We start from the raw sequence: 60,948 nt of genomic DNA, 5'->3' as shown, positions 1-60,948 counted from the left end.
CTACAATTCCCATCATTCTGAATGGCTTTGCAGAAAACCCGTCATCGCTGCTTGGTAGCTATATTTAAAAATGAAATAATATGTTCAGCAGCAAAGTCAAGAATATTTCCTGCAGATTTCAATATAAAACCAACAATTGACGCTATAACTCCGGGTAATGCTGCAGCAGATTTTTGAGATAGTTTTGAGATATTTTGCTAATTTTTTCAAACCATCCTTAACTTTATCTTGTAGTAAAGAATTATTACTCGGAGGTTTATCAGGTGGTTTATTAGGAGTAGGCGTAGATTTTAATGAATTTGATATAGCTAAACCTATTGTTGTAAATATTATAGTTACCGCTGTTAGAATTGAAAGAATTGTTATACCTTCTAATTTAAATAATAATTTTATTCTATCTTTCAATGATATATCAGAATTTGGTTTTATTAACAAATCTTTAAAAATAACTTTTAATGTATTAATATTATAATCATATGATTTTAATAATAATTTAATTTCTTTCTGTAATTGTATATTATATCTTAAATCATCAATTTCTTTTTCTAAACACGCATTTCTTTTTTTAAATTCAATTTCTTCAATAACTTTATTATCTCTATCTAATTTTAATTGTTCTATTACTTTATTTTTATCAGTTAATTCTTTTTCTAAAGTGTTAATTTTCAAATCTCTAATCATTTTATCGTGCGCAATTTTATCAGCTGATTTTTGTACACCTTTAATATCTCTACGTGTTTGTTTAGGAAATGCTTCTAAATCTTCATCAGTTATACCAAGAAATCCCTTTTTTAATAAAGATTGCATTTGTTTTGTTCCAGCTTCAGTACTAGGTGTATCTGAAATACTATTCGACAATTCTCTAATTGAATTCACTGTTTCTATCGCGCTATCAAAATTTTGTACGAATTCTATTTGACTTGAATCATTATTAATTGGTGGGATGTCTCTTCTCGGTGTTCCTGGTGTTGGTGATGAAGTTCTTAATTTATCAAATCTATCTCTATACTCTTCCATTTCTGGATCAACATCAGTAGGATTTAGATTTGGATTTTCAAATGGTGAATATTTGTTAATATCAATATTCTTAATTAGTTCTTCTTCATTTACTTATTCTAGGGCATTCCATATAATTCTGAGAAATTCTGTACCACCTTTTGAACGTTCAATTGTAGATCTTGATCGCATTCCAGGTTCATACATATTTTCTCGTCCCATTTTAGATGATTGAATTGGTACAGTTTTCCTATTTAATTCAACATTATAATACCATGCATCATTATTAAATTCTAAATTATTCATGAAAAATAGGTCGTATTTTAAAATTCTTTCTACAATTCCTTCCGTATCAACTTTATTTATTAAATTTCTTAAGGTTATAATTGGTTTATAACTGTATCTGTTACTCTACTTTTCATAAAATATAATTCCTGTTTTTATCAGGATATTCTTGTTGTTGTAATTCTGATATTTTCATTAACTATTTTCCTCCTGTTCTAGTTAAAATTACACCGCTTTCAGGAGCTGTTAAATATTTTTCAAATTTTTCACGTACTTCGGCACTAATTCCATCATCGTCGTCGTCGTCGTCGTCGTCGTCATCATCATCATCATCATCATCTTCAGCTAAACTAGAATTATATGATGGATCATCTTCATCATCATCTAAATAATTATCATATGCTGATCCATCATCATTACTCAAGTTGTGGTTCATCACTTATACCAGGGGTGTCACCAAAAGTATCGATTGGAATATCTTCTCCACCTTCTGCCATTTACATAATAAAATAAATTGCCCTGAGGCAAAGTGGTTTACCTCGAATAGTATCAGTTAGTTTGTTGTCGATAGTTAGTCATTCACTTTTAATACAGACTCGTGTAAATGGGATAAATTGTTGTAATTCCTAATTAAGTGGATTCTTCAGTAAATATACATAGTTGAATATATGGCAGTACGTACAAGTTATATTTAATCAATTAAGAATTAACAACAAATACACATTTGAATAGGAATAAATCAAGTTAAAATTCAATAATTGTTGTCAAATATTGTGTCTTGGTTTGTTAATTTAGGAAATAAATATATGAAGTCTCAAATTTTTGGTTGTGCTGATGGTTGCAAGGATACCAATTAGTAAAATGAGAAAAATATATAAATTTTGTATAGAAACTAAATTTATTTATTACATATTCAAAAATAATACTTATCAAATAACAATATGTGATAAAATAACTCTGTTAACATTTTGAAAATGAATAAATGCTTATAGGTAAATACAGTGAATTAGCATTATAAAGAGATTTGTCCTATAACACTATGATTCGTTTAACATGGATGACATCATCAGACGTTGAATGGTTGTTGATTAAATTGATTTCTATGTTTGGACGTATTAACCAAATAAGGCTGCTTCCCAAAATCCTATTACAGTGTATAAAATTGAAGTTGCCAAGTGTATAGAAGCAAAGACTATAAAAATATAGTAATAGATATAATAACAGAAATGACATAGATATTAACAACGCAGGCTAGCGTCGGAATTAATGTTCTCGAATTTGTATAAAATTAAGATATAATAACAGAAATGACATAGATATTAACAACGCAGGCTAGCGTTGGAATTATTGTTCTCAAATTTGTATAAAATTAAGGTATAATAACAGAAATGATTTGATCACACCTGTTGGACCTAGATATTTTAATCCTGTAGGCTAACATTGGAATTATTGTCGTCGTACTATTTAAAATTACGTTAAAGTAACAGAAATGATTTGATAACACTAGTTGTACATAGATATTCTAATCCAGCAGGCAAGCATCAGAATCATCATCCTCATCCAGTAGACGGGCGTCAGGATCTTCATAAACATTGTTTTGAGTTGTGACAGCTGGTTTGTTACTCCCTGCCAAATTAAAATATTTATTAGACCATTTTTCACGTTGCCATGATAAATATGTTACCAGAAATTTTTTGGGCATTAAGTGGTGGGGAGTATATATGAGGGGATTTCCTAGTAATTTGATTTAAATCATTTTTGTTATCATGGAAGAAAATTGCAGTGATTGGATCATGAAAATTAGCAATTGCATAATAATATTGCAGGATATTTGAGGAGGGATAGTAAAAATTTTATAACAATGAGTATCAAAACATACTGAAAATTTGTTTCTAACTAATAATGAAGTGAATAAGTATATGTACAAACAGGTTATTTTTAATGATCGGATTACATGCATTTAGTTTTAGACCTTGCACGTATAGTTTAATTTGTTTAGAAGTTTGAGTTTAGACTCAATTTTTGATTTAGCCAGCTATTAACTAATGATGTGTATTTTTTAGGAGGAAATATAATTTACCAGAGGTGGAGGCTTTAGGCTGTTTTTGTAGGTCATATTCTGCCAGACCTATGATGGTGTCACCTGTAAATATACATACGTAATTTAATAATTACATAATTTCATATAATATCCTACAAATTTTGAAATCAATATTTAGAACAATACATTAGCAGGTTCTGTCGATAGAGGTAATGCTGGATTTTGCAAATTTTAATTAGTACAGACAAATATATGGTTATATTTTGGTAAGCTTGCACATCTTGAACAGTACAAACAGGAAATATATTTATTTTTGAACCAGTTTGAACTAAATGTAGAATATCTAGTAGCATATTAGGCAAAGTTTAATATATGTCAGATATCGTTTTTATGAAAATCATTTAGAATACCTAAAATCTTTAGTTGAATTTGTCCAATTTCAGTCATGCATTCAATGACGTCTTGTTCCATGCCTTGATTTCCATTGAAATTGATTATTTGAAGAAGTAGGTTCTTTTAAACGGAATAAGTGGTAACTTCATCATCTGTTGAAATTGATGATACACAGTAGAGTAGAGGAGTTGCTGATTCAATGCCCAGGAAGGTAACATTTGCGATTGTCACCTCAGGAGTTTTTAACTGAAAATAACATATGCAAATAACATGAAAATAAGATTTAGGTGGTGTCCAATTATATGGATAAGATTTTTTAGGTCTTTTTAAAGGTTTTTTGTGCGTAAGTAGGGGCGTCATGAGAAATTTATTTTTGAAAATTATCCTTATGAATAGCTATCTTACTGTGATTTCTGTTTTATAAGTTGATCTGAGTTGTTTGATATTATCTTTGGTTGTAGCAGTTAGCAGGTGTGTGATGGTAGTACTGTCACCTAGTTTTATTGGAGATGAAGATTTGTCTGCCCACAAAACAACGTCAATATTGGCGGTTTTGTCTTCTACAACGATGTTTCTGACTTTAATGTTAGCACCAGTGGCTGTAATTTTAACATCCCTAGGTTCTTCGTCCTGGAAATAAGGTAAAACAGAAATATTTGTAATTATTACAAGAAATATCTTCAATAATATAGTGAATAGGCCTGAAATGAGTATTTTTACAGTTGATTATGATTAGTTTATATCCTGTCATGTGACATTCATAAAAGTTTAGTTGGACATTAATTATTGGACAGCTTAGCTGGGGATTAATTTAACAGCATGAGAGCATACCTGATTATCAAATCAGAACTTTTTGGCTGGACAGCTATTACGTGGCCAATAATTTTCTAACCCGGACATGAAATATTTTTGGACATGAATGCTTTGTGGCATAATTACCACAAAGCAAGCTAAGGTATTTATAGTTTATTTTTACATATGAATGCAGTATGGTTGCTATTCATAAATTATAGAGGCTCTGAGCATCATAAGTCAATTTCTTATGTACATAAAGGTCTAATGTTTGTATACAAGTTTGAAAAGTGATTCTGGATGTTATTAATTTACCTTTACAATTCTTCCAGTTATACTGGACAAGTTGGAGTCAGTATCATTGAACTTGATTTCGGCAATATCACGTGCCACTGGAGCTATTTCTATAATTAAAGCTCTGGCTTCTTCAACTACTTTTTGAGGAACATTGACCTTTTTTGTTTTGGTAATAACACACTTTTTTGATAGTAGCATATGTTTCTTTCCCATTTCAAAATTCCTTAGAAGCACAGAGTCGCCTTCTTTTAATTTTCTATCTATGCAGTCTTCATAACTTATAGCCTTGCACGTTCTTTCTTCATCACAGATTGCATATTCATATTTGTTTGTACGCTGGTTTAGTTGTTTAGCAGCTATCAGGACTTTCACAGGTTTGGTATAAAATTTGCTGTTGTTGAGCACAACGTGTTTTAGAGAAAGCATCTGTAAAAGAATAAGAAGTAATTGGTTACAAGTATTTCAGATGATTTTTAGTGTTTTTTTATCATTTGCAGACAGGAAATGAATAATGCAGTGGTACAGATATAGCCTATTAGAGTTTTACTGTATTCAAAATAAAGAACAGTAAATCATACTGTGGTCTGACCAGTAGGTGTCAATAATTCCTACTTGAATGTTGGACATAGACACATTAGTGAAGATGAGGTCAAGTGTGCTCCCATGTTTAGTTGTTGGATGTTTTACAAGTTGGTGGCAATTAAACTTGTTTACCATGAACCCAGCTAATATGTCATTGTAGTCAGTTGAATGAACGATGGATTTCATGTTGAAATCTCCCATAATTACTAATGGGCTATGCAAGTCTAGGTGATTTGACAATGCATTCATAGAGTAGAATAGGGTTTCTAATGAACATTGTGGTGACACGTAAACGAAGACAATTTGGTGAGGTCTGTGCATATATTGCACACAAATGTATGTATATTCTATGTTGACCTGGCTGCTAACATAAGATTCTAGAAGGTGTATATTGCTTTTGTAGTATGCAATTAGGCCATGTGGTGGTCTAAATGCAGTAGTAAGATGTTGGGGCATGTCATTGCGAATAATTTTGTAGCCGGGCATGTCAAGTTCAGATTCTTGGTCAGAACAAATAAGTCTTGACTCAGAAAATCCACTTATGTCAGCAGCTTTGACATTTGGGTTGTCTTTGATATCAAGATAATCTTTTGAGTATGACCTAGCATTTTGATATATGATTTTTAATGCAAAAGGCAAAGTTAAATACAGTGGTGTGTAACATAGCTGTAATTGTCTGTGTTGGCACATATATTCCATATGTTGGATGACATGTGAAGATACAGATATTTTTTTTTCATTTAGATTAAGTATGTGCAAACCTGACAATTGTTTTACACGACTGAGGGCAACATAGTGTGAATGAGTTAGTATGGATGCAGGTGTTTTGGCTCCAGTACTCATGTCAACAACTATTGTGTCAAATGTTCCACCTTGGGCACGATGAATTGTTCTGCCTGAACTGGGCATAAGTGGAAATTGAGTTCTCTGAAGAGTGACATTTCTGACAGTGAATGAACGTTTCAGTGCAAATATTGGAGTCCAGCTAGCAGTTATCTGGTCAGTAAAAAAACATCTATATTTGTTTCTTTGTTGTTTGCCTACATCAGTATTACGGAACTCTACCCATATTATGGATGGTCGATCAATGGTATTATTATCAAATTGTATTTTTTTTACAGTGCATTCAGATCCATTAATTATACCATCATCTACTGAAATGTTAACTGTTGTAATGTAAATCAATGACTCGGCAACGTTTAAAATTCTTGGAAGGCCACTTGCATCTATATAAGTTTTACAGTTTTCACAGGCATATAATACTTTAGTTTTTACTGAACTACATATATCTGTTAAGACAACGTCTGTACATTTTATTGATACTTTAACTGATGAGACAGCATTAAATATCTGGTCATTGTGTTTCTGAGCTTGGATTTTTAGAGGGAAAAAATGTGGAGCAGATTTAGGATATATTGTATCAGATGAAGAGACTATACGAGACTTTAAAATGCCTTTGTCTAAGTGGGACAAATTGTTGGTTCTCAAACGATTCAAAAGCTCAGCAAAAGCTAAATCTTCTTTTTGTCTCATAATCTGATGAAGTTCGTAGATTTTAAAATTGTCTAGCCATAGATTATTAGCAAATGCAGCATATTCTTTAGGTACTGGTTGAAATATAAACCTATCCATCACTGGTAGAGGTCGCCGAAGGTAATAATATGTACGCCTCCAAATATCTTTTGAGTACCCATTATTTCTTTCAAACGTAGATTAATTGTATAAAACATACAAGCACCAACCATTGAAATCTCATCTATTATGACTACTTGTAGGTTCATGTACTTAGTTCTCAGAGCATTTAAAGAACTAGCTGACAACGGCTCATACTTGTATCCTCGACTTGGTGGGATCTTAAAGGCACCATGAATTGTGGAGCCATTAATACCATAAGCAGCCATACCGGTAGGGGCCAAAAGAAGGACTTTACAATCGTCAGGATTTTCTCCTGGTAAAGAGGATAGAGAGCGCAACAAGTACTGATGTATAGCCTTAATTACAATAGATTTTCCACATCCAGCCGAGCCTGTACAAAAAACATGGAGACTTACATCATTAGTTCGATTTATATGCTGTGCTATATGTGTAAATATTTCATTCTGTCTCTTATTTAGTGATTGCAATAATGCATGATATTCAGGTTCAGTAATTCTTTTAGGAAGGAGAGAAACTTCAACATTGTAGTTCACTGATGTCAAACCTATGTCTGGTGCCAAGTCATAAATGCGTTGGTGAATTGGCCGATCAGGATCAAAGAACATACTTTCCATACTCAAAGTCTGGTCATTGTCAGGTAGCTGTTCATCAGTATCTACATTTAAATTATCCATAGTTTCTATAACTGATTTCAAGTCATCATTGTGTGCTTCAAACTTTTTCATCATCATACTGATTTGTGCTGTGTAGGATTTGAAAGCAGCTTCATAAGAATCAAAGTCACGTAGAAGGTCTTTTTCTTTGCGCCATGGTACGTACAGCAATAAACGTTCTCGAAAGAAATTTTCTGGGTCAGAGCGTTTGTTGTAATTAACAAAGCGTATAATTCGAGCATTTGGTTTTAGCTTTACTTGGCTGTCTGACATATTGCTAGAAAGGCCATCACAAGGAGGGTCATCATCAATGTTATCATCATATTGGCTGGTCTCATAAGTGGATGATTTGTGGTTTTGAACCTCAGAAACAAATTGAGCAAGGCAATAATTTTCCAATTCAAGGCGTCGTCTTGAGTAATGAACTAATATGTTGTCAACTTCTATATTAGTTGAATTTTTTGGCAACTTCTTTAGGCTGTTCAAATCTTTTAAAAGATATGTACGTTCATCTGGTGGTGAAGTGTTTATGAAAACCACTTCTCGGGAACATCGAGTAATGGGCATTTGTAAAGTAAGATAAGCTGCCTCTTGAGCGCCGATTTCAACTGAGTTAATGAACTTATTGCCAATGTGCCTGACTGCTTTTTTAAGTCTAAATTGTCATTTCTTGCTTCTTTGCAGGCAGTTTTTAATATAGTACTGATAGCTTTTTGTCCTTTGCAGGTGTAACTTGCAATGTACACCGCCATACTGTACGCATCCAAAACATATTGGATATCATGGTTTGCTTGCCAAATACCCAAAAGATTTTTCATGTACGGGTTAATTCTAATTTCATTAGGTGATCTTTTTAGGAAAACTTTTGGTTTTGATAAGGAAGATCTGATAGCATCAACATATTCATTTTCAGACATCTTGAGATCATTTTGAAGGAAATTTTTAAAAGAGATATCAGAGCCGTCACCATAGCTATTCAAAACCTCAATAATTTGAGTGTAGTATTCTTGAAGTGTATGCAGTGGCAAGCTGTATTGATTATCAGCAGAATCAATATCAAGTGGGTAAAGTATCGTAGTAGTGGTTATTGGTGGTTGTGGGTATCCAAATCTACAAGATTTTGTCCTACCTTTCCGACAAGTTTGTGAATGTTTATGTCGTTGATATTCAAGGTACTTTTGTTCACTAAGTGGGACATTAGATGAAACTGAAATGATATTGTCAATGAAGTCAACTATTTCCAAATCAGAATCTTCTCTAAAGACTGGAGCATCATGTAGCCATATTGTCATATGTACATGTGGTGAACCCCTGGTCTGAAATTCTATTCTGGCAAAGAAGTCAGAAACTTTTCCAATCGGATTATTTTTACTTTTGAGAACTAGCTTTATAAATTGCTGTACTTTATGATCAAAATATCTTGCGCAAGTCACTGGGTCGTTACTGATGAGGCGGCTTGTGGTTCTCCAATCAAAGTTTTTTATTTCATCATCAGTGTAGTGCTTTCCATCTATAAGAATACCCAGAGTTCTTAAAAGTGGAGTCCATTTAGTATCAGCGGCAGACAGACTTAAAAATATTGTTGGGAAACCGAGTTGTCGAATACAAGCAAACATATCTCTTTTACGTTTAGTTAAGTATGCAGGGGTATTTCTGATTGACTTGAAAATATGATAACCTTCATCCAATTTGACCATGTTGTCTCGAACAGTTTCATCTGCAAGATCACCGGCTGTATACGTTTTACCCCTTGTTTTTACTCTACGCACTGAGATAGACGCCTTGTCTGAAACCTGTTTTATTTGCAATTTTTTTAGTTTATAAAAGATGTTAGGAATATTTGAGGCAACTCGCCTATCAATGCAGCGGAGTTCGTACTTGCAGATATCACTGTAATGCACTGGCCTATATCGCTCGGAGTTATCAGGACGCACTTTGCCACAGAATATTGTAGGCCAAGATAAATATTCCGAGTCACTATCCGTATATAGTCCCAAGGGATGCTGGCCTTCTCCTGGAGCATATGTAAAGACATTTGGATCAACTTCATCTAATAGTGTATCCATGTTTTCTAATTGCTGTTCTTTGTTATCAATTTCTATAAATCCATCATCATCACTGTCTGAATCTGATTCAGGTGGATTTTGATTTTGGGGTTGTCTCTTTTTCGAATCAGAAATTCTACCTTCAAGAAAAGGTTGTATCTCGGGATCATTAGTATGTAAGCATGAGAGCCAATGGTCATTAATACAGACTCCAGAATTTTGGTATAAATGGCTATTGTCTAACAACCACTTTAATGCTCGTATGACTACTAGAGGGCGAATATTCTCGGCAAACTCAACAGTTCGGTAGGCTAGCTTTCGTTTAATTTGAACAGCTACAGTTTGACTTTCACTTATTTTCCTAGGCAATGTATTGACAGTGTGTTCAATGGCAACTGGGACATTACAAACTCCACCTCGAATAAATTTCTGCTGATTAACTGGGAGTTGTCGTATTTGCATAAATGGGATCCTAAGTGCTATGAGCCTTTCTTCTAATGACGTAATATTCAACTCTGGTGGTTTGATAGGGAATCCCATTTTATTTTTTACAGATAAGCGCGGAATAAGTCCATTGTTTATATTTGCTATACAGGTAACACATATCCATTCTTCTTTTTCATGAGAGATAATGTGTGTAAGGCAATCATTCAATAAATGGCTGTTTTTAGCATTAATTGAAGCAGTAACTTTTGAAACAGAAACCTTGAACCATGTTTGCTGGCATACTGAACAAACATAAGCAGGCCCACATTCAACTGCTGCTAGGAAAGCCGAATAGTCAGCTGAGAAAGAATCATGAAAACATGTAGATTCTGAGTTAGAGATTGACACATGGTCATTATTGGATGAAATTCCATAAGACATGGATCCATTTCTAGATTGTTTGAGTTTGACATTACTTTGTGGTACACTTTGATTATGTGATCTTTTCCTAGGAAATATAACTTTGTCTTTAATTGTAGATCTTGTTGAAGTTTTTTTTTTCGATGATTGATCGTTAAGGTACCTCTCATGACATTTCTGTTTTTGCGTCTTATTAATATGCAATTTACCATCATTTTTTCTGTAACATCTCATGTATGACCTCATGTATGATCGTTTTTTAAGTTTTTCCTGTAATTTTTTTGCTTGATCGTCCAAGTACAATTGAACAGATGATAAACTTCTAAAACTGGACAAAGATGGTCTAGTAGATGCTGCATGGACAGTATCACTGGTATTCGGAGCTTTAACAATTGTATGCCTTCTTATACCTAGTATATAAGCTTTCTTTGAAATCAATTTAACATCATAGAATGATACATCATAAGCTGCAGCATTAATAGAGCTTATATATGTGTTGATGAAATCCAAAATATTGATCAGACTGTCAAATTCTAGTAAAACTGATGATCCATCAGCACAAGGGAAACCTGAGGTATTGCGGCTATGAGAATCAAAAAGGTAATATTTACCATTCCTTACAAATAAAGCACATGCATTTGTGCCTAATATAGCTATACAATTTGAATTGCTGACTAAGTAGTTACTGAGTACTTCTGCAACACTTGGGATTCCTAGGCTTTCATTGACACTAACACATACTCCCACTAAATTCTTCTTGGACTTCAAAATAAAATGTGCTTCAAAGCAAGAAAGATAAAGAGGAATATCATTTGCAAATAAATAGCCTTGATTGCTTCTGTCAGTTATATCCCTATACAACTTATCACCCTGTAAGCATATATTATCAAGATCACTGCTTACCCAAGTATTCATATTTTGCTTTAACAAAGTAAATAAAATACAACATGCTGCAATAGGAACACACTGTTTTCCTACAGAATCAGCAGAAAATATGGTTGGATCACCTTGGTGAAATGCACCTGTTAGTACAGGGCCAGGGTTGAGTTCAACATCATTTGCTAGAAGTATAGTAGAATCTTCATGCAATGATGTCACTAATGGAGTACAAGGGAAACATGATTGCTCATTTCTACACATGAAGTGATTCCTATATATGCACAATTGTATAATCCATATAGATGCATAATAACTACACTTTCTTCTCATTTCACAGATATCATAAACTTTAGACGCATACATGTAATACAGACAGGCCAGCCATTGCGATGCTACAAATTTTGCACCAGTTGCTTGAACTAAATTGCCACTATTTCTAACATATGAATGGCATACAGACTGGCTTTTGTATACTGCCCTACAGTAATAATTACCAACTAAACAGCGATAGTTCTGCAAGGAGTCCATACCTGTTTATTTGTCCTTAACCCAGATTTAATTATGTTGTTAGTGAGTCAATTTGTGTTTTGTCTGATATTGAAAGACTGTTTAGTTTATAATGGCATAATTGTTCTGTCTAATGTGCATCATTGTAGGCAGTTGATTTATATCAGTCTTATTTTGTCAAGTAGTATGTAGTATGATCATGTCAGTTATGAAGCATTACATGTGATATTGTCAGGAGTAATTGGAAGATGTGGGTTTCAGATCAGAGGACGAGAGGACGAGACACCTCTCATCACCACAAGTAATTTTTTTTTTCCTACTCATCACCACAAGTAATTTTTTTTCCTAATAAATGGGGGAGAATGAACACCAACTAGAAAACAATAATGTCAATAAAAATCAATATTATTGTCAATATTGTAAAAAATACATCGATACATCTAATAAAACACGACATGAAAAAACTACAAATCATATAAAAAATGTAATAGATTTTGAAACTCCAGAAAATTCTAATGAAAGAAAAGAACGATTAGAAAATATGAATGTGGATGAAATAAAATGTGAAGTTTGTAATGAATTTATAGTAAAAAGGAATTATAATAGACATCTCGAATCACAAAAACACCATCAAAATTTGAGTAATAATGTTTTAGGAAAAGATTATTTTGATAATAAACCTCAACAAGTAAAAGAATCAACTTCAAAAACAAAATCCATTTCAAATAAACCTTACATGGAAAATGTTAGAAATTATATTGATTCATTAGAAATAAAAGATACAATTGAAATCTTAGAAACATTACATAGTAAAATTGGTCCAGCTATTATATTTAGATTTTTTAAAGGTACAACAATAGAAGATTATAGTAAATTTAATGAAATAATAGAAAAAATACTAGATTTGATAACAGATGTTGAATATCCAAAAATTAGTATCTCTGGGAAAGTAAGTTTTATAAAGTCAGAAGAAAAAATGAATTATAATATTCAAACACTCTCTGAAGAAATAATTTCAAAAACACAAATAAAAGAGAAGTTAGAAAAAATATTAAATGAATTTAAACGTCATATTGAAGAAAGATATTTTGAGGGTTCTGGTTTAACATTGAATGAAATTATATATTTAGATTTAAATGTTTATAATACAAAAAGAAATAAAACATCAAAAAGTAATAAAATGTTTAAAAATAATTCAAACTTTATAATAGAAAAAGATATGAAAGCATCAAGTTATATTAAATTACCATTTTTATCAAAAGCAATTATAAATGTTAAAAATGAAGACAACAAATGTTTTCTGTGGGCAATTATTAGTTGCTTACATCCATCACAGGAAAATGTTTGTAGAATAACAGATTATCGGAAATATGAAACATTATATAAAATTGATCAATATCCAGTAACTATAAAAATGATTCCTAAAATAGAAAAAGTTAATAATTTAAAAATAAATGTATTTGAATTAATGCAATTACCAAAGAAAAAAGGTGAAGATATTAAAGATTATACATTGGAAGCTTTATATTTAACAGAATATTATGATGATGAAAATGCTATAGATTTGTTATATTATAAAAAAAGATGAAAATGAACATTATATGTGGTTAAAACAAATTGATTTATTCTTTAGAACAGAAAGTGATCATCATCGTAAAATTTATCTATGTAGAAAATGTTTATCTAAATTTATGACTGAGAATACATTATTAAAACATAAAGAATTATGTGATAATAAAGATTTTTGTAAATTAATAATGCCAACAGAAAAAGATTATAAATTGAAATTTACTAATCATAAATTTAAAAATATTGTTCCATTTGTAATTTATGGGGATTTTGAATCGTTGAATAAAGAATTAACTGATCAAGATAGAAAAGAAATATATAACAAAAAGCAATTATTAAAATCAATGGATAAAGGAAGTGAATTAAATGAAGATATAATTCAAGACCCACCAATTATAAATACAATTAAAAAAGTTCATCAAAGAGCTGCTGCTTATGGAATTTATATAAAATCAAATTATCCTGAATTATATGAAAGTCAATATATTTCTTTTAGAGGTGAAAATGTAGTTAATGATTTTTGTGATAAAATGATTGAATTAGAAAGTGATTTTACAAAATTATTAAACAAAAATAAAAGAATTGTTATGACAAAAGAAGATGAAATTGATTTTAATTATGCAACTCATTGTTGTTATTGTGAAAAACGTTTTCATTCATTTGATAAAAGAGTTAGAGATCATGATCATTTAAATTCAAAATATCGTGGAGCTGCTCATGAAGATTGCAATTTACAAGCTAAAAAAGTAAATTTCGTACCAATATTATTTCATAATTTATCAGGATATGATACCCATCTATTTATAAAACAATTATCGGGAAAATTGGGTGCAATTAATCAAGAAATAGAAGAATATAATGCTATGAATGAAGCAAATGTAAGAAAATATGATTTTAAACTATTAGCTAAAACATCTGAAAATTATATTTCATTTCAATTTGGTTGCATTAGATTTTTAGATTCTTATAGATTTCTAGCAAGTTCATTAGATAATTTATCAAAATCATTAGTTGATAATGATTTTATTATAACTCGATATTATTATCCAAATGACCAAGATTTTAAATTATTGAGATATAAAGGCGCAATTCCTTATTCATTTTATAAAACACACAATGATTTTAATGTAACAGAATTATTAAAAGATCAATTTTATGATCAATTAAAAGAGGAGTATGTGAAAGACGAAGTTTTTAATAGAACATTAAATATTTGGGACCATTTTAAGATGAAAAATCATGGTGAATTAGTTGATTTATATTTAAAATCAGATGTTATGATATTGGCTGACATATTTGAAAAATTTAGAGAAGTTAATTTGAATCATTTTAATGTTGATCCTTGTTATTGCTACTCTAGTCCTGGTTTAACCTGGCAATGTGGTTTAAAATATACAAATGTAGAATTAGATTTATTAAAAGAACCAGATATGGTTTTATTATTTGAAAAATCAATTAGAGGTGGAATTAGTGGTGTTATGGGAGATAGGTATTTTAAAGCAAATGATGAATATAAATTATTATATATTGACGCTAATAATTTATATGGTTGGGCAATGATGCAACCTCAACCATATAAAAATTTTATATTAACAGAAGTTGAAAATGGTGATAAAACTGATTGGGAAAGCGCAATTATTAGTTTGTAAGATGAAGCACCAATTGGTTATTTCTTTGTAGTTGATTTAGAATATCCTGAAAATATAAAGTTTAAAACAAGAAACTTACCTTATTGCCCAGAACATTTAACTGTAGATGATAGTTATTTAAGTGAATACCAGAAGAAAATAAAACCGAAAAGTCATGTTTTTACAGAAAAATTAATACTTACTCAAAATAATAAATACAATTATATTGTTCATTATAGAATGTTAAAATTTTATCTAAAACAAGGAATGAAATTAAAGAAAGTACATAGATATATTGAATTTAATCAATCGAAGTGGTTAGAAAAATATATAGATTTCAATACTCAACAGAGAACCATATCAAAAACTGATTTCGAAAAAGATTTTTTTAAATTGATGAATAATAAGTTTTATGGAAAAACATGTGAAAATATTAGAAATAGAAATGATATTGAATTAGTGAATAATTATGAAAGATTAAGACACCTACAATCAAGTCCTAGACATTTAGGAAATAAAAGGTTTGAGGATTATTTAACCGCGGTAAAAAGAACGTCAATGAAATTTAATAAACCTATATTTATTGGTTCGACTGTTTTAGAAGTATCAAAATTATTAATGTATGATTTTTATTATAATGTTTTACAACCACTTTTTGGGGAAAAACATATTGAAATATTATATTTTGATACTGACAGTTACATACTAAAAATCAAGACAAATGATATAACAAAAGACTTAAAAACATTAAAACATTATTTTGATTTTAGCAATTACCCCAAAGATCATGAACTATTTAGCAATGATAATAAAAAGATTCCTGGTAAGTTTAAAGATGAATTAGGAGGTGATGAAATGATTGAATTTATTGGGATAAGAAGTAAAATGTATAGTTACAGAACAAAAGATCATGAAGCTAAAAAGTTAAAAGGAATAACAAAACATGTGGTTGATAAACATATAGAATTTCAAGATTATATAAAGTGTTTATATAAATCAATTGTAATGAAACACAAAATGAATTGTTTAAGATCAGAAGATCATGAGATGTACATTAGTGAAGTTGAAAAAACTAGTTTAAATCCATTTGATGTTAAAAGGCATATTTTAGATGATGGTATAAAAACATTACCTTATGGCTATTAAAACATAAAATCAGTATCATCAAACTCGAAATCACTATTGTCTTCTTCATTTTCATTTAATTGTTCAGGTTCTTCTTCCATTCCATTTTTCTCATTTAAATAAAGTTCTATCTTGTTCCACATTTCATCTCGCTCTCTTTGTTTCTTTTTGTTTGTTAATTCATCAAATGGAATTATAATATCTAGGTTTAAATAATTTACAATCTTATTTAAAAAGAATTCATAATTTATTGAATCTGTTATTCTATTTTCCAAATGATACATTAATATTTATTTGAATATTTTTTTTATATTTTTCATATCTTCTTCTGTTAATTTAGGTTTTTCATAATAATCATTAAATAATAAATATAAATACATTTTCTTTTGTTTTGTGTTAAATGTTGGTGGAATAATTGTTTTTATAATATCTCTTTTAGTTATTTCACCATTTTCATTTTCTATTATTTTCATTTTTTCAAGCCATTGCATATATTCTGGTGTATGATCTTCTATAGAAAATATTTTAAAAATTTCATCAAGATAATTTAATTTTGGATCTATGAGAAAATTTCTAGTTTTTTCTTCACCCCATAAATTCTTTTGCCATCCACATTCATTACAAAATAACACAGTACCTTCTTGTCTTAAGGTCGCATAACTACATTGTGGACATTTTCGTTTATAATTTATTGGTAATAGATCTTCATTAAGCTCTTGGTATTTTCTTACGTTTTCTTTATGTTTTATTGTTCTATTATGTAGATTTGAATTACTTGTTGTAATAATCAATTTACAATATTTACAATAATATGTTTTTCTTGTTAATTCATTATATTGTTTTTCTAACTTTTCAACTGTTTCTTCATTATCTGGTAACGTTTTCTCATATTTTATTTTTTCTAATAAATTATCTTTTCTTTCATTAAATTCAGTTTCAAATTTATTAGAAATTTTATCTATATGTACTTTACGAAATTGATGATTCTCCCAATCTTCTATATTTTCGGGGTTATATTTCATTCGACAAGGCTCACAGAAATGATCTTTTATATTATCCTATATAATATAGAATAAGAAAGGTCTTTTCCAAATAACTTCAGGTTCAACTTCAGCAGAATTACTATCAACATTAGCCGTTGCGCCATTAATTCTACACTTCTCTGAATGTTTTTTAACATAATTTCTTGAGAATAATTTATTACATTTTGGGCAGTTTATTTTAGGGGGTTTATAATTTTCATTATGTTTTTTCATATGTCGAGCCTTATTACTTTTTCTTAGAAGTTCACCACAAATTTCGCATGCTATCTTCTCATCCATTTATTTAGGAAAAATTTTATTAAAATTAATTTTTAGTGATGAGCGGTAATTTTTTTATGTTATAAATAATGGTAGAATTAAAAGAATACAGAATATTTGTTGATTCTAGAAGACTTAAAAATTATGAATCACATAATTTACTAGTACAATTAGATAGAGAATTTAAGAATTGTGTTGATTTAAAATTAGTTAATATAAGTTTATGTAATTCTTTTTATAATATATCAGATAAAAGTATTGAACATAGATTGTTTATGATTTATGTAGAAAATATAGATAAATGGTATAATCTATTATTAAAACCGGGATTATATAATTTAGAAAAATTAGCACAAGAAATTAACAGAAGAGCACGATTAAAACTTAGAAGTGAAGATAAATTTTTAATTAGATTCATAAAAAGTGATAGTTCTGATAAAATTAAAATAAAGTTAGATGAAGGAAACAAACAAGCATTTATGGTAAACAAACCATTAGCTAAAATGTTAGGAATTAAACCATTTACTGCTACAGGAAACGTAGAAGTTACACCAAACTTAATACCTTACACACACTTTTATATTTATTGCAATTTAATTGATGCTACAAAAACATTCGAAGCAACTAAAGATATAACTTGTAATTCTGGTTTACTAAACATTTTACCATTGAAGAATGTTAAAGAATTTGGAACACAAATAAATTATAATTTAACAGAATGTGATTTCAAACCATGCATTCCTCGTTTTAATAATTTTAGATTAGAAATTAGAAATCATAATGGATACTTAATTGATTTAAATAATTTCCCTGTAATTTATGAATTAGTTATAAGATGTAAAGAGTAATTTTTTCATTATATAAATGAATATAACTGTTGGACCGAGTATATGTTTTGGATTTGATTTTAAACGTGAGAAAGAAATGAAATTTAACATTAATGATGTAATTACACAAATCAAAAATGTTGTATTTTCTAAAGAAACAACATTTGAGTATGAAACAACAATAGATAAAGAAACTTTAAATGTAGAAAAGATTACTAATTTAATTAGAGAATCTTTAAGATTTTATGAATTAGATGAATATTTTATAATCGATGATATTAAAAAAATAATAATTGAAATATATACAAATGAAACTAGTAATAAAATAAATGTTGAAATAATCATCACTAAGATAACTAAATATTTTGAAGATAGTAATTTTTTTGATAAATAAATGAGTGATAATAAGTGGATAATAACTGGATTATATAATGGCGCATTACTATCAGTTGGAACGGTTGGTTATTCAATGGTATTAAAAAAAGTATTCAAAATGGGAAATGTTAATGTTGATAGATTTGATATCAATGATATTTTGAAATTAACGTTAGCAGTTACTTTATCTAATTTAACTATTGATTATTTGGAAAAACAAAAATATATTCCTCCCATATAAATGCATAATTTTTTTGTTAAATAAATGGCTTCTGCAATTATAACTATTATAGGATCGGCAATTGTTAACGCTTTAGCATTTACTGGTGGTGGTTATTTATTTAAACATATTGATAAAAATAGTTCATTAGGAGAACAAAGAAGACATAATTTAGCGTTAGAGAAATACAATAAAGCTGCAGAAGAATATAGAGAAAAGAGACAAAACTATATGGATTACATCAATAAAGAATTATATGATCAGAAGATTTCACACAGATATTTTCAATCAGTTGATGATGCAATGAGTTTATATAACGCAGTAACCAATAAAGAAAAATTACATCTATACAAACCTAAATTATCAGATTATTATACCCCGAGTAAAGAACAACAGAAATATGAAATAATATGGATTTTAGGTGGAACTGTTATTGTTATATTTGTTGCTTATAAGTTTACTAATTAGTAATTTTTATTCTAAATAAATGGAAGATAAAGTTGATAGTATTGATATTATTCCTCATGATATAAATAAAACTAAATTAAAAACATATTTAGAAAAACAAATATTAGAATTTGAAAGTGACTTAAAGATAAAAAAGAAAAAATATTTAAAAAGTAAAATTATATATTATTTGATTATAAGTGGTTCGGTTACAATTAGTTCTGTAATAACATTTCTAGCAATATTCAGTCCATTAACACCTTTAGCTATATCAATTGGTGTGTTAGGATTAAGTTCAAGTGTTTTAACTGGTATAAGTTCAAAATTAAATATAAAAAGTAATAAAGAAAAAATCAAAACTAATATAAAAGAAATAAATAAATTAAAGAACACACTAGATTATATAATAAGTTTAAATGGTCATATAACAGTTGAAGAACAAGATAAATTATTAAAAGAATTAATAAATTATTAATTTTTTAGTTATATAAATGGGGTTTCCAAAAGCTTTCCAATATAATAAATCAATTAAATATAATATTCCAGCAATAGATTTTAATAAAGATATTACATATAGAAATGAAGTTTTAGATTCATTAACTAATTTAGAAATTTATGTTACTGAAACTAATAATTTTAATGCAAAGATGGAAAATATATTTCATGTATATTTAATTAATTTTAAAAAATTGAAAGATGAAAAACAATGGTTATTAAAATCTAATATGAAGTATTGGCAGAACCAATTAAATTTTGCTGTTTATTGTGCAACAACAGGATGTGGAATTAGTTGGAATGATCATTTGAATAATTCTAAATATAAACTAATTCAAAGTTTATTTAGATTTCATACAAACTTTCAAATCAGAATAATATTCAATGAATTAGAGTGTGCTTTACCAGGATCTAGATATTTCAAAGAATTGGATAATAATATTAATTTATCAAAGTTTTATAAAATTTGTAATGAATTTAATATAGATATAAATAATTCTGATTTTAGAACAAAAATTGGAACAATAAGATCACTTCCTTGCCCTAAAAAGATTGCAGAATATTGTGCACTTCCCATACCATCTAATAGTTTTTATAATATCTATAATAATAAATTAGGTTATGGTAAAATAGAAACAAAGGATTTAGAAACATTAAATTTCAATAAATTACCGAAATTTTATGATAATTTAAAACAAGAAAACAATAATGGTTGGGTTTATTTTATTTTAGAAAATAGTGAAGGTTTTACTAAATCAGGTATAGAAAGAATAAATCAATCTATTAGAATTTATTTGATTTGTATTCTAGGATCACAAGTTGAAACAAGATCACCGATAATTGGAAATTTGAATACATCATTCGATACACAAAAACAATTTAAAGTTTTATTTGAAGATTCCATACATAATGATAAAAATAGATCGATTCCAGAAAACATTATAAGATATCAAAATTATTTAGATAAATCTCATGTAAGACTAAATTATTCTATAGGCCCTAATCTATTAATTATTTCTAATGATTTAGTATTAAAGATGGGAAACATAATTGGTTATAATAATCTAATTAAAACTGCAACAATAAATAATTCATTTGGATTAAATGATATAAATAAAAAGATTATTACTGCTCCAAAATTAATGGAAGGTGAAAAAAATAAAAAACATATTCAATCAACAGAAACTAAAACTAAGAATATTAAATTAAATAATGATTCTAAAATAAAAGATTACAATACATCAGAAAATATAGAAACTGATAATATTCAACATGATATAATTAAACTAAATGATGATAATAAATCCCATGAAAATACTAAATTAGCTATAACTTGTATAGGAATTGTAATCGGAGGAATATTATATTTTAAATTTTAATTTTTTTATTATATAAATGGAAGTAGAAGGTGGAGAAGATATTGGAATGGATCCTTTTGATGAACCTGGTATAACTGATGAACAACCACCTGATTTTGATGAAACAAGTTTTAATGATGGAAATGAAACAGCATATAATTCTAATTTAACTACACCCCAATTTATTGACAAAGCACGTTCAAAGATAAGTATTGAAAATGAAGTACCAGAAATAACAGAAAAAAAATACAATTATAATGAAATTATTCATAAATTTAAACCAATATTAGAAAAATCTGGATTCAATATAACAAATAAAGGTATGGATCATTTAGTAGAAGATTTGAAATATTTAAATGGTGAATATTATTGGAAATTGAAAGGTGACTATTATTTTAAGATTTCAAATCTTAAAAGTAGTGATAAAATAATAACACAATCAACTTTTAATTTATTAGAACAATCTAGAATTAAGAAAATCATTGATGATGTTATAACTGATGTTACACAAAAAGAAAGAGATGATAATATAAAAGAATTTAAACAAAGAAATACTAATTTTTTTAAGATAATTAATGAAAATTTAGAAACAGAAACAACTTCTGAACAGAATATAACTTCCAAAACTAGTAAACTTAAATCAAATAAAGTTCAAACTGAAAAACTTTTACCAAATGGATTACTTGATGCAACAAATCAACAATTAGAAGATTTAAATATATTTTCTGATGAAGCAATTAGAGAAATTATTAGTATAAGAAATGAAGCTGATAAAATTGCACATAATAAAAGTATAAGAGATTTTAAAATTAGAACTTTAGAAAAAGAATTAACTGATAAAAATAAAGAAATAGAAAAATTAAAGTCTGATTTAGACCATCAAGTAATTGATGAAATAGAATATAAGCAAAAAGAATTTCGTTTAGAAAAAAAAATAGATGATTTAGAATATAACATAGAATTACAAAAAGAAGAAATTAAATTATTATTAAAATCATATGATTATAATATTAATAGATTAAAAGTTATTTTTAAAGATTTGTTGATTAAACCAAATTCTGAAATATCATTAAAAGATAGAATAAAGTTATTATTTAAATTAGAAGGAATAACAATTCTTTCAATTCTAACATCTATAACTATGGTATTTACAACAATTGGTTTAGCAATATCAAATGCTTTGAAATCTACTCCTACTCCAAATAAACCGGATAAACCTCCAGGTAATAATTCTATACAAGATAAAGTTAAGGATGGTTTAAAGAAATTAGCAAAATATTTATGGGAACTATCTAAAAAATCTGCTGCAGCATTACCAGGAGTTATTGCATCAATTGTTGGTTTTATATTGAAATCTGCAGGTAATATTCTTAACTTTGTTGCTGAACATATTATTTTATTTTTAATCACAGTTGTAAGTGCTATTATTTTTGGGTTAGTAAATATGATTAAAAATAAATAATTAATTTTTTTGTTAAATAAATGAGTGGGAGTTATATCAATCCTTCTAAGAATCATAGAATATCTAATGCTATTAAAGCAGAAAGATCACATCATATAATTACTCATAACCCTTCAAATATTAATCCCGATGAAACTTTATATGTTAGAATTCCGAGATTAACACAAAATACTTTTTATGTTCCAAATAGTATTTATTTATCAGCTGATATAAAAGTAATCGGTAATAATAATAATTATGTCGTTGATAATGTTGGAAGATATTTGATTAAAAAGTTAACAATAAAGATTGGTCCAGAAACAGTTTTCTCATTAGATGATTATAATTTATTCATGTATTATAAAGATTTATGGTTAACAAAAGAAAATAGAAATAATATGATATTTCAAGGCATCCAATCAGAAAACCAAAATAAATTAAGATCAGAAGCTAATAGCGCAATATTAACAAATGATGTAGATAAATTGATAAAAAGTATATATGGAAGCAAATATAAAATTCCATTAGATTTTGAATTGATAAATAATAATGCCCCTTTATATAAATACGCAATTCAAGAAGATATTATATTTGAGATAACATTTGCTCCTGTAAATGAAATTGTATTATCTAGCGTTGTTAAAGATATGAGTTATAAATTATCGAATATATGTTTAGAATATGATACAGTAACTGATGAAAATATTTCAAGTATAATTCAAACTCAATACAATCAAGGATTTTCATTATTATATGATTATATTGATAAATTTAAAACTGTAACTATTAATGCAAATGATGAAATAATTAATGAGAATATTAACTTTCCTAGAAGATCTATTAAAGGTATATTAATATTTTTTACTATTGGAACGTATACTAATGGCGCAATAAAGGTAGATAATTATTATAATCCTGAAATAACAAAAGTAGAAATAACTATCGAAGGTATAGCGAATAAAATATTTTGTCAAGGAATGAGAATGATAGATCAATGGGTAGAAATTAAAAAACATTTTATGAATGAAAAAATAAAATCATTTGAAAATTGTAATATTAATCAAATTGACTATTATACCGGTAATAAATATGCATTATGGTTAGATTTTAGAACAACAGAGGATAATTCATTACATGGTTCTGGAAAAAAACTACAAAACACTAAAGATGGAATACAATTATTTATGAAAAAGAAAAAAGGAAGCTTAAATTTCAAAATGCACATTTATATTATATCTGACGCACAATTAAATATTGTAAATTCACAATTAGATAGTATTCAATATTAGAAATATAAAGTTAAAATTAAGGATATATAAATGAGTGGTAAAAAAACTCCTAATACTAAAGAACAATATTTAAGAAATTTATATTACAACCCTGAGAGTTCGGTTGCTTATTCTTCTACTAAAAATATATGGCGTAAAGTAAAACAAGATAAATTAGATAAGATAATCCCACAAAATTTAGTTAAATATAAAGATATAAATGAATTTATGTTAGAACAACCAACATATACAACACATAAAAAAAATTGTTAGAAAATATAAAACTCGTAAAACTATGGTAAGTTATGTAGATCAACAGTGGCAAGGAGATTTAATTGATATGAAAAATCTTAAAAAAGATAATAATGATTATTGGTGGATATTGAATATAATTGATATTTTTAGTCGTTATGTATGGAGCTTCCCACTTTATAGAAAAGATGCTGCACAAACATCACATGTTTTAAGAAAATTTCTTTCAGGTGGTAAACTAAAACCAGAAAAAATTCAATTTGATGATGGAAAAGAATTTGATAATTCATTAGTTCATGGACTTTTAGATTTTCATAATATTAAATATTTTTCGACAAAATCGGATAAAAAAGCAGCAGTTGTTGAACGATTTAATAGAACATTAAGAACAAGAATGTCAAAATATTTCACAGCAAATAATACTTATAAATGGATTGATGTTTTACCAAAATTTATAGAAGGATATAATAATTCTTATCATTCTTCTATTGGAATGAAACCTATTGATGCTAGAAAACCTGAAAATGCTGAAATTGTTTGGAATAATTTATATGGAGCATTTCTTGTTGATGATTTTGGTGAACCTAAATTTAAAGTTGGTCAAAATGTTAGAATTTCTAAGTATAAAAAGATATTTGACAAAGGATACGATCGAAATTTTACTAGAGAAATATATAAAATAAAAAAGGTAATAACAACAAAACCATATGTCTATAAATTAGAAGATTTAGATGGTGAAGAAGTTGATGGATACTTTTACGAAGAAGAATTAAGTTTAACTATTGAAAATCTAGAACAAGAATATAAAATTGAAAAAGTACTGAAAACAAAAACTGTTAAAAGAAAAAAATATTCTTTAGTAAAATGGGTTGGATGGCCAGATAAATTTAATGAATGGATATTATCAAGTAAAATTAAAAATATATAAATGAATAAGGAATTATTCATATTTGAGCCTCATAATATGTTAATTTCTGGTGTAACAAATTGTGGAAAAACTTATTTTATATTAAATTTATTAGAAACTGTTTACAAAAACTATTTTGATAATATAGTATTATTTTGTCCAACATATGAATTTAATCAAACTTATGATAGAAACATTACTAGAAATAATAAATTTATTATATTAGATCCTAAAACAGTTAAAGAAAATTTAGATAATTGTATTAAAATAGCAATTGATATTTATAAAGGATCAAATACATTATTCATTGTAGATGATTGTGCTAATCTACATGATTCAAAAGTTAGAGAAAGTGAGTTATGTTATTTGGCTTTCTCTGGAAGACATTTTGGGATAACAACTTGGGTTTTAAATCAAAAATATAATTCAATTGTTAAAGACTTTAGAGAAAACATTAGATTTCTAGTTTTATTCTATAATAAAGATAGAAAATCGATGAAAAATGTACTTGAGGAAAATGATATTATTCCACATGATTTACATAATGAATATATGGATAAGTTGAAAAATATTAAAAGATCAAAATTACTATTTAGATTACAACACCCATTTAAATATGAATTTATTTAAATTCAACTAGCTTGTTAATCTAATTGAATTCTAGTTGAATTCTAGTTATTAGTAGTTGTAACAAAAATCAAATAGATTTAACAATATTTTAACTAGCTTGTTAATCTATTTTAAATCTAGTTACATTCTAGTTGAATTCTAGTTGTTAGTAGTTGAAACAAAAATCAACTAGATTTAACAAGAAATAAACAAACACAACAATATTTCAACTAGCTTGTTAATCTAGTTGAATTCTAGTTACATTCTAGTTAAATTCTAGTTGCAACATCACACAACTAATTTATTTGTTATATAAATGGGAGGTGAAAAGAAAATAAAATCTAAAAATGGTGATGTTCCAATTGAAAAAACTTTAGATGATTTAGGAATAACAGAAACAAAATTAACTCCAGATGATGGTGCTTTAAATAATGTTACAACAAATAATAATTATGAATATTATCTTTATTGTAAACATCAATTAGAAATATTAATAGCATCTGGAAAATGTAAAAATTTTGTCGGTAAAAATTAAACTTATAATGAATTAGACACAATGAAATCAGATGAAATTATTAGATTATTTAAGATTTATGAAGCCGCGAGAACAGCTAGAATTAATGACGCGATATCAGAAAATGTAGTAAAAGGTTATAGTAAATTATGTAATTATATACTACCAATTGAAAATGAAAATAGATTATATTCCGATTTAAAAAATGATTATTTAGTTATGACTGAATTAAATAAATGGATTGGATATTTATCATTTCAATTAGGTGGATTTATGACATTATTATCAACTGGAGTTATAACATTTTCAAATATTGAAAGTAAAAATATTTCTATAATAAATGAGCGAGGTGAAAGAAGTGAAGGAATTAACTGTGAAGAAAAAACCGAGAACTCAGAAACAAATTGAATGGTCTCGACAATTAGGAATTAAATCACAAGAATATAAAAAAGCTGTAAAAGAAAAAATAAGTAATAAAAATGTTAATAAAAATGGTGAAAATATTGTTATTTCTACTCCTTCTGATAGTAGAATATTTGATAAATATTTATATTTTACAGTTGGATTTGTAATTGTATTCATTTTGATTGGGTGTAATTGGTATAAGAAATCAAATAAAATTCATGATATTAGTAATTCTGAACCAACTGCTATCAAAAATGAAAGTACTTCTGAAATTCCAAAATTGATAATAAAAAAAATGGATTAATATTTTAGAAAAAAAGCAAAAAAAATAATTGAATATCACCATGTGGGTGCCGTACGGCACCATCTCACTACTTTTGTCTATCACTGTGGAGCAATTAAATTGTCCAGATAAGTCATTTCGGATCCTTGATATCAAATTCCTCAACGTATCGTTCATTATTTGGATTATTGTTCCATTGATCAATAAATTTCTTTGCCTTTGTTAACTGTTCTGAATATAACTGTAAATCTAGTTTATTAGATTTGATTTGATTTTCTTTCTTTTCTAAAGGCCTTAAATTTTTCCAACCCCAAAAAGGTCTTTTATTGTATTCATCATTCATGTTAAATTTAGATATTGGTAACACATGATCAATGTGGTAATAATCCCCATAATTATCTATATTCATTTTATCATCGAATTGAAATATAATCCATGATTTGAGAAATTCATCTGAACAACCCAACAAATTAGTTAATGTTTCTGAATGTGTTTCTTTGTTGAATAATTGTGTTAATCTAGTCCTTAAGCATTGTTTCAATCTAAAATTAAGATCTGTTTGATATCTTTCTCTCATATATTCTGCCATATAATAATTATAATGTTCTATATTATCTTCTCGGTATTGTTTGGTATATAGTTTAAAACAAGTTTTACAACAATATTGAAAACCATCTTTGCTAGTCTTACGCTTACTAAATTCTGTAAATGATTTATCTAATTCACATTTAGAACACTTCTTGTAGTATATGTTTATAACACCAGTGTTATTTGTAATATTGATAGTTTGTGGTTGTTCTGGTTCCATTTATTATACGTATTTTTTTACTAAATTGGTTAATAATTTATAATCCTCTTCCATTTCTTCGACCAACAAATGGATTAATATTTTAGAAAAAAAACAAAAAAAATAATTGAATATCTCACTACTTTTGTCTATCTATGTGGAGCAATTAAATTGTCCAGATAAGTCATTTCGGATTCTAGATATTCATTATTTTTATTAATTTATTTTGTTTTTATTTGAATATTTGAATTTGAATTTGTTAATCAATTAATATAGTAATTGATTACTAATTTGATTAAAAATTATATCATAATGAAGTTAAAAATACATAATTCATTTATCAGTTTTCATTCTTACATTCTTTTCATTTGGAATAATTTATAATTTCAAATTTCACATATTTTTTTAGCACCAACAACATTTACTTAGGTGTTTTAGCTAAGTATATAAGGTAATTCATTCAACCACTGGAGTGCCGCCGGGCTTGGCTTGCAGGGGCATTTCGAAAATGCACCTTTGTCCACCCTCCGTGGTTCTCCTTCAGTTTCGACTTTCGATCCTCCTTTCGGGGGTAAGGGGTTGATAGGAAATGCATTAGGCGCCTTTAATATAATGTGTTGACTGTCAACCATTGAAGGAGAATTGGTGAGGTGTGGGTCACAGGGGTGTAAGTAGAAATGCTTGGGGATAGGTATCTCGTGGCGCCTCTCAATAACGGGATGCTTATCCCCTAAAAACTCTGCGAGTCAAGTCGGGTGGTTTTGCAAAAACTTACCGTAAAAACATTGAAATATTCCTTTTAATCACGAGAGAATGATGACTATCCTCCTGTCGTCACGACTGAGCTAATTTAAATAAACCTCGCTTTCAGCAACTAATGAAAACGTAGTAATTCAATACCAGCTAACTGGCTTGTGTGTGTTGTATGTACTGCGTGCTTATTATATAACAACAACGTTGTGCAACACCTGTTTGATTGATCAATATTCAAATGAAGCACTCTCTTATAATAATATGTAACAGATGTACTGTATGATTATAGTTGTTTATAAAACAACTAAGGTCATTTTGGATTATAGATATTCATTATTTTTATTTCTTATTTAATCAACAATTTCTAAATCATGATGACCGTCTTCATTTTTCCCATGATATATTATTTTAAATCCTACTAAATCTTTCAATTCCTCCATACTCAATGAAACCCGTTTATCGGGTAAAAACACTTTAAATTCTCGTGATGTACTAACATTACAGTAGCTTAAATTAGCTGATACTTTCTCTCCATATTTAGTTTTTATCTTTTCTAATTTCAATATTTTATGTTCAATTTCTTTTGTAACATCAACTAACTTTTTTATTTCAAATTGTTTTTTTGCTGGTTTTATTCTGTTATTTATTGTTGCTAAGAATGCTTTTCTATCTCCCATTTATAAGGAAAAAAAATTACTTGTGGTGATGAGTGGGATTACTTCCCCTTGTATATAACAAACACGCTATTAACTGTTCTCACCCAAGCCTCACAGCATCTATTTATCCAGGTATAGTTAACACACGCGCAGCTGTTGTTACGCGCACTCACTGTTTATGTGTGTCACAATTTTACTACGTAATATTTCTAAAATTTCAATTGTATCTTTTATTTCTAGTGAATCAATATAATTTCTAACATTTTCCATATAAGGTTTAATAGATTTATCAATGTATTTTTTACAATATGGGCAATAATATTGATTTTTATTAACATTATTGTTTTCTGTCTGGTACTCACTCTCTCCCATTTTTATTAGGAAAAAAATTACTTGTGGTGATGAGTGGTGTCTCGTCCTCTCGTCCTCTGATCTGAAACCCACATCTTCCAATTACTGTCAAGCAATTGTCAATTAATATTGTCTTGCTTTAGTCAGTTATGGTGGTCAAGCATTTCAATGTTCAGCTAATACTTACGATTTCCTTCCTACTGTTTTCAACCTGAAAAAGAAAATTCAGAGTCATGTAACATTGTTAATATGGAAAGGACAAGTTTTTCCTAGACGAAAATAAAATCTGTATGAACACCCAAGTACTCAACAGTAAGATAATAGGGAGAATATAATTAATTTTGAAATGTTTGAAGTTCACTTCACCTATAATATGTATGATTAAATTTACTGAAGATTTTTGGTAGTTACAATGGTTAGGAAAGTTTTTTTGTAGTATTTCAAGAATACTCTATTTGAAATGAATGAAGTATCATTGATGTTTCAATACATTTTAAGTGAATAACTTGAAACTTGATATTGACGCATTGAAAAACTAGATTGAGGCAAAGCCTCAAATGCCCCCTGCCTGAATGTCGCTGGCCCACATGTGAAGTGACAGGATTTGTGGTAAAATGTGTTAGAAATATTGTTGCCACAATTATTTCTATAAGAATGATATTAAACAACATGTTCACAAAGTGTAAAAAATTTATCAACAGTAGCAGTCTCTAGGCTGTTTTCCCCTGGTGGCCATAATTTGAATCAATTCAACTTAATCCTTAATAGGGCTCTGCCCCAAGTAAAGGTTTTATCGTGTATAAAGTTTTAAGAAAATTGCGGCTTCTAGACTGCTAACATTATTTATCATGTCGGCCCCATTGTGGCCATAATGTTAACCGCATCAACCCAATTTTTTATAAGGTTCTGTCCAAAGTGATACCCTAGTCGTGTACAAAGTATACAAAAAAATTTGTTGCCCTAGGCTGTTAACGTCATTTTTTATGTCAGCCCCTGGTGGTCATAATTTGAATTGAATTAACCAGATTTTGAATAGGGTTCTGCCCCATATGATACCCTACTTAAACAGGGCTTTCAAAAAAGGCTATCGCATCCGACTGTTAGTAAGAATCCTGCGACAGCTATGAAATATTTCATCTGATATCGATGATAGTATAAAAGCTGTGATCAGTGGTTATATTTAAATGTACTGCAGTCAGTGATGTGAAAACGTGCCTCAGACGCGTGGCCTAATTTAAGTTTCCAGGAAATTGGCTGCCTTCCAAACTACTGCCAATCATTCTAGCGACTGACTGCGTTGTAAAGCTGGTAGTGTATATTCGATAGATTGTCTCATTATGAATGTTGAAAATTGTTTCATCGTTGATGCTCTGGATCTTGTTATCTAGACACTATTAGACAAATTTTATATGCATAAGGTGAAAACTTTGTTCGGTGAACTCACAGTGATACTCGCAGAGACAATCAGTTTGGGTAGCCTAATAGCATTAATGTGTTCTTAAGCTGGCTGCTTTACTTGCAACAGTTACTTGCCAATCACTAACATTAGCCCCTGGTGGCCGTAATTTGAATCGAATAAATAGTTCTGGCCCAAGTGATATCCTAATGTGTATCAAGTTTGAAATAAATAGGTCAACAATTGCAGCCTCTACGCTGTTAAGGTCACTTGCAGCACGTATTCAGATGCGGGTAATTCTGTAATACGGGCCCTCTCAAGTAAAGTCAAGGGCATAACAATAAATTTCTATTGCTCAATATTTGTCAACAATGACTTATATTTGAATCATGTTTCATTGATATAAAATTGATCAAGTAGTGTGAGTAGAACACACTAGCAAAATGGATGGTATGACAAATGTGTATGCTTCAAATGATTATGCAATATAATAATTTTCAATTCATTGAAAGTTTTTTTGAAACTGCATGAAACAATATATTTATATTCAATGCAGATGGGTGAGAGCAGTGCAGAGCCCAACGTGTGTGTGTGTGTGTGTGCGTGTGTGCGTGTGTGCGTGTGTGCGTGTGTGCGTGTGTGCGTGCGTGCGTGCGTGCGTGCGTGCGTGCGTGCGTGCGTGCGTGAAGAGAACTGCTGTCAGTTCCTGACACGACGCATGTAAGTGTATGTATACTACATACTATTGATAGTATATACTGTATACGCACGTGGTGCTGTATAATACAGCACCACGTGCGCTGCACGGTTTCTAACAAGCCCTTAAAATATCATAATACCTCAACACATAAGCCTATCAAACAAAATAAATGACGACAATAAGTTGATGAAAAATGAGTGATCATCTGAGAGATTCTACTACAGAAAAACGATTTGAGCCGTAACGGCTATGTTGTTATTTCTGCGACGTACTCACCTGACCACGGCCATGTATTTAGTGAAAATGTTCAGTACGCCTAAATCTGATTTTCAATTCCCACAAATCAGTAACTAAAGACAAAAATTGACTAATTAGGCCTAGCTAGACTCGTACAAACAATGGGTAGAGACAGACACTTTCTTGCTCTTAACAATGGCAACAGTACGTTTCATGACGGCACCGCCATGATTGATCGCACGTGTTAATAATAATCCGTCCATTACAAACCACGGTGTAGAATTCGTAAAATGAAAGCTACACTTAGCAAACCCTTGAACACTTAGAATGACAAACATGTGATTTTCGAAAGCTGTCACTGCCACAAGTAATATAATTTTAACAGTTTATAGAAAGAAAACTTGACTTACCGAGAGCGATGTAAATGACGATGTAGTTGATTGTGAAATACCTGCGCATGAATCTGGCTTTATTGAATCCTTTCGTTTGGCCCGATAAACCGCTTTCGAAAGATGATGACGTTTTTTGATAATTCTATACGCTACCACAAAACTGAACCAAGCTTTGATGTAACATATCAACAACTAGGCCTACATAATTCATTTTATAACGAACTATTTAATTGCGTCAGCTGAGTAAACTGCGTACGTGTGTCGGTCTAATACCTCGCAGCAAAAACAGCCAATCACATTCGCTCGTAGAGACGACGCCCCCCAATCGAGGTCATTGCAATTTTATACGCGAGAGCTAAGAATTTTCCCGCCAAAAACAGTTTTTCGTAGAATTTTAACAAAGTTGACCATGTACATCGACGGAGGTTCGCCATGTCTTCAATCGCATCGATTATACGTCGTTTAAACCGAGAACCAATGAAACAAATGCTCACATAAAAAAACGTACCGCGATTTTACATGTATTGGCTCAATGCCAACTTCATATCGCTGACAAAGGTAAACCAAAAATTAAAATTTAAAATATAATATTCCTGCTATCACAATTCCTATACAAGTTATAGCATTTTCATGTGATTTATTATCATTATTACTTTTAATTATATCATGTTGAATAATATCAGTTTTTATATTTTCTATATTCGATTTGCTATATATTGTAATCTTTTATTTTATAATCATTATCCAATTTAATATTCTTAGTTTTAGTTTCAGTTGATTGAATATTTTTTTAAATTTTTTCACCTTCCATTAATTTTGGAGCAGTAATAATCTTTTTATTCATATCATTTAATCCAAATGAATTGTTTTTTGTTGCAGTTTTAATTAGATTATCATAACCAATTATATTTCCCATTTTTAATATTAAATCATCAGAAATAATTAATTAATTAGGACCAATACAATAATCTAATCTTACATGAGATTTATCTAAATAATTTTGATATCTTACAATGTTTTCTGGAATCGATCTATTTTTATCATTATGAATTGAATCTTCAAATAATACTTTCAATTGTTTTTGTGTATCAAATGATGTATTTAAATTTCCAATTATTGGGGATCTTGTTACAATTTGGTCGCCTAGAATACATATCAAATATGTTCTAATTGATTGATTTATTCTTTGTATACCAGCTTTAGTAAAACCTTCTCTATTATCTAAAATAAAATAAACCCAACCATCATTGTTTTCTTGAAATTTAATGTTTCTAAATCCATAGTTTCTATTTTACCATAACCTAATTTATTATTATAGATATTATAAAATCTATTAGATGGAATTGCACAATATTGTTCAATATTTGTAGGGCAAGGAAGTGATCTTATTGTTCCAATTTTTGTTCTGAAATCAGAATTATTTATACTTATATTAAATTCATTACAACTTTTATAAAACTTTGATAAATTAATCTTATTATGTAATTCTTTAAAATATCTAGATCCTGGTAAAGGACACTCTTATTCATTTATTATTAATATTTTTTGAAAATAAGTATGAAATCTAAATAAACTTTAAATTAATTTATATTAAGAATTATTTAAATGATCATTCCAACTAATTCCACATCCTGTTGTTGCGCAAATAGCTGCAAAATTTAACTGGTTCTGCAAATACTTCATATTAGATTTTAATAACCATTGTTTTTCATCTTTCAATTTTTTAAAATTAATTACGTATACATGAAATATATATTCCATCTTTGCATTAAAATTATTAGTTTCAGTAACATAAATATCTAAATTAATTAATGAATCTAAAACTTCATTTCTCTATGTAAAATTATATTCAAAATATTTAGTTAACTTAGTTATAATTATTTCAATATTTATAATATTATTAGTTTTAATTTTTATGTATTTCAGTTATTATTTTTTTTAATATCATCGATGATAAAATCTTCATCTAATTCATAAAATCTTAAAGAATTTCTAATTAAATCAGTAATTTTTTCTACATTATAAGTTTCTTTATTTATTGATGTTTCATGATCAAATGTTGTTTCATTAGTAAATACAATATTTTTTATACGTGTTATTACATCATTAATATCAAATTTCATTTCTTTCTCACGTTTAAAATCAAATCCAAAACATAAACTCGGTCCAACAGTTATATTCATTTATATATCAAAAAAATTACTCTTTACATCTTATAACTAATTCGTAAATTACAAGAAAATTATTAAAATCAATTAAGTATGCATTATTATATGATTTCTAACTTCTAATTTAAAATTATTAAAATGTGGAATACAAGGTTTAAATTCGCATTCTGATAAATAATAAGTAATATGTGTTCCAAAGTGTTTAGCATTTTTAATGGTAAAATATTTAATTAACCAGAATTACAAATTGTATCTTTAGTTGCTTCAAATGTCTTTATAGGATAAATTAAATTACAATACATATAAAAATGTGTGTAAGGCATTAGGTTTGGTGTAGCATCAACATTTGTATAAACTTTATTTGGTGTAATTCCTACAATTTTAGCTAATGGTTTTCTTACTATGAATTTATGTTGTTCATTAGTTAACTTTGTTCTTACTTAAAAATATTCTATATTCTTTTAATTCTACCATTTATTTTACATATTTTTATATTATTCAAAATCTATATCATTGTGCCCTTTTTCATTCTTACCCTTATATATGAAATAGAAGTTACCTGAACATAATTCTTCTAGATCTTCACTAGATAATCTATGAAATCTATCTGGTAAATATGTTCTAAATTTATATTTATTTCTTTTTAATCCTTCATATTCTAAGTGAATTACTAATTTATTACCATATCTATTAGTAATTGTTTCAATATTTGTAATTAAATATTTCTTATGTAATGTTAATTCTGTTAACCTTTTTGAATTTATAATCTACTGATTTGACATTTGTTGTATCTTTGATTCTATTTAAGAATTCACTGTGTATTTGTTTACTCTCCATTTTAATAACATATTTTTTATTAAAATTGATTTCATTTATATAATGTTCATATATATGAATATTATTAGAGTAAGAGGGAATAAGTTGTTTCATATCAAAGGTTGAAGGGGCGAGGGAGTAAAAAATAAAAAATAAATTCGAGCGTGCGAGAATTTATTTTTTATTTTTTATGTCCATTTTATATTTTAATATTTTAATATTTTTACATTTTATATTTTAAGTTCGCTTCTTTTCAACCCGTATATAAATGATATTGTTAAATGTGATCCTGTAGTAATCGGCGACACTTCTTAGCTGTCTCTTATACGCCGATGACCTCGTGCTAGTGTCCAACTCCCCAGAAGGACTTCAGGAATGTCTTGAAATGCTAGATCTTTTTTGTAGAAAATGGAAACTTGAGATCAATACTGATAAGATCAAAGTCGTGGTGTAAAGAAAAAAAAGTAAATTTACATTTGAATTTTCACTTGGAAACTCATACCTCGAGTTGGTTATAGAATTCAAATACCTTGGCCTTATATTTTCATCGAATGATAAATTCCAGAAAGCCAAAGAGCATCTTTTCGCATCTGCCAACCGGGCAATGTTGTCAATCCAGAAAATGATCGGGGTACTAAACTGTAAAACGCGGCATTATATCAATTTGACACTCTTGTGAGCCCAATCTTATTATACGGTTGCGAGATATGGCTGCCCTCTACAACACTTGCCAAAAGATTAGCAAAGAACAACCAGTTCTGCCTAGAATCAACCCTCATGAAAGAAACCCATCACCACAAATTACTTGCCTTTGCAAATTCATTTTAGGGGTTAATAGGAAAACACTGATATGGCAGTTTTAGGGGAATTGGGGAAATACCCACTTTATATCGAAACCTGTATTAGAATTACCAACTTCTGGCAACATATTAAGGGCTCGAATGGTACTTTAGCATATGCAATTTATGATAGTGTTAAGAAACTGCCATGGTGGAATGGAATCATTTTGTATATGCTTTACTCTCTTGTATTAGTCGGGAATCTTTGTACATAGAAAACTCTAAAATCTCTAAATCAACAATAGGTTAAGACACAAAATGCAGGAGAAGTTCAAGATATACTGGAATCATCAGATAGGAAATTCAAACAAGTTAGAGTTATTTAGATTAGTGAAAACAGGATTCCAAATTGAACCGTACCTACTACTCAACATGCACAGGAACTATTGAATGGCCCTTACGCGTCTCAGGCCAAGTGCCCACATACTGATGATAGAAAGGGGGGAGACATTTTATCCCGCGTGTCGACAGGAAGTGCTCTCTGTGTGATGCAGTAGAAACCGACGTTCATTTTGTGATGGAGTGCCCAGAGTATTCAGATTTAAGGGCCTTTCTTATAGAAAAATTTACAAAATTGCTCCCAGATTATTGTACCCGAAATACTAATACACAGTTTACTAAGATTCTTACATCAACTAAGCTAGCCAAAGACCTAAACATATTTTTATTTTCCCCCTCATTTTGTTTTTCTTCTCACCTATAGTCATGTAATATTGATTTAAAAGACAATAAACATTAATTGAATTGAATGATTGAATTGAATTAGATTAATATCGAAGCACACCTAACGCGGTGGAGAATTGTCAGGTGCGATTCTTTTTTTCGAGCGTTAGGCCGAGCGCAGCAAATCTATGGTGGTTTCGGGTGATGACGATGACGAAACGCGAGGATGTTTTTGGTCCGGTTTCGATGTCCTAGATCTGCGTTGATTTACTGAGCCTCCTGGCACCTGGTTACTACCGAATACGAAAGAGGGCGTCTGTGGTAGTTGCGCGCAAACAGTTAAACTCACCAGCCGTGGATGGGTTACGCACCGGTAAACTTGGTCGTGAGGAACGTGCCCGTGGTACATGTTCGGCTGGGCCCGCTTGCGTGGCTTTTGGGTTTCCAGCGGTTGACGAGTAGGTGGCTTTTGGATTTCCAGCGGTTGACGGTTTATCACTCAGCTCATGCTGTGGATGCGTAGGCGTTTCGTCAACCAAGCGACCGTTACTAGCCAGTTTAAGGCTTTCACCTTCTGGGATAAATTGGAGAATCTTGCGGGTGCTGAATTCTTGTAACCTTTCAACATGGCTTTTTGCGCTCCGTATCCAAACTGTTTCGCATTTTTCTACCTCCTTGCGAAGTACTTCGATCGTGGTTTTTAAGTCTACGACTGCTAACTTGATCAGCGCCGGTTTGTATTGGTTTCTGGATTTTAGTCTTTCGCATTTTGTGACAGTGGGCGCGGGCGTCCTTAACTGGGATAGTATATCACTGCATTTATAAACTTTCGTTCGCAGTTTCCTCGACGTTCGAAATTATAAGGCAATTGTCTAGATTCGCGAATGGGTATATTAAAAATGTCCGAATTGCCTTCAAGATAATACTCTTGTGTTCACAAATTACAATATAAAGGCATTGAACTTACTGTGCCAAAGGTACACTCCATCGCTGAATAGCAAGAAATCGAGTCCTTTGATTAGTGGCTTCTTGTTCTTATACGTTGCCAGTGTCATGCAACCAAAAACCGAGATAACGCACTCATGTTTAGCCACCATCTCGTTGAAGCTCTCTTTGTGTTCACATCCTGCGATCTATAGAATCAAAAATACATAAATTTTTGATAGAATTCAGAGAAAAAGATAACTGTTGCTGTGAATACATGAACACTTGATCTTGCCTATCACCTGGGAAAATTTGTTTACATGAAGGCTTGACATATAATATACGGTACAGCCAAAAAGTAATAACGCGTCCGGCGTTCGTTGGAGATCGTTGCGTTTTCGTTTTTCGTTTTTGATAAAACGAAATAGAAACCTGAATCAAACTAGTTACTCCCGCGGTTCAAATTCAACGCGTATGGCGCGCAGACATCGAATGCACGAACGTACTAACAGCAGCTCCCTTCTTTTCGAGTGCAATCTCTTGTATTTGGATGACTACATGGTAAAATACATGCACAAACATTATAAACGCCTAATAGGAGCGTTCGAAGTTTAGTTGCGCGCAGCGTGCAGTGAAACGCGTAATTCTGAAACGAATATTCGTCCCTAACGAGTGTCGAACGAAAACGAATTACGAAACGCGGTTTGAACGATATAAAACCAAACGCAAACGAAAACGGAGTTAAGTTTCTTCTAGGCTGTACCGTATCGAAAAACCAATTCTGCGCTGTTTCATAGGCATCCCTATGGTTTACAATTTTTCCTCAGCTACATTTCTTAGCTACATTGAAGAGGTAATTTTTTCTTCATAAAAATGTATCAGATTATTAAGAAGATACGTCCTTACCCGTTCTAGAGAATCTTTCTCATCTCCCGCAGCTTCCATTGATATCGCATTCCCTTTAGTGACGTTTTGATATCATTGCATATGTAAATGGATCCAGGAAAGTTGGTAGTGGTCCTCTGTGGGTTATACTGTACGATATTATGAGCCCGGATGCCACATTATACTGCTTTTCAACGGCTTGAGTAAATGGAAAATGTTTAATTAATCATTCTATGATACACTTACAATGTACATGAATTATTTTTGTTTCATTTTCTTCCTTTTACGCATTTCTGTCCACAGGGGCTTTTAAACTGGCTTGGATTTTACTTCCGGGTTGTTGATAATCTCGCGAGAATGGCGCTAAATTTAAAATACAAATAAATTCAAAATATCACAGAAATACCTTGTGATGATGTTGTTTATTTATCCACTATAGAGTTCCCGATAAATAATTTGCTGTTAAGGATCAGTATCACCGGGCGCGACGCCTTACTATATAGAAATAACAAGGGATGAAACGCCTTCGTATTTGCCTGAGACCGTATTGATGCAGCGGAGCGAATTTCTTTTTCACACCAGGTCGGTGCTTTGTTGCGCATGCGTAACCCCGATTTATTTCCGGTCTTTATCTTCATGAATGATGATTCAGTTCAACAGAGCAGTCGTGCAAACGTGACGTATAATCTCGAATGCTCTTCGGTCTAAATGGTTTCGTACGTAGTAGAGACAGAGTAACCAAAAATGCTGCAAATTTATTTAAGAATTATCAGACTCATGAATAATTAGGTGCAAAGAAAGATGTAGGCCTATTTATGTTAACACACATGTCATTAGCTCAATTCAAAAAATATATAAAATAGTTTCTTATGTATTAGTATATTATGTAAAGATTTCAATATAATAACGCCTTCGTATTCCGCGCGAATTTCTTTTTCACACCAGGTCGGTGCTTTGTTGCGCATGCGTAACCCCGATTTATTTTCGGTCTTTATCTTCATGAATGATGATTCAGTTCAACAGAGCAGTCGTGCAAACGTGACGTATAATCTCGAATGCTCTTCGGTCTAAATGGTTTCGTACGTAGTAGAGACAGAGTAACCAAAAATGCTGCAAATTTATTTAAGAATTATCAGACTCATGAATAATTAGGTGCAAAGAAAGATGTAGGCCTATTTATGTTGACACACATGTCATTAGCTCAATTCAAAAAATATATAAAATAGTTTCTTATGTATTAGTATATTATGTAAAGATTTCAATATAATAACGCCTTCGTATTTGCCTGAGACCGTATTGATGCAGCGGAGCGAATTTCTTTTTCACACCAGGTCGTTGCTTTGTTGCGCATGCGTAACCCCGATTTATTTTCGGTCTTTATCTTCATGAATGATGATTCAGTTCAACAGAGCAGTCGTGCAAACGTGACGTATAATCTCGAATGCTCTTCGGTCTAAATGGTTTCGTACATAGTAGAGACAGAGTAACCAAAAATGCTGCAAATTTATTTAAGAATTATCAGACTCATGAATAATTAGGTGCAAAGAAAGATGTAGGCCTATTTATGTTCAATCTGAGGCTGTCATACTGCTGATCCCTACCAGTATCTGTAAATGATTAATTTTGTATTACATTTTCAAAAATATTTTCTTTGACAAATGTGTGAAGCCCAGGTTGGGCTTGTTTGTTTAGCAAATAAATGTTTGATTTGTGACAAATATCTGACTTATGAGTGGTGCTGAAGTCTGGTGGCAGCAGAGCATAGGCGTCGCCAGGGGGGTTCGGGGGTGCGAACGAACCCCCTTTTTTTCGGCTAGGTTTCTTTATATAAAAACACTCGTGTTTTTTCCACAAGGTAATCACTCAAGGTGGCGGGAAAACACTTTAAATCGCTCCTAATTTTCAAAGTTTTCTTGGGGGAGGACACCCAAACCCCCATGGCAACCTCGGACATCGTCAAAGGCAGTTACTAGATTCGCCAAATTGCCGATATTCGAACCCCCTAAAAAATCCTAGCGACGCCCATGGAGAGGCCTGTATTTATTTTTTGCCCTTAAGAAGGAGCTCAAGGACGTAGACTTCATTCCCTGCAGAGGCTAAGAGGGTATTACCCCCATATAAGGTTTTATTTACAAGGACACAAAAAGTCTAGACTTGGGGCTTTTTGGATGTTGCATAATTGAGGACAGCGTCTTCTACACGAAGTGTCTACATCAGCATAAATTTTAATTAATAAAATTGATCATATAATTCCCCAATTTTATTGACATTATGATTAAGGATTATATTTCAAACTCCAATTTTCGTTTTGTTACTTAGTGGGTTTCGTTATTCAACTCATTCCTGTTTATAAGCAACACGTGTTTTATGTTTACCGGTAGTAATTGTGTATACATGTTGAGATCACGTGATATTATGTCACACGTAGAAACAAAATGGCGGATCTGGTGTGAAAAAAAATTCGCTGCGGCGCAGCTCAATCGGAAGTAGACTGGTTCCGTGCTGACCGGCATCCCGTCCATATAGATGGCAGCACATTACGATATTTAATTTTGGGCTTTTTTATATTTCTTAATATGATGACACGTACCGGAACAGGTATTATGTAACTCCTAAACCATGCATTTGATTAGTATTTGTAAGTAATTACAAGCCCCTGTGTCTGGCCAATTCCATTTTTTGGAATCCATTTTTATCCCGTCACGTGGTAGCATCCTCCTGGTAATTGCACGTGGTGTGGTGGTAAGCACCATCTTCACTGCCTTCAATCATATCCGCAATATGATTGATGCAGATGACATTATCCTCATCTTGCTGGATTTAAGTGCAGCGTTCGACACAATTGATCACTCAGTATTACTTGCTCGCCTGAAAGAATATGTTGGTATAACTGATTCTGCTCTTGAGTGGTTTGGTTCTTACCTCAGGTGTAGATAATTGCAAGTTGTTATAAATGGACATACACATCCAGTGAATAAGACCTAAAGTACGGTGTGCCCCAAGGTTCTGTCCTGAGCCACTTATTTTTCTAGTGTATATACTACCATTAGGAGAACCCATCCGATCGTATCATGTCGACCGACATGGGTTCGCAGATGATACTCAGGCCTACAAAATCATTAAATGCCTCAACACGCTTAATGTTACACAACAGCTGCAGAATGTGGAGTCTTGTTTACAAGCTGTTTTTAACTGGTACAGGGCCAACCTTTTAAAGGCTAATGCATCAAAGACTGAGGTATTCTTACTTGGGACGAAAAAGCGCCTCCGATCTGTTGACATCAAATCATTGACTGTTGCTGGTGTAGAAGTTCGTGTATCAGAAAAACCAATTCGTAATATGGGCGTCATGTTTGATTGCGAGCTCTCCATGAAATCACATGTTCAATCAGTTCTAAAAAGTGGATATTATCACATCCGTAACATTGGGCTGGCACGTAGGAACTTAACCTGCACAGCTACTAAATCACTTGTTCAGGCCCTTGTTCTTTCAAGGATGGATTATTGTAATAGTCTGCTCTGTGGAATTTCGCATGAACTGATTCGTAAACTTCAATTGCTTCAAAACTGTGCTGCTCGTCTCGTTATGCGTGTTTCTAAATTCGACCACATTACACCCATATTGCGTGAGCTGCACTGGCTACCAGTTGTCGCCAGGATTAAGTACAAGGTTACGTTACCTTCAAAGCTCTCACTGGCTCCGCCCCTGTATATATCAGTGAACTTATTCAAGTCTACATCCCTGCTCGTACATTACGCTCGGCTAATCAGCACAAATTAGTTGAACCCACATACCGCTTTTGTAATTTTGGAGAAGAACATTTGCGCCCGTCCAATTCAAATCTCACCTCAAAACAGTGCTTTTCCGTGCATTCTATGACACGCCAGAGGAGCGCTTTTCAACTTTGCCTCTTTGGCATGGAATTACAGCGCTTTAAAAGTGTTATTATTATTATTCAATAATTCTCTTTCGGCCAATTTTTTGCCAAATGGCACAATGACGACTTTTGCTGCCATGTTGTTGAATCACTATCAAGATCAATACCACCGACAATAGTATAGGGCGCCCTGTTTAATTATCGTTTGTGTCTAGTGAAATGATGACGATTGAATTTGGTTACTTTCAACTGCAATTTGCATGGTTTTTCATCCAATATACCTGCGATTCTACATGATTCTAGTCAGTCACTTCAACTATATATTTTCTCCATGGAATCGGTTGTAATCTTTTATGACCCAACAGGTTTATGTGCTTTGTCACTTCTAAATCATCATCCGCTGATAAGCTATGTTAAATCAGGAGCAAGCCTCGGTAGTGTCTTTTGCTCGCGTCGGCCATAAATTATATATTTTAGGTCAGGCCGGATCGGGCAAAATATTCTGCTTGAGGACTATTATCAAAAATACCCTATCGGATAAAAAAAGGGTTGCTGTTTGTGCCTGCACAGGCCTAGTGTATGCAGTTCAGTGAATTTAATCCGAAAACTATTCATCGTCTGGTATTTTTGATGGGAGGTTCAGTTGTGAGCAATTAGCAGAACGCTTTCAATCAGATGGCAACTTGCGATCAATACAAGATAATATTATCAACACTGATGTGTTGGTCATTGACCAAATTTCTACGATCAGCAAACATATTTTTAACCTTGTAGAATTTGTTTGTCGTCATGTACGCAAGTCAGAGCCATTTTTCAGTGGCATGCAGGTTATCATTTCTGGCGATTTTTTCCAGTAGCCACCAGTTCCGAGTTATGGAGATGATGGATCATATTATTATATTGTTTTTTGAGTGATCGATTTTCATTCTCTCATATTTTCATTCTCACTCAAAGTCATCCGACAATCAGATCCTGTTTTCATTACAACCGTTAATGAAGTGACTCGAGGACAGCCATCTTAAGAAAGAGTTCAATTTCTCCGAAAGTTATGTAGGCCAGTTCCAGCTGGTGTGGAACCCACATATTTATTTGCAACCAATTTCGATGTGGCTACGATCTAAGCTAGATCAAATGCCTTGTGAGCAGAAGGTTTGTTCTGCAACTAATATCATTGGTTCTACTAGTCATTTCAAATTCCCTGCAATAACTCGGTTACCATCGAAATTCAATGCACCTGTTTTATTGATAAGAAATTTATCAAACAAACTAGTTAACGGATTAAAAGGAGTCGTTCAGGAAATGCATGACACTAGTGTTTTAGTTCATTTCCCATCTATTGATATTACCACAGAATTCAGGCCATTTGTGTTTAGCAAGTTCAGTCTCGGTGAAAATAAGTTGTCCACAAGCATGACGCAGCTTCCATTACCTTTATCATTTGCTTTAACTATTCACCGATGTCAAGGTGTATGACTCTTGACTCGGTCGCTATTAGTTCCAATAATATATTTTCTCCAGGACAGCTAGGAGTTGCTCTTAATCGAGCTCGATTAGCAGATGATTTGTTTTTGCTAGGTAATTTAACTTTACAACATTGCAGACAACATCCTACTAGTGTTGGAAACTTTTACTCACCTGCAACTTGAAACAGATTTTCACCTGACTTAACCTGTTGTAGAATGATATATTTTCCTCATAGCCCTATGTCAACAAAAGATGACAGCGATAGTCAAGATGATCATAATGAAGATGATTACGAATTTGTAAGAGCAATGAATTTCTTTGAACAGGACATCGATTTACCTGATTCATTCGATTCAGAACTGCCAGGCTCAGTGAACCCAAGCCAAATTCTCGATTCTATTAGAATTCCTAGTACTAGTACTAAGTCACATAAATGCAGTCTGCGACAATATCTCAATTGACCTTGAAAGTTTGAATAATTTTTCACTTTCTGTTTGGCAGGAATTTCTCAAGGTTTCTGAGACATCGTATATTTCTGGTAAACCGAAATCAAGACATTGGGTGGCTCATACCCGTCTTTTGCATCAATACATTTCATCCGATTCGTTTAAAGATTTATCATCAGGGTTGTGCAAGCGGGAACCAGCTAGTGATGACAAAATGGCATTTTGTGTTGAACTTACTTTCAAACTTCATGCTTCATTTTTAATGTGGATAAATCAGTCAGTTGTTGGAGGGTATAGCATTCATAAGTGTTTGAAACGAGTGCAAATTTTCTTCACAGGAATATTTCTGCCGATCAGCCAATCATTTTCGGCTGTTAAAATTAAATTGGACCTTCTAAGGTCTCTTACATTAAGCCAATTTGAAGTTTTAGCTCTTTCTTCAAACACATATTCTCTGCATGATGTAGTTCGAAAGCAAAACGATCGAGAAAGTTTGATTCATATATCAGACAAATGCTTTGATTTCTTTATGGCAGTTGAACGTTGTAGAATTGTAGTGCAAAATCCTAGTGTTAATCCATCAGAGTATAAACTACAAGAAACTCTTGAAAATGTTGGTCAGGATAAAACTCTGCGGAGTATGTGGGTCAGTCTTTTCAATACGATTGACTTTTATCGATGTTTTGAAAATAACTGATGTAGATAATGTAATTAATTCAATGTTTCTAGTTTCTATTGGCATAAGTGATTTATGTGAAGATGCTGTGAGATTTTTCATAAAAGCTGTAAATAACCAATACAGGAAGCAAATTTTATTCATTATGGGTAAAGAGAAAACTCAAACACTGAGGCGAAGCGTTGATCAAAAGAGAAAAAAGGCAGAAACGCCTATTTCTGTAAAGTTGTTATTCAAACATAAAGCTGATATACATACGATTCTAGCTAAAGCTATCACAGAAGATAATTTTGATTTCATTAGCTTTAATATTAAAGATATTCGTACGTCTAGTTAACAGAGCATATGGATTGCCAGTTAATACAAAGCTAAGGAGACATAGGCTCATTCAGCAATTAATTGAAAGTATACCCCAGCAGCAGAATATGCCGTTCCCAGACATTTTGACTGACAATCTAGCCCTACCCCAACAGACGGATATCAATGAAACAGTACATACAATTCGACATCCATCTACATCAAATATTACAGACAATATACCCACAGTTTCAATACAGGATTTACCTTCCAAATCTACTTCCAAGAAGAAACGAACATCTCGAAAAACCCGTAAGGTTGTAAACAAACGCAGTAGAACTAGTTTATACACTTGTCATATTTGTAATCGTGAATGGCTAGAAAACGATTCCGATTCTGCACTCTGGCTGGAGTGTACTAATTGGTTGCAAAGGATAGATCCTGCTTGTACTGGCATTGTGCCAGGTTCAGCTGATGATACAGAATGGAAGTGTAAGATTTGTTGCAATAGTCAAACCGTTATCTTTTTACCCTTTTGCATCTTTGCGTGCTTGCATTTCATTTTTGGTTGAACTGACTTAAGATCATAGTAAAAATCATTATCCTCTCCCATTGCAAGATATCCACAGCACGAACCCCTGCCACACTAAACCGGGTGCGCAGGTACATGCAATCCCTGCCGGGAGAGGATGAAAAAAATGATCAGCAATTAGTGACTAGCCGGTCTTTCATTGATTAAATGCATACTTAGTCTAAGCTATATTTACATATAGTCAAGTCCGACGTAATTAATTTTTCATATCGCCCAATCAGCACAAAAATTGATGCTTCTTAACTATTTACAACGAGTCGAGAAGATACACAATATCCGTGTAAGATGAAGTACGAGAGAAATGCTACAATATTTCAGCCAAAAAAATGAAAAATTCAGTAGTAGAATCGTATTTATTAGGAGCAACGTTTTCGGATAAATACCACTAGCCATCATCAGGTGTACTCAAACAGTACGCATGATGATGGCTAATTGTATTTAGCCGAAATGTTGCTCCTAATAAATACGATTCGCCTATAGAATTTTTCATTCTTTTGGCTGAAATATTGTGGCATTTCATTCTTTTTACTACGCCGTATAAGTATTCACAGTTTCAACGGCTTACAAGTATTCAGCCTCTGCCGCTTTTTGTCTATTTCTATGGACGGATTGTCAGTTTTTGTGGTAAAGGCATTTGATTTTCTTGATACGGACGGATTACAAAGTATGTTTGAAGTGGCTGACGCACAGTGCTGTTGATAATTAGGGTTATCATTAGCCCCATTAAATGTGGCCTGCTGTTGGCAAAACCAATTTTCTGCTTGATCAGTGTTAATCAAATACGGTTGAATCGTACTTGTTCCGTTTTGCAAGGTGATCTCCACGAGTTCTATAAATCCTTCTCTGCAGCTTTTGATGTCGTATCTCGTTTGCGCTGACATCATTTTCGTTTGGAGGACATCGATTTCGGATTTGTTACTCTCTTTGTCCAATTTTTTGATTTCACTGTCAATATGGTTATCAAAGTCTAAAAAAGAATTGTTACGATTTCTTGAGATCAAATATTCTGATGTCGGATTTCTCTTTGATTGGTCTTCTGTCGCAAAATATCGCAACTATGGAAGTTGTTGCCTCCTAAAGTCGAATTGTAGAATCCAATTTTTGGCCTTCCTCTAGTCCAATATATTTCTGAAACATCTGAAAATCCAATTGAGAGTGACATTTCGATTCATTATATTCTGGCCAAAGATTTAATTCAGCTAAAATCTGGAATTTCTACGCTTAAATGTTTGAAATACAGTCATCTCCCGGTTATCTTCGACTCCCGGCTGCCGCCAAGCTTAGTCCCGAATAAATTAATGCGTTAAGCTTCCAATTTTCCATCAAATTCCATATATCCGCCATTCGCCACACAATTAAAATTTCACAATTGTGGAGGTCCCGATGGTGGCTGATAACCGGGAGTTGTATTTTTGAAAATCTAAGCATAGAAATCCCAGATATGCAACTGTAAGTAGCATGTACTCAAATTGTATGAATTCTACATGTTCCTTTTGCAAGATATTACGTCACACAACGTCTTATCAACACTTCTCGAAGACTACAGAGACCAGCTACTATCTAGCGAAGAATACAAAATGCTGTTGGACTTGCAAAATGAACGTCTAGAATATCCTTCAGTAAGAGTTTCACTAATATGGCTACAAAGTTTAGGTTGCCTAGTTAATCACGCAATAAGTCCTAACAAATTAGTGAATATTTACTCCAGTTTTTCTGGTAAAATTAAATTCTCCTACCTTCATTAAATTAAGCATATCTGCATCTATCACCTTTTTGTGCAGATGATTTCTCATCTTTTCTTCAGACGTCGGTGCCAAATGGCTTCCCGTTAGTTTTTGGTGCAGCGGTAGTGACTTCTCACTGTCCCACTCGTACGCTGCGATCCAGTGTTGCCAGATTATATGACCTCCGTGTTGCAGTGATCTCCTTAGATTTTCTTTCACTCCAATGTTCAGTATATTGTTTCTCATCTTTTTGATGAGATGCTTTTTGAAATGAGAAGAGCCCCACACCAGTATTTGATATTGCAGATTGCCTCCCACAAAAGAAAGTACAGCTCTGGAGCAGTCATTTCCCGAGTTGGGATGTGTGCGAATGGAAACTTGAATCCCGTGTTGCCGGGGTAAGTGAACTGAAGCACATGACTTGCTAAGTTCGTTCTTCACTCCGAAAAAGAAATGTGTGATCAGATCAAAGTGGCATCAAATCTCATAACTGAAGTAACATTTTTTTCGGTTGCAGTTTGAATTTATTAGGATTCAACGTTAACAACACGTTAACATTTTTGTTTTTATTAGCTAGGAAAGTATTTACACCAGTATCTACACCAGTATCTTACAATACCAACTACTCCAAGCACTGTTTTTAGTAGATTTAAAAAAAAATTCTCAACTTATTTATACAAACTAGTTGGTTGCCACTAGCAACCACTTAAGACTGCTTCTGCTTATAAACATGAGGGGTCATTCATTTATTACGTATGCATTATGGGAGGGGAGGGGTACGTGCAATTGCGTAGTGTAATGCTTAATGTATATGAAAAAATGGTCGATTTTGCGTACAGGGGGAGAGGGGATTGAAATATTCAAATTTTATGCGTACGTAATAAATGAATGATCCCTGAGTAAATCTATTGATAGACATGCCACCTATTTCGTTACATGATTACTACAGGTAGCGACACCATCTATAGGGACTATCAATACTCAAGTGACAGAGTGTTAGGAATTCAAAAAATGCTCAATAATATGAATATAAGAGATAAGTTAATACAGTAATTTGCCTGAATGATATTGGAGGCAATACAAAAACGCCCACTCTTACAGGAAATTTAGTACAGGACATCAACTTTCAACAATCACGTGGAATGATGAGCCATACCTTTACTAAGCTTTCTAATTTCGTTACCAGTATCACCATGATCAACAAAACCGACCAATCGCCCGATGCCGTCACGATACGTTATCTGCAGATCCTCCTATAAAAATGAATTTATGTTAATTACTATTTAAATGATAGGTTTAGTTACATCATTGTTCGTTCACTGACTGGAAATCACCTGAAATGTAATTTCGTCGAATAATATTACCTCCTTCTCTTCCAGCGCTGGGCAAATTAATACCGTCTGCTTCTGCCGACATCCACTGGAAGATATACGCAGAAAATCGTCCATCGTGTCGAACTTGATGTTTATAGTACCCGAGCAAATTCGAATTATGGAGTCCATTGTAGGACTTTGGTGATTAGCACCAAATTTTCAAGCTAAAAGAAATTAGCCTGCAAAATAAATTGGATACCTCTTGTTAAAATTTATGATTAATTTAATGTCTTCAAGATTTCAGATATATGGTTTTGACTTACTTTGGGTGCCATCTTAATGAACGCGGTTTATGTTTTTTCAAAGATGGCTTCATTTTGCATGTCCAACAGCATTTTATATTCTTCGCTATACTGTAGCTGGTCTCTGTAGTCTTCGAGAAGTTTTGATAAGACGTTGTGATCCGTGCCGCCGATTTCAATCATGGAAGATTGTATACATTTCCTGTGCAGACTGTATTTATATTTCTTGCAGTAGGAACATGTAGAATCCCTATAATTGTTGAGTATCGCGCAATGTATCGATCGGAACCGAATTTCACGTTGATTTTCATCAACATTGAGCATAAATCTTTTCAGGTGCTCAGTGTTGCACTGCTTACAATGAACAGAAAATCCTTGACATAGTTTTAACGATTTGATTTGAGTCAATGCAACTTCTAAAATTGTAGCTACAAGATCTAAATCCGCTGGTTTAAAACTTCTTCCAAGTACATTAACAGCAGTCACTTGACCAATTTTAACAGTGACTTCTTTCAAAATACGATCACGATTGAACACACTGTCGTCGAAACAACCGTATGTTGTTAACATAGGGTTGTCTGTAATTTTAAAATAGTTTTTCTGGAATTGAAACCGCATCGGTAGATAATCTCCCCTGCAAACCAACATAAACGGTACTTCCGTTACGACAATCGTAGATCCGCTTTATTCGAACATCAGGAAAAACAGCTTTTACAGTGTCCGATAATTTTCTTTTAGTAATACTCCATTCAGGAGGAAGTGTTTTCAGAATGTCTTCCTGTATTTGCACCAGCCTAAAATTAGATATGATTACAGTTAGCATAGGTTCCACAGGTTATTTTACAGTTCTGCGTAACTGGTTCTTTCATTTATTAATTGATGTGAGGGACATGTTTTTAGCCCACTTGGGACGTAAAGGCCTAAGCAATACAACAATTAATGATATATAAAATGTATGCCCTCTAATGTTTCGAGATTAATTTAAATGGTAATTGAAGAATTATGAGTAGCCTAAAGTGCAGTCATTTTAAATTATGTGAATAATATAACTGACATTGCTTCAGAATAGTTGTCTTGATCTACCTGAAAAAAACCGTTTTATTAGTTGTACATTTACTGTAAACCTACAGGGCGTTAGAGCAAAGAAAGATTTCTTTATGAGGTTGGCCTAAGATTCAAATATGTAGGGCCTTTTTTGATGTCGATTTTAGAAAATGACTATTTTTTAGACTTAGACTTTATCACTTAACTCGTTATCAATTGTAATTTAGCCTAAATAGGAATTTTTAGGAAGTGTCTTATTACTGTGGTAGGCCTATTACTCAGGGGCCCGGTTAAGGCTATAGACTGGTATTAACTTTAACCTAGGGGTTAACTCAATTCATTATCAATTTGGTTAAAGTTAATACTAGTCTATAGGCCTGAAACCGGGCCAGCAGGTTACTACCATAAGGGCTTGTCAGGATTGCTGGGGTCCAAATTCAAAGATTTGACCAAGTATCCTAGTTACCAACTATAGGCCTAATTAATAAGTAGTACCGGTACCTAGGATACTGGGTCAGGTGTTTGATGTTTTAACCCCCAGCTATCATGACAAGCCCTTTAGTTTGAAGTTTGTGGTTGCTACAGCCAGACTTAGCAGGTTACTGGGAAGTGGGCCCACTCAATCAAAAACTCAACCATCAATATTATTGTGAGGCGACAGCTTGTCTCGTGATTAAAGTCAGTTTTTAATGATCTCGTCCTCAATTTATAAAAATGTTATCATTTAATTGTGAGTCAATAAAAGTATTGTCATATTTTTTAGGAACTGAATCCACACGCCTCTCTTCTCATTTATGATTTTGGAATAAACTTTCTTTAAAGCACCAAGGACGGTGTTTTTGTTTTCCTACACCATTGTGCTACCTCTTGCCAATTACTGAAGTTTAATCGGGGATATTTTCAAAGAAGATTCCGTTGTGGCTTGCTGGACCAACTATTGTGTAGGATACTGGACTGTGTAGTAGTAGTGGACCGTACTGCTCGCTGTCGATGTGATTTGAAATAACCGCCAATTTTTTTTGCAACGAAAATAAATTTATTTTATATCTTGCTATTCCTAACATTATTTCAGGTAAAGATAGAATTATATTTGCTATTAATTATTGAATATGTATTCCGCCACGGCGCTGGAGCACATTAAGATGACCAAACCACCTGGTGCCTTCCAATACCACCACCTAGTGGGCTCAATTCAAGTTCGACTATACATTATTAGTTCTTATTCAAATATACTTAATTCTTATTCGAATATACTTTATTGTTCCCAGTACTGCAAATACATCGGATTTCCGCAATTAAGTAGACAGAACACAAATAAAAATTAAGAATCTTTTAGTATTCAGAAAACAACGTACATGTATCTTATTTTTCAACTTTAATTAGAGCAATGAGACACTCACGGATGATGCGCATTCCCTTTCGGGAAGGCTGATCGGCTCTTCCCTGAAAAATTAATTGCTGAATCGACGTCCCGCTAATGATGAATACTATTTTTAGATCCCCTGATTTCAAAATTCAATAATCAAAAATATAGATTTATATGAACCTTTGGTCAACCCTTTTAGTTAACAAATTATTCGAAAGCAAAGATCTTGTATTCGAGTTTATTCATTTTAAGATCTTTATTTCAAGCCGCCGGATTGATTGTCTAAATCTCTTTGCTCTTCTCGTGACTTGTATTCAATTAAAGTTTCTATTCTCATTTTACAATTTGTACGTGAATACTATCAACGGTAGCATTTGTTTCTTTTCATTCCGTTTTTCATAATGATTTTGTAAAATTTAAATCTTCAATTTATCGCAACGGGTGCTTCCGCTTTTAAACTGTTCGTCTATTACTTCCGATTTTTTAATCTTCATTAATTTATTCATTCTTTATGACTCCTCCCTCCAAAATCGGAAGAATTGTATCCTTAGAGGCTTTTGTTCTTGATTTTTAATGACTTTGCAAAACCACCTGTCGCAGTATATTTCCTTTTATAAATATATACCTTGTTATATAGTAAGGCGTCGCGCCTTACTGATCCTTAACAGCCAATTGTTTATCGGAACTCTATAGTGGATAAATAAACAACATCAACTGAATGTATTTCTGTGATATTTTGAATTTATTTGCAGTTTAAATTTAGCGGTTTACAAGCCCCTGTGTTCTGTCAGTCAGGCATAATGCATACAGAGCCGACCTTGTTTAAGACATGTGTCATCAAATAATGATATTTTTTCAGAGTTTCGCGATGGTAAACTAAAGATTATCATTCTTACAAATAAGCTGTTGAATGATGCCAAGTGCAAGTCGAATGAACACAATTACTATGTGATTATATAAGCAAAATTTTTGGGGAGCTGTATGAGTTTTCTTTAGATGAAATGATGATGATGTGCTGATAAATATTCACCTGATGCGCTTAGAGCCAAGATTTTTCTGCCTTCGTTTCCAGTGAACAGACAAGAATTACTCAGCTGTTTAAAGAATTAAGTCAGAGATTCTCTCGTTGGACCTCCTCCGTCAATCGCAAATTCCGCCTCAAACAATACATTTAATCTCTTTCGTGCCCACCACTATTTTGTTCTTAAAAGCAGCTCGAAATCCGACATAGAGTACCTCACTGCGGTCCCCTAAATGTATCAAATTTATCCCATTTTCATGTTCATCGGGCTGAAGCATGTTCAATATATATTTGAGTGTCATGACATCGTTCGTGTCACGAATGATAACTATACTACTAGCACCGTCAATAATAGAATCCTGATCTTAAACCGAGCCTGTTATTGGACTGAGAAAGTCGCAGAATGTTGAGAAGTACAAACAACTGCTAATTGGTTCATCTGAATGTACTGATTCTGCGTTGTTGGTCTTCCATCATCTGATGAATTCCAGGAAGGTAAAACTCGTCTGATGAGAAAAGAAATGCTGAATTCGAACTTCCATTTATTTGGCTGAGTGCTGACTGTGAGAAGGGCGTTGACTGGTTAGGTTGACTGGCGGCTGAAGGCTGACGAGTTGCGAATGCTGACATCGTACTTTGGCCGAGTGCTGACTGTGAGGAGGGCGTTGACTGGTTAGGAACCATACGTGGGGTATACAGCCATATTTATAAGCATCGCTATCTTATATTTGATATATTTGTTTATACCTCCTTCCTTCTACGAGGTAATTGTAATCATAAGTGATACTTTTTGTGAATGTTTTAAAGTGAAAATAACCTTAAGTGAAGTTTGTGATAGACTGGAATTCCATATCCATAGGAATAACATTATTCTTCATGTCACGTTTGGGCAGTAGGCCCGAAAACTGTGAGTATTAGAAAGATGTGTATTAGAAAGTGTAGAGCCTGGCTGTAAAGAATAGGTGTCTTCCTCGACGTTCTGCTTAATTGTGATATTTCATTAGACGAATTTGAACATGGCGGCATTGAACATAGCAAAGCTCGTATCCTTCAATCCACAGCAAGTCTCGATGACGCGAGTTGACCCTTCACGTTACGAGTTTATACGTTACTACATTATACTTCACGTTATGGGTTATCCTTCACATGATGACTTTAACGTCTCTTTGGCAGGGATAGCGGCCCGTATTATGCGATTGACACTGTCTATAAATCGAAGTCACTGGAAGAAAAGAGGTGTACTGCTCACGGTTTCAATGCAGTCTCCGTCGTATCTTATGTAATTGCAGCGACTTGTAATCGTCCTCACTTCCTACAACTGATTTCCTACAACAACTTCCTAATAAATCATTGGACGGCAAACAGGTGACCATGAAGGTTTTAATTACTGAATTTCCTAGGAATGTCATCCTCTCCGGCGGGGATTCAAACCTGATGGCATCGAGATTGCCACGATACAAAACTCTGGCACACTTGACCGAGTGCATAGCTACAGCTTAGGTGATGTCATTATCAGCCAATCAGATATCCCGTTTTATTTTAGCCCGGGTTTTCCCATTTATAGTTCTACCGTGAAATTTACCTCAGCGATTATACGACGATCTGATTGGTGCCGCATTTTTCGCGTGGCAAAGCTGCGCATGTGCACGCGCAACCGGCCTTCTGTGGCAGGTGGTTCGTGCCGTGGCTGAGTGTAGCGATGCTATCAGGTTCGAATCCCTGCCGTGGGAGAGCATGAGGAATTTAGGCCTGATTTTTGGCACTTTTCTCAACAGTTCTGGTTATTACGACAATTATGTTTGGATTTATAATGTCCAAAACTAGAACCTACCGATGGATTTACGCTATGATTATTCCCTTCTAGCGACAATTTCAATCCGTTTATTAGTAATATTTGGCAAGCTTTCGGTCCGGATAGTATTCATACTGGTGAAATATGTCACCGAATATTGCTTATCATACGATCAACATACAAGTCGATATTCATCTTAATATTGATAGCTGTTACCTTGAAACCGTATGTCGAGTATATGATTATATTTATACGTATCCGCATTTTAAATTTTAACCATTTTTTCCGTCTCAAACTCTACAATTTCAAGCCAAAATGATACCTCGTTTCTCATTTCCGGCCGGGTCAGATAAATTAACGGCGAAAATCGTAAAAATAAAATGCTACCGGCCGGGCCTAGAATTGATACCTTATCTTCTTGTTATGATGAAAATAAAAACCGGCCGGGCGGGTCAATATAAGTAGTATATGGTAACGATTTTAATAGATTAGAATCATATGCCGAATAGCGTGAGGTCGGGACTCGAACCTACTACAAGATGTTGTTCCGGAAACCGTAACATCGACTGGCGTCCAGACTAATCCACTCCGAACGCAGTCTCAAATGTTTTGTGACTTTCTCAAATTGTATCAAAAATTTAACTAATTTTTAGTTCATAAGTCCTCAAATATTCATAAATGAACAGTTAAAAATTGTTGAAACATGTCGACTCTGCCGTAAAATCAACCTATTAACAGTCCGGAATTTGGGATAATATTGGGCTTTCGAGAACATAATGCCCCCGAGGTCTTCACATTTACAGAAAAGATTACGTAAGTGATACACGCGCAGCGCGCGATAGGCGCACAATAGAAATTTGAGCCGCGCGTTCTTTGAGTGTCACCAATTAAGAGGACCGCTATTGTGAAAATTGACTGCGGGAGGAATATTCCTCCCAATGTCAATCGATGGAAACTTGACCATGGGGTTCGATATTTTTACAATTGACTTTGGGAGGAATATTCCTCCCAAGGTCAAACGAAGAGAATTTGACCTTCAGGTCTGATATTCAAAGTATCGACGTCGGGAGGAATGTTCCTCCCTATGTCAAACCATGGACGTATAATCTAGTTCATACGTCCATGGTCAAACGAGGGAAAATGGACCTGGTCTGATATTCGAAATATTGTCATTTGTCAACTGAAGGAAAAGGAACCCGAGTCTTAGATTCAAAGTATATTGATTTAGGGAGGAATTTTTCCTCCCACCACTAAACGCTATAACCTGAAATTTTAGAAAGATAGGTGTTTTGGGTGTAATTAGTTTTTTTAAAGCCATAAAGCCAGGTAGATTTATGAATTTCGAGTGATACGATACACAGTGTTCGAGGTAATGAGACGGTATGAGACATACATACAATTTTAGAAAACTAAATAGATTGACAATCAATTGTAATCAGATTGTAATCAGGCCCTTCCCGATAAACATGTAGAGGGGAAATCGTAATTAAAACACGTGCATAACATAGAAATTAAGTTTTGATTATACAGGGAATATATTAGGACTGCTTACAAATTTTCACTAGACTGCGATAAATCTAAATAGCTTAACGGCACGAGTTTAGCTAATTTACGGGTTTAAAGGTTCATTTTCAGAGTCTATGGACGTAATTTGATAAATGCATTCTTTTAATGGAAATTCTATAGTAATCGATACAAATCATTTATATTAAGTGTTTTGTGTTAATTAAGAATGGTCATTCAAGGATTAAAGATCATTATGAAGCTGATACATTTCATTCGTGTGGATTCTTCTCTCATTACTAGCGTTAATAGGAGATTCGCGTGTCACGCATGATAAAAGAAAATTATTCGAGTCGTATTTCTTTCATTTACGGTCGCAAATTAGCCATTGTCCTAGTGGGCATTATTCTCATTTATACGTAAAAGTGTATTCGGTATGAGGGTTTGTTTCTTTCTTCACTCCTTTATATACAATTCAGAAATAGGAGTTGATAAGGAGGTTTTTACTCCTAACCGAACTCAGTTCCCATTCAGTTCAGTTCAAGTTTATATGCATGGAGATCTATGAAATAAGGGAAAATACAATCCAGCCTACTAGCCACTGAACGTTAGCACCCAGAAAACGTCGGGAATTTGCAGAGAGAAAACATTATGTTACAAAAATATTGGATAAAATTCATTCTAAACATGCGTTACTAAGCCCAGAACTCCAGATATCGGGATGTTATGTCTAAGGCAGATTTCTCCCTTTGTGACACAACCATTTAATTACTCATGTGACCATTATGTTTAAACACCTCTCACAATCAAGCTTAAGATTAAGTGGCCTGCGGTATGAATGATTTAGTATTGATTCATATAGGAAGCATTATAGTCTTTACATTGAAATTAGTTGATAGAATGCATCTTACTTTTTCTCGACTTAAAAATTATTATTTGATTGACATACCACGGATTCGGAAACTAGTTGATTAAAAGCACAAACGCATATAGTCGCTATCCTGGTAATCAAATCGACTTAAAAATCGATTGATTGTTATTGAAATGATGAAAGTTGAAAAAGACAATCAACGTTTTTATGAGATATATGTTTCGTTGTTCGTGATATTCAGCATACACCAATGTCCAGTAAAATTTAACAATTCAAAGTTATTACAAAACTTGCAAATTCTAATGTTTATTTAGCGGCAATTTTCCCCTTGCCATTTTTCCAACGTTTATCCAAAGATTGAAATACTTCATTAGTACTAAACTAATACTAAAAGTTATCGCACTGGTAAAATAATCGATCTTGATTTGAAAGGCACTTGTTGACGTGTGGAGAAAAATTGAAAATTTTCACAGAAATCCTTTAAAACGATTCCAGTTATTTTGGACTTAATTTTGCAATACAAACGAAAACATACCAGCGGCAGCAAATCATAAGCTCTTTAATTGGTATTCTTAGGGGATTTTTACCGGGGAATTTCGACCATTACCGTGTAGACGAGCCGGTAACAAAAACCTTTGGAAACAACAAATTATTCGCTTGTATGAATTTACGCCACTTTTGATAGGACTGCCGAATCAAATATTTCAATCATGAAGATGGCGAGTTGACTGAGCCCGAGGCGCAAAGTCGATAGTAGTTATATAGAAACAACACACATAATGCATTTTCCTTAAAAGTGTTTGATCTATAGAGATTTAATACAACTTGTCATCAGTTCAATTTCTATAATGCGATGACCTATGTATGAAAAGATGTTTTCTGTTTGTTTTACGCGTGATCCAGGGGGATAATACCTTCGCCCAAACGTTCTACACACACATGATACCATTTAATGAATCCGAAATATATTCAGGCCTAGAGTTCATGCTGAAGGATGAAGACTAAGAATATCTTAGCAATATAATTTTTAGAAAGAGATTTTTGTCCACTGAAGTTTAGAATAGCACGCCGGACTCTTTGTTAGGATCGACCACAGTTCTATAGTGAATTGATTACAAGTAGTTAATTTAGCAAAACAAAGTAAATTGTTCATTACAGTGCATTGCTAAGGGTTAGTTGTAAAAAAAACCCAGAATGTTGGAAAAATGGCCAAGGAAAAATGGCCAAGGAAAAATGGCCAGGAAAGAATGGCCAAGGAAAAAATGGCCAAGGTAATTTGTCCAGGAAAAAATGGCCAAGGTTTAAATGGCCACGGAAAAAAAGGCCAAGGAAAATCTATGAGAACTACTGCCAATGTTAATAAAACATTAAGCTTTCAATATAATGACATCACATATTTTTCATGGGGCTTAAAACAATTAAAATCGGTATTAATGAATTCAGAAATGTGATGAACTTACATTTCATTTCATTGCATATAATGAATATATCGAGAACTATCATGCAAGTGGTCAATGAATAAACTTACTAGTGATTAACTTAAACTTAATAAAATAACTAAGTCAATAATTCAAAACATCTAAGTAAGCGAGTAAAAATCCCCTCGGTAAAAATCCCCAATTCTTCAAATTAGGTAATCCCCTCCCTTTGAAGGGATTATAAGTAGATACAATCTTAAGGTCAATTAATTCGTATTATTGATACGTATATCCAATTTATTCATATTTTACTGTCGAACACCGTAAGGATATCAATATGCCCATACAAACTATGCTATTTAAATTAAAACATACTACAAATTAACCTTTCATTGATACTAAATTAGTACATATACATGTAGTTATTGCACAGCTTAGTGAAGGGGTTCATCGCACATTTCAAATATATTACACTAGCTTGAATCTAAAATATTTAATATCAAAAGAACGTTATTTCTAATAATTCATGGCATCGCACAGCTTAAATTCAAAAATATTCCAGTTCGAATCTTAAGATATTACAAATAAAAGTTTATTACTCTTATTAATTCTTACAATTTATTTTATCCGTAAGAACGAAAGATTTCAAGTTCAAACATATTTCAGTCTCATTGCAAATTCGAGAAACATCATGCTTTGACATGTTCTTGACAATCACCAAGTATGAATATTTGGGGGATTTTTACCCAGGGTATGTTTACGTAGGGTTTAGATTTTTTAGATTTCTACATAGGAAATCTTTACCAGGTTATCTTTTTTGAACGGATTAAGGTATTTTGAAGGAGATATTCTGGGGGATTTTTAATTGTCATATCTAGCTACAGTAGATACTTTGATTATTCGCTACGATACTTATCCATAACACACAAATCCGCGTATACGCTAGAATCCATACTGTTAGCAAAAATCACTAAGAATCGCAATTTGCTCATTTTGTAATATTTTTGAAATCGTCCAATTTCATTGCAGAGATTCCCCGATATATCACGAGTAATGAAACAGATATAACACGTTCCCAAATGTTTTGATACTTTCTCAGTTTGTATCAAAAATATTGCCAATTTCTGGTCATTGAGTCCTGAAAAATGATAAATTTACAGCGCAAAATCGTACAAACGTGTCAATTATACTTCTAAACACTTTATTTGCGGACCAGTTTATGAATTGAGCGTGGGCCATAGAGCGCTATATCCGCCTGTGATCTCGACTTTCAATTTATTACGTAAGCTATTCGTGAACAAAATGCGGCCGGCGCACAATAGAAACTTCGCTCTATGTATTCTTTCATTACCGCCGACATAGAGGACCGATATTTCGCAAATTGGATTCGGGAGGTTTAAACCTCCCAAGGTCAAATCACTAAAATTGTGACCTTCGTGGAGATTATCTAAAAAGCCGATGGTAATCAAATTTAGCAGAACTTTTTACCCAAACGTTTAATGGTTTGAAAATCTTTCAATGGCATTCCTAAGTATTTGATGAAAGTTGAGAAATCATAAGATATTCATATAACCATGGACTCTAAAACCTAAATCGTTTAAGAGTCCCTGGTATAAAAAAAAAACTTTGCATAACGAAGAAGCAAAAATTCGAATCTGATTCATCTGTTTGGAATTGATTCTTATGAAATGGAAACAAATGCGTGAGCACTACTCATTGATTCGTTCATTATTGTACAATATGTTTCATTTGTTGACCGTAAGACGTTGACATTATGTCAATTTCATTCAATTTACTTTGCGGCTTTACAACGGCTATTTCACTGGTTCTGCGTGATGAGATAATTCTGATTAAAGTTATTGTATTAATTTCTATATGTATATACGTAATGATACTCTTTCTGAATAAAGGATGCACGTTATTCGAATCCCCACCATTGTTCTCTACAATGTACGTTAATCAAACTCACGATAAAACCAGAGCCAAAACCATGGACTCAAAAACGAAGAATCCGTGGTCAAACATACAATTCTAATTTCCCCGTTAGTTCACTGATGCCGTCAGTTTCTATCGAATGCAAGGATTCTAGCCAATCAGAGAGGCGCATGCAAACATCCATTGGCATGTAAGTTATAGTACAACTTAGACAATAATCAAGGTGCGAGCCAATGTCAGTAACTAGAATATGTTCTTTCATCAAATATAAATAACTCAGCAGTAGTCAGTTAGTTGAGTTTGTTTGACTTGTTTTGTATTTCATCAATAAATCTATTTCATTCTATTTTAAAGTACAAACTAAACGCTTGAATTGCTTATAACACGACCAGGTATGAATTAGAATAGATTGGCTTAATATTTCGAATGCAAATTTGGCGATTAAGCAATCGGAAATTCGAAGTGCTTGAGAAATTTTTCAATACGCCCATTACTTCGAATAGCGATAAGTTCATTGACACATGTGACCATTGTTTTGTTACTTTCGATAGCGATTCGAATAAGCTATGCGACAGCTAACGACAGCACAATCGCAATATCAACAGAAGTTCATTTTATCCTACATGATGAGGCTAAATTCAGTGAAATCGATCGTGTTCTGAAATATATATTTTCCTGGATACATTTTGTTTATTGTAGCTATTCTATGCGGTTTATACATTAACCTGCTATAACATATTGAC

At 32.0% G+C, this 60,948-nt stretch overlaps 1 protein-coding gene across 1 annotated transcript; it reads right to left on the bottom strand.

Annotated features, from left to right (window-relative positions):
• Window positions 1-2,387: 2,387 nt before the first annotated feature.
• On the bottom strand, window positions 2,388-32,295 carry LOC141910157 (uncharacterized). Its single transcript, XM_074800877.1, has 7 exons — window positions 32,287-32,295; window positions 29,731-29,754; window positions 4,823-5,230; window positions 4,121-4,345; window positions 3,733-3,961; window positions 3,362-3,424; window positions 2,388-2,907 (listed from the first exon to the last, which is right to left on the bottom strand). Exons 3-5 carry the CDS (start codon window positions 5,228-5,230, stop codon window positions 3,839-3,841), a joined length of 756 nt encoding a protein of 251 aa, XP_074656978.1. The 5' UTR covers window positions 29,731-29,754; window positions 32,287-32,295; the 3' UTR covers window positions 2,388-2,907; window positions 3,362-3,424; window positions 3,733-3,838.
• Between the last annotated feature and the right edge of the window lie 28,653 nt (window positions 32,296-60,948).

The sequence above is a fragment of the Tubulanus polymorphus genome, chromosome 8 (assembly GCF_964204645.1).
Source record: "Tubulanus polymorphus chromosome 8, tnTubPoly1.2, whole genome shotgun sequence".
NCBI classification, from domain to species: Eukaryota; Metazoa; Nemertea; class Palaeonemertea; order Tubulaniformes; family Tubulanidae; genus Tubulanus; species Tubulanus polymorphus.
The sequence above is the reverse complement of the archived record's forward strand: the minus strand, read 5'-3'. Positions and strand labels throughout refer to the sequence as shown.

What these genes read in the sequence shown, in the direction of transcription:
- LOC141910157 (XM_074800877.1), bottom strand. Translation starts at nt 5,230, where the DNA reads ATGCTTTCTCTAAAACACGTTGTGCTCAACAACAGCAAATTTTATACC. An exon ending in TAACTGGAAGAATTGTAAAG is followed by an intron (nt 4,346 to 4,822) that starts GTAAATTAATAA and finishes CCTTATTTCCAG; the next exon opens with GACGAAGAACCTAGGGATGT. An exon ending in CTTATAAAACAGAAATCACA is followed by an intron (nt 3,962 to 4,120) that starts GTAAGATAGCTA and finishes TGTTATTTTCAG; the next exon opens with TTAAAAACTCCTGAGGTGAC.